Source organism: Homo sapiens, chromosome 12, assembly GCF_000001405.40.
Source record: "Homo sapiens chromosome 12, GRCh38.p14 Primary Assembly".
NCBI lineage: Eukaryota > Metazoa > Chordata > Mammalia > Primates > Hominidae > Homo > Homo sapiens.
Window position 1 is genome coordinate 54,885,554 of NC_000012.12, and position 61,934 is coordinate 54,947,487.

At 39.4% G+C, this 61,934-nt stretch overlaps 1 pseudogene, besides 2 other annotated features; it reads right to left on the reverse strand.

Moving 5' to 3' along the window:
- Positions 1-30,675: 30,675 nt before the first annotated feature.
- LOC105369778 (small integral membrane protein 10-like protein 1) lies at positions 30,676-60,695 on the reverse strand (annotated as a pseudogene).
- Positions 31,743-31,951: a silencer, noted in NCBI's record as "fragment chr12:55311080-55311288 (GRCh37/hg19 assembly coordinates)". NCBI's record gives its function as "represses an EF-1alpha promoter that drives an FKBP-Casp9 reporter gene in an ReSE screen in HepG2 liver carcinoma cells {active_cell/tissue: HepG2}" and the evidence as "EXISTENCE:reporter gene assay evidence [ECO:0000049][PMID:32094911]".
- Positions 49,438-50,637: an enhancer, noted in NCBI's record as "MED14-independent group 3 enhancer chr12:55328775-55329974 (GRCh37/hg19 assembly coordinates)". NCBI's record gives its function as "activates an origin of replication core promoter dependent on BRD2, BRD4, P300/CBP and CDK7 cofactors, and independent of MED14, by STARR-seq in HCT116 cells {active_cell/tissue: HCT116}" and the evidence as "EXISTENCE:reporter gene assay evidence [ECO:0000049][PMID:35650434]".
- Positions 60,696-61,934: the final 1,239 nt, after the last annotated feature.

The following is a 61,934-nucleotide window of genomic DNA, read 5'->3' on the forward strand; positions in this document are numbered from 1 at the left end:
AGAGCCTGTTATTAGTCTATTCAGAGATTCAATTTCTTCCTGGTTTAGTCTTGGGAGGGTGCATGTGTTGAGGAATTTATCCATTTCTTCTAGACTTTCTAGTTTATTTGCATAGAGGTGTTTGTAGTATTCTCTGATGGTAGTTTGTATTTCTGTGGGATCGGTGGTGATATCCCCTTTATCATTTTTTATTGCGTCTATTTGATTCTTCTCTCTTTTCTTCTTTATTAGTCTTGCTAGCAGTCTATCAATTTTGTTGATCTTTTCAAAAAACCAGCTCCTGGATTCATTGATTTTTTGAAGGGTTTTTTGTGTCTCTATCTCCTTCCGTTCTGCTCTGATTTTAGTTATTTCTTGCCTTCTGCTAACTTTTGAATGTGTTTGCTCTTGCTTTTCTAGTTCTTTTAATTGTGATGTTAGGGTGTCAATTTTGGATCTTTCCTGCTTTCTCTTGTGGGCATTTAGTGCTATAAATTTCCCTGTACACACTGCTTTGAATGTGTCCCAGAGATTCCGGTATGTTGTGTCTTTGTTTTCGTTGGTTTCAAAGAACATCTTTATTTCTGCCTTCATTTCGTTATGTACCCAGTAGTCATTCAGGAGCAGGTTGTTCAGTTTCCATGTAGTTGAGTGGTTTTGAGTGAGTTTCTTAACTCTGAGTTCTAGTTTGATTGTACTGTGGTCTGAGAGACAGTTTGTGATAATTTCTGTTCTTTTACGTTTGCTGAGGAGTGCTTTACTTCCAACTATGTGGTCAATTTTGGAATAGGTATGATGTGGTGCTGAAAAAAATGTATATTCTGTTGATTTGGGGTGGAGAGTTCTGTAGATGTCTATTAGGTCCACTTGGTGCAGAGCTGAGTTCAATTCCTGGGTATCCTTGTTAACTTTCTGTCTTGTTGATCTGTCCAATGTTGACAGTGGGGTGTTAAAGTCTCCCATTATCATTGTGTGGGAGCCTAAGTCTCTTTGTAAGTCACTCAGGACTTGCTTTATGAATCTGGGTGCTCCTGTATTGGGTGCATATATATTTAGGATAGTTAGCTCTTCTTGTTGAATTGATCCCTTTACCATTATGTAATGGCCTTCTTTGTGTCTTTTGATCTTTGTTGGTTGAAAGTCTGTTTTATCAGAGACTAGGATTGCAACCCCTGCCTTTTTTTGTTTTCCATTTGCTTGGTAGATCTTCCTCCATCCTTTTATTTTGAGCCTATGTGTGTCTCTGCACGTGAGATGCGTTTCCTGAATACAGCACATTGATGAGTCTTGACTCTTTATCCAATTTGCCAGTCTGTGTCTTTTAATTGGAGCATTTAGTCCATTTACATTTAAAGTTAATATTGTTGTGTGTGAATTTGATCCTGTCATTATGATGTTAGCTGGTTATTTTGCTCGTTAGTTGATGCAGTTTCTTCCTAGCCTCGATGGTCTTTACAATTTGGCATGATTTTGCAGTGGCTGGTACTGGTTGTTCCTTTCTATCTTTAGTGCTTCCTTCAGGAGCTCTTTTAGGGCAGGCCTAGTGTGGTGACAAAATCTCTCAGCATTTGCTTTTCTGTAAGGATTTTATTTCTCCTTCACTTATGAAGCTTAGTTTGGCTGGATATGAAATTCTGGGTTGAAAATTCTTTTCTTTAAGAATGTTGAATATTGGCCCCCACTCTCTTCTGGCTTGTAGAGTTTCTGCCGAGAGATCCACTGTTAGTCTGATAGGCTTCCCTTTGTGGGTAATCCGACCTTTCTCTCTGGATGCCCTTAACATTTTTTCCTTCATTTCAACTTTGGTGAATCTGACAACTACGTGTCTTGGAGTTGCTCTTCTCGAGGAGTATCTTTGTGGCATTCTCTTTATTTCCTGAATCTGAATGTTGGCCTGCCTTGCTAGATTGGGGAAGTTTTCCTGGATAATGTCCTGCAGAGTGTTTTCCAACTTGGTTCCATTCTCCCCATCACTTTCAGGTACACCAATCAGACGTAGATTTGGTCTTTTCACATAGTCCCATATTTCTTGGAGGCTTTGTTTGTTTCTTTTTATTCTTTTTTCTCTAAACTTCCCTTCTTGCTTCATTTCATTCATTTCATCTTCCATCACTGATACCCTTTCTTCCAGTTGATCACATCTGCTCCTGAGGCTTCTGCATTCTTCACGTAGTTCTCGAGCCTTGGCTTTCAGCTCCATCAGCTCCTTTAAGCACTTCTCTGTATTGGTTATTCTAGTTATACATTCGTCTAAATTTTTTTCAAAGTTTTCAACTGCTTTGCCTTTGGTTTGAATGTCCTCCTGTAGCTCGGAGTAGTTTGATCGTCTGAAGCCTTCTTCTCTCAACTCGTCAAAGTCATTCTCTGTCCAGCTTTGTTCCGTTGCTGGTGAAGAACTGCGTTCCTTTGGAGGAGGAGAGGCACTCTGATTTTTAGAGTTTCCAGTTTTTCTGCTCTGTTTTTTCCCCATCTTTGTGGTTTTATCTACTTTTGGTCTTTGATGATGGTGATGTACAGATGGGTTTTTGGTGTGGATGTCCTTTCTGTTTGTTAGTTTTCCTTCTAACAGACAGAACCCTCAGCTGCTGGTCTGTTGGAGTTTGCTAGAGGTCCACTCCAGACCCTGTTTGCTTGGGTATCAGCAGCTGTGTCTGCAGAACCGCGGATTTTCGTGATCCGCGGATGCTGCTGTCTGATCATTCCTCTGGAAGTTTTGTCTCAGAGGAGTACCCGGCCATGTAAGGTGTCAGTCTGCCCCTACTGGGGGGTGCCTCCCAGCTAGACTGCTCGGGGGTCAGGGGTCAGGGACCCACTTGAAGAGGCAGTCTGCTCATTCTCAGATCTCCAGCTGCATGCTGGGGGAACCACTGCTCTCCTCAAAGCTGTCAGACAGGGACCTTTAAGTCTGCAGAGGTTACTGCTGTCTTTTTATCTGTGCCCTGCCCCCAGAAGTGGAGCCTACAGAGGCAGGCAGGCCTCCTTGAGCTGTGATGGGCTCCACCCAGTTGGAGCTTCCCAGCTGCTTTGTTTACCTAAGTGAGCCTGGGCAATGGCGGGTGCCCCTCCCCCAGCCTCGCTGCCGCTTTGCAGTTTGATCTCAGACTGCTGCGCTAGCAATCAGTGAGACTCCGTGGGCGTAGAACCCTCCAAGCCAGGTGTGGGATACAATCTCCTGGTGCACCGTTTTTTAAGCCCGTCGGAAAAGCGCAGTTTTAGGGTGGGAGTGACCTGATTTTCCAGGTGTCATCTGTCACCCCTTTTTTTGACTAGGAAACGGAACTTCCTGACCCCTTGCGCTTCCCGAGTGAGGCAATGCCTCGCCCTGCTTTGGCTTGCACACGGTGCACTGCATCCACTTTCCTGCGCCCACTGTCTGGCACTCCCTAGTGAGATGAACCCAGTACCTCAGATGGAAATGCAGAAATCACCCATGTTCTGTGCCGCTCACGCTGGGAGCTGTAGACCAGAGCTGTTCCTCTTGGGCCATCTTGGCTCCACCTCCCCTCAATAATTATTGAAACAAATGAAATAAACAGCCTGAATAGAATGGAAGCTAGAAACAAAACGAAGGAGGAAAAGAAGAAAAGAACGAAAGACAGAAAGAAAGACAGACTGGGAGAAAATATGGAGTGAAAAGAGAAATAGAAAAATATTATCTCTTCCAAACACATTTAATACTAAGGGCAAGAAGAATGAAATATGAGGGATTGTAGGAAGAATTTATCAGAAAATTAATGAGGGTAATGAGTAAAAAGTAGGTAACACAATATAAAGATCTTGAGTCAATCAATTGCTGTTTTTAAAAACTATCTAGTTTAAAATGGAGACTGTGGGACTTGCTTTGTAATGCGAATTATTAAATGAGAAGACGTAGTGTGAAGTAGTGAATCAGACACATACTTCTAGGTTTTTTAAGGCACAGAAAGAAGGCACACACACACAAACACACACATAATCTGAAATGTAACTGCTGCTGCTATTTTTCTGAAGTCTTTGAAGGATAAATGTAGAGGTGAAGTGTGCACTGTCTAGGAACTGTGAGTTAAAGAGGACAGTTCTGAACCTTAGAGACTGTCAGTTCATATGAAGTGTTCCTAATGTGCTCTTTTAAAGATGAAGCAGGCAGCTACAAGATAAGATGGAAGTTGTCAACTGCATGACAAAGGTTGCAAAGTAAGTGGATAAAATTGGGGATTAGGGCAGGTGTGAGAGCAGGTGTCTGTGGACTTGAACAAGTGGGTGAAGGAACTGAGTTCTGAGTCTGGAGGGTAGAGGCAGTGAGTAGTAGCCAAATATCCTGCGAAAGAGAGTTGGAGTTTTTGGAAAAGTTGGAGATTGGAGTGGAGATAACTACCTAACCTACACACACGCACACACACACACACACACATATACACACACACATTCAACTTAGCCGTGGTTCCTTCTCTAAGAAGATTCCTTTTAAGTCACTGTTTAAAAGGAAACTTCAGCTTCGTTAAGAAAGACATACTCATGTCCCACATACATACCAATCACATTATCATAGGCAGATATGAAGCTGATGATTTGAAAACAAACTTATCTCACCTGTACAATTTTACATCCCTATGGGGTAGCTATGATTTTTCTGTCTGAAAAACTCCTTCAATTAACATGGTAGCATCTTAACATCTTAATCCCATGTATATATTATATATTTTGATAAAATAAGGTAATACATCTCTTTTCTTCTCTAAATGATTCTCCGTAACAGTAACATTATGTACGACACTGGGCCTCATCCAGGGTCATTAATATGTTCTTGTTAATACATACAGTATTTCCCCTTTATCCACAGTTTTGCTTTCCAAGGTTTCAGTTACCTGTAGTCAGCCCCAGTCCAAAAGTATTATATGGGAAATTCCAGAAATAAACAATTTATAGGTTTTTAATTGTGCAGCATTCTGACTAGCATGATTGCATTTCGCACCATCCATCTCCATCCTGCCGTAGATATGAATCATGCCTTTGTCTAGCATAGCCATGCTGTACACACCACCTGCTGCTAGTCACTTCACAGCCATCTGGAGAATTTGATTGTCACTGTATTGCAGTGCTTGTATTCAAGTAAACCTTACTTTGCTAGTAATGGCCCCAAATCATAAGATTAGCGATGCTGGAAATTTGGATATGTGAAAAAGAGCCATAAAGTGCTTCCTTTAAGTGAAAAGGTAGAAGTTATTGATTTGATAAGAAAAGCAAATAAATTTTATGTTGAGGTTTCTAAGATCTACAGTGCCATAATATATTTTGGGAGGGAGAGAGAGATATCATACATCATTCACATAACATTGGAGTATATTGTTATTATTGTTCTATTTTATTATTGTTCTTGTTAGTCTCTTCTTGTGCCTAATTCATAAATTAAACTTTATCATAGGTATGTTTAGGAAATATTATAATATACATAGGGTTCAGTACTATCTGTGGTTTCAGGAATCCACTGGAGGTTTTGGAATGGATCCCCCGCACATAAGGGGGAGTACCGTAATCCAAATCTCACGAGCTCTAGTTAAATCCTTCTTTGTCTTGTGCTTCCTTTTTTGAATAGGAATAACAACTCAGTTTCCCTGGGATTTGCTAGACCAGGGCAGGTGCAAACACAGCAGAAACTTTCTTCATACAGGGTACTACTAATTCTGCAAGTTCTCCACTTTTCTGACTCGGTCTATGCCGAGGCTTTATATCCTTTTGAGGCAGTAAAACAATTGCAGTTGTGTGAAACCCTGATCTTAGTTATTGGCCAAATCTACAAATGACCATGTTTCCCCATAATGGAGTATGCAATTGCTCTACCATTTTCCATCTTTCTAAAATACTTAGGGATCCACTTGTGTTTTGAACATATGCAATTTGCTTTTTTTTTCCCCCTGGGAAGAAATGTCCCAGAGGCTCTACTTAGATCCAGAGCTAAGAGCAATAAGTAAAGTATTCCCCATTCCCATCAGACACATTGTCTCTCTGTTTCCTTCCCACTAAAACCCCTTATATGCCTCCTAATCTGTTACATCAATAACACTACACAGAAAGGAGGAGAGGCCCAGAGATGTTTTTCTCTACTCAGGAGGGAGCTGGACAATTCAGGGGAATTAGAATAAAAATAAATAAATGTTGGTGCAACTCATATGTAGTGACTGTCAGAGCATTGGCTTCCATGTCAAGAGTGGGCTCCTGTCCTGTAGCTGAGATGGAAGACAGAGACATTGGAAGAGACCTGTACAATTCTGATTCTCCTTCAGTAACAGAAAAGCAGATTTTTTTTTTCATATTCACAGGAACCCAAAGGCTGAGAGCAATCTCATGAATACGGAATTGCTACAGATACATGGCTCCTCCTTCCCAGGCAAGTTCTTAATGCTAATTCTTGATTACTCTGGCCATTTATTAACTTATTTCATCTGCAAGTATTTATTACTTGCTTGCTATGTAACACCACTTTTGCTAAGTTCTGGTTAAAATAATGTATTCTCCTCCCATATTCTGACTACCTTTCTTTAGGTAAGAAATACTTTGAATAAAAAATTACTTGTGATGAATGTAGCAGTGTAAAATGGAAGGTCAAACAGAAGGTTATAAAAATGAATACAATCTCTCTTGAGTTGGGAGTCATTGAGCCATTCTTATTTCAGTGATGTTTGCACAAGGCCACAAACGCTTCTGGCAGTTCAGTGAAATGAACCAAGGGGCGGATCCCTGGGAGAACAGCAAATATAAAGGCTGAGAGAAAGCAGGCCCTTTTGAGTTAAATGTAAACAATATATTGGATCTGGCATGCTGAGGGTAAATATGTTGGATCAGCACAATGTGAGTTAATCTGAGGTCAGATCTTAAATAGCCTGGTAGGCAACATAAGAAATATTCTCTATATTGAAAGTCATTGGGGCTGGGAGTGGTGGCTCATGCCTGTAATCCCAGCAGCACTTTGAGAGGCTGAGGTAAGAGGACTGCTTGAGGCCAGGAGTTCAAGGCTGCAGTGAACTATGATTGTGCAGAGACCCCGTGTCTTAAAAAAAAAAAAAAAAGAAAGAAAATCCATGAGACTGTCATAGAGCACCTTAAGCAGAACTGGATTTCTGATTCAATTTCCTTACTAGTTAATGGTCTGTTCAGATTTTCTATTTCTTCATGATTCATTCTTATTAGGTTATATGTTTCTAGGAATTTATCCATTTCTGTCAAGTTATATAATTTATTGGCCTGTAATTATGCATAGTAATCCTTTTTGTTTCTGGGGCATCAGTTGTAATGCCTCTATTTCTTTTTTGACTTTTTTATTTTTTACTCTGGATTTTTAAATTTCTTAGTTTAGCTAAGGGTTTGTCAATTTTGTTTACGTTTTTGGAAGACCAACTGTTAGTTTTATTTTTTCTAAATTTTAAATTCTCTATTTTATGTTTGTCTGCTTTAATCTTTATTTCCCTCCTAATATCTTTGGCCTTAGCTTGTTCTTTTTCTAGTTCCTTTAGGTTTAGAATTAGATTGTTTATTTGAAATCTCTCTTCTTTTTCTCACTTTTTTTTTTTTAGTCTGTCACCCAGGATGGAGTGCATGGCATAATTGCAGCTCACTGCAGCCTCGAACTCCTGAGCTCAAGTGATCCTCCCACCTCAGCTTCCCGAGTAGATGGGACCACAGGTGTGCGCTACCATGCCTGGCTAATTTTCTTTATTTTTGCAGAGATGAGGTCTCACTATGCTGCTCTGGCTTGAATATTTTCAAAATACCTTTCTTAGACATTTTTTCCAAGTTAGGACACAAATATGTTCTTCCAACTTAATCATTATATCTTCTAAGTTTTTTTTTTTCCATTCTATTACAGACATCCCCCTGCGTTTATCTCCATGTGTTTGGCTTAATGTGGAGTTCGAGCAATTTTTTCCCTTTTGAAATGTCTCACATTCTACATATGAATAATTGATTCCTCTGTATCTTTCTAACACAAATGGAATAGTCAGTATGCCTTTGGTAATTTATAATAGGTACGTCAGGGTTTCAGGAAGTTTGAAAGGTCACAGATTATTAGGATACTATAGGGAAATTACTTGACATCTTAAGAGTAGATAAAATATAAATTTATAAAAGTAGCTTTATCAGGCTACTTTTACTGTGACTGTAAATTCACCTCAGGAATGTTTATATTTCATAAGCTCTACCATTTTGTTAAAGGACATCTCTGTCCTGAGACTCTTGGAAACATTACAAAAGTTGATCAATTGGGTTGTGACAGTCTGTTCAAACTTCTTTAAACTGCATGTTAATAGTTCATTGATTATCCATTTATTCTCTCTCCTGAACAACATTCAAAGGCCCCCAGAATAACTTTGGGTTGTCTGGGCCTGGTATCTAAATATGGATCAACCAACTGGCAAATTCACATATCCAAGGGATCCTAATGAGCCTAGAAAAAAATCCTAAATCCTCATTTAAAAATAGATTAATTTAACAAATGAAAATAAACAAAAACAAATATACCCCACCCCCAATATGTGGGTATATGCACACACATACACACACACACACATGCCTACACACACTTTGGTATGCTGTAATAGATAAGTGAGTTCTTTCTTCTGCACCCTCACAGAAAATAATTAGGGAAATGTGGATAGGCTTTACCATTTGTCTTTCACTATGCATCTATTTCTCTAGGCCATTGTCTCTTAAATAAGTGAAGGAACATGCATACATATGAACATGCATAAATGGTTTTACACCTTCAAGTCTGTTTTTGAGTATTCTAAAATGTTTCTTTAGTTACTTACAGTGTTTTTCTATATCAGCCAAGATAATTACATTTATCTAATTGAATTTACAAATTATTTTGATTGTATTATTGATGTTGAACCATCCTTGATCTCATAGATCATGTTGTGCTTTTATGCACATTATTTTAATACAGAGTTCACATTGATTTACTATTTTATTTTCATGCAGCTAGATTATAAATTGGTTTGTGTGTGTCATTTTATTTTTTATGCCATTCTTGGTTTTTCATAGCAGCAAACAAAAAACAAGATGTGATTTTCAAGAGTTCATATTATAGGACATTTTTCATCATGGCAATTTGCTAAACTTAGACTAAAGACCTTAACAAACACCTCACCAAAGAAGATATACAGATGCAAATAAGCATATGAAAAGATACTCTACATTATATGTCATCAGAGAAACATAAATTAAAACAACAATGAGATACCACTGCACACCTATTAGAATGGACAAAATTCAGAACTCTGACAGCACCTAATGCTGGTGAGGATGTGGAGCAACAGGAATACTCACTCATTGCTGGTGGGAATGCAAAATGGTATAGCCACTTTGAAAGACACTTTGGCCATTTCTTACAAAACTGATCATACTCTTACCATATGTTCCTGCAATCATGCTCTTTGATATTTACCCAAATGAACTGAAAGCTTATATCTACATAAAAATCTGCAAAGAGATGTTTATAGCAGCTTTATTCATAATTGTCAAAACTTGAAGCAACCGAGATGTCCTTCAATAGGTGAATGGAAAAGAAAACTGTGGTATATTCAGGCAATTGAATATTATTCATTGCTAAAAAGAATTGGGCTATCAAGCTATGAAAAGACATGGAAGAACTTAAATTCATATTATTAAGTTAAAGAAGCCTATCTGGAAAGGCTACATATTGTATAATTTCAACTATATGACATCTGGAAGAAGCAAAAGTACAGAGATAGTAAAAAGATCAGTGGTTGTCAGGGCTGAAGAGAGGAGGAATGAATAGGCAGAGCACAGAGAATTTTAGGGCAGTAATAGTATCTTTATGATACTGTAATGGTGTATACATGGCATTATACATTTTTCTAAACCCATGGAATGTACATCAAGAGAGAACCCGAACATAAACTAAATAAAGACTTCAGGTGATAATGTACCAATATAGGTTCATCAGCTGTAACAAATGTACCACTCTAGTGGGAAATATTGATAATGGGGGAGGCTGTGCATGTGTGGGGACAGAGGCATATGGAAAATCTCTGTGCCTTTTACTCAATTTTGCTATGAAACTAAAACTGCTCTAAAAAATAAAGTCTTAAAAAAATTAGCTATACTTTGACAACTGAAGTATTTGTTAAATTTCTTAATCCTGTATTTTCCCAGGAGTAATTTCCTTTAAAATATGTTTTGAATTACTTTTGAAAGCTTTTATCTCTTTTTCAGTCGATTAGGAGATGTCAGTGGATTCTTTATTTTAAAATTTTGAAATCAATAATCCTTGGATTTACATATTTTTAATGTAAAAATGGAATGAAGTATAATATCATAGGAAAATGTTCACAGATTATATACATACAGCTTGATGCATAAACACAAATTGAATACAACTTTTAAACCAGCAATCAAATTGACTTTACAGAAATGGGATCATTCAGTAAGAGTTATTTTGTGTTTATTTTCTTTCATTCAAGATAATGTTTCTGTCATTCGTCTTTGTTGTTGGTGTACAGTTGTAATGTTTACAATTTCCCAACTAAATAGTATTATATTGAATAAATATACCACTATATCATTCTCCTGCTGTTGAGTATTTTCGTTGTTTTCAGTTTTTTAGCTCTTACAAATAGCTGTTGCTGTGAACACTCTTGAAAATGTTTTCTGGTTAACATAAATATGCATTTTATTGAGTGTACACCTAGATAAACATTTGTATATATTTTATTGTTTATATGTTGAAGCTCAGAAAATGATACCCACAAAAGAAGGCCTCAGAAACAGCCTCAGAAAGTTTCTCTCTGACCTTCTTCTTCCCTCCTGTCTGTCATTCCTCATTCTTCCCCAAGGCTAACCATGGAAACTAGAATCCCTCTTCCTCAAGATGGGTCATAGAAACCAGAACACCTTTGCCCTAAAGCCAGCCATAGCACCTAAACATATTATCTAACTTTCCCCCACCTTTCTATATAAGAACTAGCCATAAAGAAATTCTCTGATCTACCTTGGTCGATTGTAGGTCATAAGACCCTCATTCCAGAAAAGGTCCTGCCCCATACCTCGGGGAAGGAGTGCTGCACGGAGAGACCAAGAAGAATCTAAACAACAGGCCTTGCTGGGTTTCCTTACTCAGTCTTTTCCTGTTAGATCATACCCTTTTTGCTGTCCTTTCTTCATTGAACCTAGCACAAAATTCGATAGTTTTCTCTGTACCTTTGGGTCTTCATTCTGAAGGCTCCTGTCTCATGTGGAGCTATGATCAAATACATTTTTTTTTCTCTTGTTAACCTGTCTTTTGTTGTAGGGGTATCAGCTGTAACACTTATGATGGGAAGAAAAGACATTATCCCCTTTTTGCCACTATATATAAACCTAGAGGTCACGCTGCTAGGTCATCACATATACATAAGTCCAGTTTTAGACGGTATCAATAAATACTTAGATGACAGCAAATCTTTTTACTGATTTACACTACCAATAGAAGTATATGTAAGTTCTTTTTCCACATTCTTGCCAACACACGGTGTTTGTGCCTCTATCATTTTAGCCACAGAGTATGTAATGATATTCACATTGTAGTTTTAATCTGCATGTTCTTTGTAATGGTTGAAGTTGAATGCCCTTTCATATGTTTACTGTCGCTTTGCATATCCTATCTTGTGATGTGCTTGCTCATATATTTTGCCAACTTTTCTACTGGGTTGTCTCCATTGTTGGTGGAGCTGTAGAAGTTACTTATATAGTCTGAATGTTAGCTCTTTGTCAGACATATAGTATGGAGCATAATTATCTTCTTCCATTTTTGTCAGTTGCATTTCCACTAACATTGGTATTTTTTCATGAGCAGAAGTTCTTGATTTTAATTTAGTTCCATTTAGTCTTTTTTTCTTTGTTGTTAGCACTTTTTTGCATCTTAAGAAATCTTTGGTGTTTAATTAGATATGTAATCAATCTGAAATTAAGTTTTTCATATTGTATAAAGTAAGAGTCATGATGCATTTTTTTGTTGGATCCATTTTTTTTGTTTAATACTACTCTCATTGTTCTAGTATCACTTACTGAAAACAACTTTATTCTCTGTATTGCAATTGATGCTTTTGTTATAAACCAGGTGATTGCATGTGCCTTGGTGGGCTTCTGTACTCTCATCAGCCCTTTGGTCTACTTATCTGTGCTTGCAACAATTACTGCACCTCAGAATTACTATACCTTTATAATTGCTCATTTTTGATAAGTTCTTCAGCCTTACCTTTTATCTTCAAGAGTGCCATTACTATTTTTGGCCCTTCTCATTTTCATATAAATTTTAGAAGATTCTCATCAACTTCTACCAAAAAACCTTCCTAGTTTTAAAAATGAGACTGTATTCAATCTATAGATCAATTTCTAAGATTGCAATTTTCAAAATATTAAGTTTTCCAATCCATAAACATAGCATATCCTTGAATTTCTATTTTTATAGATGGTTTTAAAATTTCTTTTTTATAATGCTTGCATTTTTCAGGAAACATATCTTAAAATATTTCATTAGATTTATTCCCAGGTATTCATGCACCTATTTATTAATGAAGAAAGGACTCAACTATCCTGTTTAAATCTATAACATGGGTGCAAAAAACTGATTACTAATGTTTTTTCTCGTTTCTTAAAATCAACCTCTCTCTTGCTCTGGGTTTTCCTAAAAGCAAAGTATAAAACCTTGTGCATTTTATGCCACAAGGACTTGGGCATAAAAGATTATTTGGGAGCAAGAGAGAGTGAGGAAATGAGGGAATAGGGATAATGTAGCAAGGCAAAAAAGACAATAATATGTGAGTTATTCAGCTGAATGTTAATGTAGGCAATGTCACTCAGTCCCACTGGAACCCTTTGAAGAAATGTCTAGAATGTATATCGGAACTGCCTCTGAAAATCCCCCCCTGCATATATATATATATCAGAGTATTAAAAACACACCAAGAACTTAGACTTGATCTGACCAAAATTTTGCCACAACTCTACACTTAACACAACAAACATCATAAAGAAAATATAAGAACTAACTCACTCATAAGTGGGAGGTGAACAATGAGAACACATGGACCCAAGGAGGGGAACATCACACACCGGGGCCTGTCGGGGGGGTGGAGTGAAAGGGGAGGGAGAGAATAAGACAAATACCTAATGCATGCGGGGCTTAAAACCTAGATTACGGGTTGATAGGTACAGCAAACTACCATGGGACACATATATCTATGTAACAAACCTGCACATTCAGCACATGTATCCCAGAACTTAAAGTGAAATTAAAAAAAAGTTAAAAAGAACTAAATATATAAAGGGTATACCATAATTAAATGGAGAGATAGAGTCAATATTATTAAAATTAAAACAATCTCAAATAAATCTCAGCACAGACTGATGTGGAAATTGAAAGATAGATACTGAAGTTTATCTGAAAGTACATAGGACCTAGTATTGCCAAGGCAATGCTGAAGACTAAGAACATGGCTGTAGAATTTATACTACCAGATTTCAAGACTTATTACAAAGCTACATTAAATGAAATATTGTATTGGCTGGGCACAGTGGCTCTCCCCTGTAACCCCAGCACTTTGGGAAGCCAAGGCGGGCAGATCACTTGAGACCAGGAGTTCAAGAGCAGCCTGGCCAACATGGTGAAACCCCCTTTCTGCTAAAAATACAAAAATTAGCCTGGCGTGGTTGTGTATGTCTGTAGTCAGCTACTCAGGAGGCTGAGGAACTAACATTGCCTGAACCAGGAGGTGGAGGTTGCAGTGAGCCAAGATCATGCCACTGCACTCCAGCCTTGGTGATGGAGCAAGGGAATCAGTGACTATCTCAAAAAAAAAAAAAAAAAAAAAAAGAGTATTGTCAACACAAATAGAATAGAATAGATAGTTTGGAAACAGATTCAAATATATATAGTCATCTGATTTATACAAAGCATTCAGTACGAGTCAATGGGCAAAGGTGGTCTTTTCAACTCCTACATGTCAATTGCATATCTAGTAAAAAAAATACTATACACAAAATTATTTTGAGCTAAATCATAAAGTTAAAGTGGATTCCTTTTTATCAATTAGAAAAAGAAAGACCAATTAAAAATGAACAAAATACTTGAATACATACTTCCCCTAAAAGGATATCAAAATGGCTATTTTGACCCATTCCAATCATTACTTGTTCCTAGAGTAAATAATATCCTAAATTGCATGTGTTTAAACTTTATGTAAATAGAATCATACAGTATGACTCTATTTGAAATGCTCCCAACACATAGAAATGATAAATACTCAAGATGATTGTATTAGTGCATTCTCACACTGCTATAAAGAAATACCTGAGCCTGGGTAATTTATAAAGAAAAGATGTTTAATTGGCTCACGGTTCCACAGGCTGTACAGGAATCATGACAGTTTCTGGGGAGCCCTCAGGAAACTTTCAATCATGGTGGAAGGCAAAGGGTAAGTGACACATCTTAGATGGTTGGAGCAGGAGAAAGGTGGCGGTGGGGGTGGGGTGGGGGGGCAGCAACGAGGTGCCTCTCACTTTAAAATAAACAGATCTCATAAGAACTCACTTATTATCATGAGAACAGCACCCAGGGGGAAATCCACCCCATGATCACCTCCCACCAGGTCCCATCTCCAATATTGGGGATTACAATTTGACATGAGATTTGAGTGGGGACGCAGATCCAAACCATATCAGGATGGATACCCTAAGTACCTTGACTTGATTATTACATATTCTATACATGTAACAAAATATCACATGTATCCTACAAATATGTGAAATATTATGTATCAATGATCTAAAGAAGAATTAGTATTAAATGAACACATTTTGCTGAACATAGAGTAGGGGTCATGGAAGACAAAGTTGAAAAAAGCAAACATGGGAACCAAGATGGCCAAATAGGAACAGTTCCGGTCTACAGCTCCCAGCGTGAGTGACGCAGAGGACAGATGATTTCTGCATTTCCAACTGAGGTACCAGGTTCATCTCACTGGGGAGTGCCGGACAGTGGGGGAAGGACAGTGGGTGCAGCACACCATGCATGAGCCAAAGCAGGGCGAGGCATCGCCTCACCTGGGAAGTGCAAGGGATCAGGGAATTCCCTTTCCTAGTCAAAGAAAGGGGTGACAGATGGCACCTGGAAAATTGGGTCACTCCCACCCTAACACTGTGCATTTCCAATGGGCTTAACAAATGGCACACCAAGAGATTATATCCTGCACCTGGCTCAGAGGGTCCTACACCCACGGAGCCTCGCTCATTGCTAGCACAGCAGTCTGAGATCAAACTGCAAGGTGGCAGCGAGGCTGAGGGAGGGGGGCCTGCCATTGCTGAGGCTTGAGTAGGTAAACAAAGTGGCCGGGAAGCTTGAACTGGGTGGAGCCCACCACAGCTCAAGGAGGCCTGCCTGCCTCTGTAGGCTCCACCTCTGGAGGCAGGGTGCAGACAAACAAAAGGCAGCAGTAACCTCTGCAGACTTAAATGTCCCTGTCTGACAGCTTTGAAGAGAGTAGTGGTTCTCCCAGCATGCAGCTTGAGATTTGAGAATGGGCAGACTGCCTCCTCAAGTGGGTCCCTGACCCCCGAGTAGCCTAACTGGGAGGCACCCCCCAGTAGGGGCAGACTGACACCTCACATGGCCGGGTACTCCTCTGAGACAAAACTTCCAGAGGAACGATCAGGCAGCAGCATTTGCGGTTCACAAATATCCACTGTTCTGCAGCCACCACTGCTGATACCCAGGCAAACAGGGTCTGTAGTGGACCTCCAGAAAACTCCAACAGACCTGCAGCTGAGGGTCCTGACTGTTAGAAGGAAAACTAACAAACAGAAAGGACATCCACACAAAAGCCCCATCTGTATGTCACCATGATCAAAGACCAAAGGTAGATAAAACCACAAAGATGGGGAAAAAACAGAGCAGAAAAACCTGAAACTCTAAAAATCAGAGTGCCTCTCCTCCTCCAAAGGAACACAGCTCCTTACCAGCAATGGAGAATGACTTTGACAAGTTGAGAGAAGAAGGTTTTAGAAGATCAAACAACTCAGAGCTAAAGGAGGAAGTTCAAACCCATGGCAAAGAAGTTAAAAACCTTGAAAAAAAATTAGACGAATGGCTAACTAGAATAACCAATGCAGAGAAGTCCTTAAAGGACCTGATGGAGCTGAAAACCATGGCACAAGAACTGTGTGATGAATGCACAAGCCTCAGTAGCCGATCCAATCAACTGGAAGAAAGGGTATCAGCGATGGAAGATGAAATGAATGAAATGAAGAGAGAAGAGAAGTTCAGAGAAAAAAGAATAAACAGAAATGAACAAAGCCTCTAAGAAATATAGGACTATGTGAAAAGACCAAATCTACGTCTGATTGGTGTACCTGAAAGTGATGGGGAGAATGGAACCAAGTTGGAAAACACTCTGCAGGATATTATCCAGGAAAACTTCCCCAATCTAGCAAGGCAGGCCAACATTCAGATTCAGGAAATGCAGAGAACGCCACAAAGATACTCCTCGAGAAGAGCAACTCCAAGACACATAATTGTCAGATTCACCAAAGTTGAAATGAAGGAAAAAATGTTAAGGGCAGCCAGAGAGAAGGGTTGGGTTACCCACAAAGGGAAGCCCATCAGACTAACAGCAGATCTCTCGGCAGAAACTCTACAAGCCAGAAGAGACTGGGGGCCAATATTCAACATTCTTAAAGAGAAGAATTTTCAACCCAGAATTTCATATCCAGCCAAACTAAGCTTCATAAGTGAAGGAGAAATAAAATCCTTTACAGACAAGCAAATGCTGAGAGATTTTGTCACCACCAGGCCTGCCCTAAAAGAGCTCCTGAAGGAAGCATTAAACATGCAAAGGAACAACTGGTACCAGCCACTGCAAAATCATGCCAAATTGTAAAGACCATCGAGGCTAGGAAGAAACTGCATCAACTAACGAGCAAAATAACCAGCTAACATCATAATGACAGGATCAAATTCACACATAACAATATTAACCTTAAATGTAAATGGGCTATATGCTTCAATTAAAAGACACAGACTGGCAAATTGGATAAAGAGTCAAGACCCATCAGTGTGCTCTATTCAGGAAACCCATCTCACGTGCAGAGACACACATAGGCTCAAAATAAAGGGATGGAGGAAGATCTACCGAGCAAATGGAAAACAAAAAAAGGCAGGGGTTGCAATCCTAGTCTCTGATAAAACAGACTTTCAACCAACAAAGATCAAAAGACACAAAGAAGGCCATTACATAATGGTAAAGGGAGCAATTCAACAGGAAGCGCTAACTATCCTAAATATATATGCACCCAATACAGGAGCACCCAGATTCATAAAGGAAGTCCTTAGTGACCTACAAAGAGACTTAGACTCCCATACAATAATAATGGGAGACTTTAACACCCCACTGTCAACATTAGACAGATCAACGAGACAGAAAGTTAACAAGGATGTCCAGAAATTGAACTCAGCTCTGCACCAAGCAGACCTAATAGACATCTACAGAATTCTCCACCTCAAATCAACAGAATATACATTCTTTTCAGCACCACACAACTATTTCAAAATTGACCACATAGTTGGAAGTAAAGCACTCCTCAGCAAATGTAAAAGAACAGAAATTATAACAAACTGTCTCTCAGACCACAGTGCAATCAAACTAGAACTCAGGATTAAGAAACTCATTCAAAACAGCTCAACTACATGGAAACCGAACAACCTGCTCCTGAATGACTACTGGGTACATAATGAAATGAAGGCAGAAATAAAGATGTTCTTTGAAACCAATGAGAACAAAGACACAACATACCAGAATCTCTGGGACACATTCAAAGCAGTGTGTAGAGGGAAATTTATAGCACTAAATGCCCACAAGAGAAAGCAGGAAAGATCTAAAATTGACACCCTAACATCACAATTAAAAGAACTAGAAAAGCAAGAGCAAACACATTCAAAAGCTAGCGGAAGGCAAGAAATAACTAAAATCAGAGCAGAACGGAAGGAGATAGAGACACAAAAAAACCTTCAAAAAATCAATGAATCCAGGAGCTGGTTTTTTGAAAAGATCAACAAAACTGATAGACTGCTAGCAAGATTAATAAAGAAGAAAAGAGAGAAGAATCAAATAGATGCAATAAAAAATGATAAAAGGGGATATCATCACCGATCCCACAGAAATACAAACTACCATCAGAGAATACTGTAAACACCTCTATGCAAATAAACTAGAAAATCTAGAAGAAATGGATAAATTCCTTGACACATACACCCTCCCAAGACTAAGCCAGGAAGAAGTTGAATCTCTGAATAGACCAATAACAGGCTCTGAAATTGAGGCAATAATTAATAGCTTACCAACCAAAAAGAGTCCAGGACCAGATGGATTCACAGCCGAATTGTATCAGACGTACAAGGAGCAGCTGGTACCATTCCTTCTGAAACTATTCCAATCAATAGAAAAAGAGGGAATCCTCCCTAACTCATTTTATGAGGCCAGCATCATCCTGATACCAAAGCCTGGCAGAGACACAACCAAAACAGAGAATTTTAGACCAATATCCTTGATGAACATTGATGCAAAAATACTGGCAAACCAAATCCAGCAGCACATCAAAAAGCTTATCCAACATGATCAAGCGGGCTTCATCCCTGGGATGCAAGGCTGGTTCAACATATGAAAATCAATAAACTTAATGCAGCATATAAACAGAGCCAAAGACAAAAACCACATGATTATCTCAAAAGACGCAGAAAAGGCCTTTGACAAAATTCAACAACCTTCATGCTAAAAACTCTCAATAAATTGGGTATTGATGGGATGTATCTCAAAATAATAAGAGCTATCTATGACAAACCTACAGCCAATATCATACTGAATGGACAAAACCTGGAAGCATTCCCTTTGAAAACTGGCACAAGACAGGGATGCCCTCTCTCACCACTCCTATTCAACATAGTGTTGGAGGTTCTGGCCAGGGCAATCAGGCAGGAGAAGGAAATAAAGGGTATTCAATTAGGAAAAGAGGAAGTCAAATTGTCCCTGTTTGCAGATGACATGATTGTATATCTAGAAAACCCCATCGTCTCAGCCCAAAATTTCTTTAAGCTGATAAGTAATTTCAGCAAACTCTCAGCATACAAAATCAATGTGCAAAAATCACAAGCATTCGTATACATCAATAACAGTCAAACAGCCAAATCATGAGTGAACTCCCATTCACAATTGCTTCAAAGAGAATAAAATACCTAGGAATCCATCTTACAAGGGATGTGAAGAACCTCTTCAAGGAGAACTACAAACCACTGCTCAATGAAATAAAGGAGGATACAAACAAATGGAAGAACATTCCATGCTCATGGGTAGGAAGAATCAATATCATGAAAATAGGCATTCTGCCCAAGGTAATTTATTGATTCAATGCCATCCCCATCAAGCTACCAATGACTTTCTTCACAGAATTGGAAAAAACTACTTTAAAGTTCATATGGAACCAAAAAAGAGCCCGCATTGCCAAGTCAATCCTAAGCCAAAAGAACAAACCTGGAGGCATCAAACTACCTGACTTCCAACTATACTACAAGGCTACAGTAACCAAAACAGCATGGTACTGGTACCAAAACAGTGATATAGACCAATGGAACAGAACAGAGCCCTCAGAAATAATGCCACATATCTGCAACTATCTGATCTTTGAGAAACCTGACAAAAACAAGCAATGGGGAAAGGATTCCCTATTTAATAAATGGTGCTGGGAAAACTGGCTAGCCATATGGAGAAAGCTGAAACTGGATCCCTTCCTTACACCTTATACAAAAATTTATTGAAGATGGATTAAAGACTTACATGTTAGACCTAAAACCATAAAAACCCTAGAAGAAAACCTAGGCAATACCATTCAGGACATAGGCATGGGCCAGGACTTCATGTCTAAAACAGCAAAGGCAATGGCAACAAAAGCCAAATTGACAAATGGGATCTAATTAAACTAAAAAGCTTCTGCACAGCAAAAGAAACTACCATCAGAGTGAACAGGCAACTTACAGAATGGGAGAAAATTTTTGCAACCTACTCATCTGACAAAGGGCTAATATCCAGAATCTACAATGAACTCAAACAAATTTACAAGAAAAAATAAAACAACCCCATCAACAAGTGGGTGAAGGATAAGAACAGACACTTCTCAAAAGAAAACATTTATGCAGCCAAAAGACACATGAAAAAATGCTCATCATCACTGGCCATCAGAGAAATGCAAATCAAAACCACAATGAGATACCATCTCACACCAGTTAGAATGGTGACCATTAAAAAGTCAGGAAACAACAGGTGCTGGAGAGGATGTGGAGAAATAGGAACACTTTTGCACTGTTGGTGGGACTGTAAACTAGTTCAACCATTGTGGAAGTCAGTGTGGCGATTCCTCAGGGATCTAGAACTAGAAATACCATTTGACCCAGCCATCCCATTACTGGGTATATACTCAAAGGATTACAAATCATGCTGCTATAAAGACACATGTACACGTATGTTTACTGAGACACTATTCACAATAGCAAAGACTTTGGACCAACCCAAATGTCCAACAATGATAGACTGGATTAAGAAAATGTGGCACATATACATCATGGAATACTATGCAGCCATAAAAAATGATGAGTTCATGTCCTTTGTAGGGACATGGATGAAGCTGGAAACCATGATTCTCAGCAAACTATCGCCAGGACAAAAAACCAAACACCGCATGTTCTCACTCATAGGTGGGAACTGAACAATGAGAACACATGGATAGAGGAAGGGGAACATCACACTCTGGGGACTGTTGTGGGGTGGGGGGAGGGGGGAGGGATAGCATTAGGAGATATACCTAATGCTAAATGACGAGTTAATCGGTGCAGCACACCAACATGGCGCATGTATACATATGTAACAAACCTGCACGTTGTGCACATGTACCCTAAAACTTAAAGCATAATAATAATAAAATAAAAGAAAAGAAAAAGAAAAAAGCAAACATAATTACATTATAATAAATGAAGAAATAAAAAGTCATCCTAGAATAAATGTTACATATGTATGAAAAATTAACACAGATATTATTATCTGTGAAGAAGACAAACAGAATAATAAAGTGGAAAAATATTTAAAGATATAAACTTAAATAAATTTTTATTAATGAAAATAAACAGGCCAAAAATTACATAGTGCCTAAAAACAGTTGAAACAGAGCAGTCAAAACAAAGAAATAGACTTTGCCAGGCCGAGGCGGGTAGATCACGAGGTCAGGAGATTGAAACCATCCTGGCTAAAGTGGTGAAACCCCGTTTCTACTAAAAATACAAAAAAAAAAAAAAAAAAAAAAAATTAGCCGGGTGTGGTTGCGGGTGCCTGTAGTCCCAGCTACTTGGGAGGCTGAGGCAGGAGAATGGCGTGAACCCAGGAGGCGGAGCTTGCAGGGAGCCGAGATTGCGCCACTGCACTACAGCCTGGGCCCCTGGGCAAGACTCCGTCTCAAAACAAACAAACAAACAAACAAAAAACAAAAACAAATAAATATCCAACTAGGTATTGCTGGATTTTAAAATACAGTGAACAGAGACTTTTACCAGTCAGACAAAAAGATAAAGTCCACAAGGCATAAATCAGGCTTGCTTCATAATTCTTCATCCCATCACTTAATGTTACAAGACATTAGGGGAATGCCTATAAATTTTAAAAGCCAAAAATCTGTGACAATATTTTTAGATTCAGATAAAATGTAATTTTAATATCAAAGCAGGAATTAAAGAGATAACTCCTAGTAAGTCTTCATGAACACAACCAGAGAAAAGAGTTCGCTCAAGCAAGTAAAGAGTAGAGAAACTATGGCAGTAAGCAGTGAATCAGTTTAAATGCAGGCTTATGACTAAAATAAACACGATGTGTTTGATAACATGGTATGTTATCAAATACCATATAAAACAATATAAATTCTTATTTTGTAGAAATAATCTAAACAGGCCAGGTGCAGTGGCTCACTCCTGCAATCCCAGCACTTTGGGAGGCCAAGGAGGGTGGATATCCTGGGGTCAGGAGTTCAAGATCAGCCTGGTCAACATGGTGAAACCCTGTCTCTAATAAAAATATAAAAATTAGCCAGGTGTGGCAGTGCACTCCTGTAATACCAGCTACTCAAGAGGCAGGACAAACACTTGAACATGGGAGGCGGAGGTTGCAGTGAGCCAAAATCGCACCACTGCACTCCAGCATGGGTGATGGAGGGAGACTCTGTCTCAAAAAAAAAAAAAAAAAAAAGAAAGAAAGAATCAAAACAATGAAAGTTTGGAGGTGAAGAGAAATAATGTAAGAATGCTTATTTCTACAAATTTCACATCCAGTGATAAGAATATATTATTTTATATTGGTCACATCACTTAATAGAGATAAGTCATAAGCTAAGTGATATGTCCAATTAAACTAGATGCTAGAAAAGAATAAAACCCATGGAGGAAGGGGAAATACACTAATTTTCATAGTAGACAAACACAGATAGAACCAAATAAAAATAATCATTAGCATTAAAATGAAAACAAACATTTATTGATCTTTTTAGTGTACGTCTGATACTATTTCAAGTGACTGTAGTTGTTACTAACTCAAATTCTGACATTATACTTAGAAATTGTATACCTTATCTCCGTTTTGATGAGAAACAAATTGGGGCTCATAAAGGGTGAGTAATATGCTCATAACTTCACAGTGTTAAATGACAGAACTGATATTTAATACTATAATAAAATAATTGGATAAATTGTTGCTTCTAATAATATTCTTTATTGCAATAAACATAAAGGTTTTATACATAAAGCAATGAAACAGTCAATACTGTGTATTTGTGGAATTTAGAGCATGGAGTAACAGGGAGCATAGTCTCTTTTACAGATCATAGTTTTAAAATTCCAGTGTATACTTTTAAAGATTGGCACTTAAAAATATCAATAATGTGGGAGGCCGAGGTGGGCAGATCACGAGGTCAGGAGATGAAGACCATCCTGGCTAACACAGTGAAACCCTGTCTCTACTAAAAATACAAAAAATTAGCTGGGCGTGGTGGCGGGCACCTGTGGTCCCAGCTATTCGGGAAGCTGAGGCAGGAGAATGGCGTGAACCCAGGAGGCGGAGCTTGCAGGGAGCCGAGATTGCACCACTGCACTCCAGCCTGGGTGACAGAGCAAGACTCTGTCTCAAAATAAATAAATAAATAAATAATGCAGCATCAATAAGCAACTTTTTGATTGCATACCTGAAAATGTTTTGACCAGAATCAGAGGGGAGAGCAAATTAAAGTATGTGATAGATATACTATACTTTTATTATATTTATGTTTTTAAGTAAATACTAATAGTTTTTCCTTATTCTCTGATGACTGCTCCCTATTTCAAATTCTCCATTCACTTCTATTCCCAAAGTAGGATTAGTCTAATTTACTCTTTTGCATTTAGCTACACTAAGAACAATCCTAAAGGAACTCAGTTTCATTTCTGAAACATTTATTCATCATTACCTATTCCTTGCTAAGTCCTGTGCTTGCCATATACAACATAAATGTTGAATACATAAAATCCCTCACCTTGAGAGGTTAAAAATCTGAAACAAAATATATAATAAATTATGACTGTGAAAAACACCCATTTGAGAAAAAGGGATGTTACTATGAGAAAATAAAGGAAAAATATTGCCTAAATTTTGAGAAAAAAGCTCAAATATAAATATGAGTCAGAAGGTTCTATTATTTCTAATGGATACTTCAAAAATTTGACTGCAAACAAAATGTTAGGGAAGCAATGATATACTGGAGATCCCAAGATGCCAGAGTCCAGGCACTCTGTTTCCCAGTTGTTCACAGTCAAGCCATGTAAATAAAGAGAATTCCTAAATATTCTGTCAGTTTATCAATGCGAATAATGATTAAAGTTTTACACCAGTGGTGTAAAACAAAAGCAACACTTCCAACATTAAACAAGGCGTAGAGAATCCATAATGTTTATATTGAGGTGGAAACCAAAGAAATGAATAAATTCCTGGACACATAAAACCTACCAAGATTGAATTATAAAGAAATAGAAAATTTTGGCCAGGCACAGTGGTTCATGCCTGTAATCCTAGCACTTTGGGAGGCTGAGGTGGGTGGATCCCTTGAGGTCAAGAGTTCTAGGCCAGCCTGGGCTACATGGTGAAACCTGTCTCTACTAAAAATACAAAAATTAGCTGGGCATGATGGCGGGCACCTGTGGTCCCAGCTACTCGGGAGGCTGAGGCAAGAGAATTGCTTAAACCTGGGAGGTGGAGGTTGCAGTGAGCCAAGATTGTGTCACTGCACTCCAGCCTGAGCAACAGAGCAAGGCTCTGTCAAAAAAAAAAAAAAAAAAAAAAAAAAAAAAAAAAAAAGAAAAGAAAAACAAACAAACAAAAAACTCTCAATAAAGCAATAATAGTGAGATCAAAGCCATAACAAAAAGTCTCCTCTCAAAGAAAAGCCCAGGACCTGATGAATTCACTGCTCAATTCTATCAAATATTTAAAGAACTAACACTAATCTTAAACTCATCAAAAAAACTGAAGGAGAAAGACTACTTCCAAAGTCATTCTACAAGGCCAGCAATAACTTGATACCAAATCCAGAAAAGAACACAATGAAAAAGCAAACTATAAGCCAATATCACTGATAAGCATAAATGCAAAAATCTTCAACAAAATACTAGCAAACCAAAACAACACATTAAAAAGATCAAGTGATCACCGTGATCAAGTGAAATGCATTCCAGGGATGGAAGGATGATTCAACATTTGCAAATCAGTGAATGTGATATATCACAACAGAATCAAGAACAAAAATTATATAATTATTACAATAAGTGCCCAAGAAGCATTTGATAAAATTCAACATCCATTTATGCTAAAAACTCTCATTAAAATGGGTATAGGAGAAACATACCTGAAAATAAAAAAGCTCACATATGATAAACCCACTGCTAACATTGTACTGAATGGGGAAATATTAAAGGCCTTTCATATAAAGGCTGTAACAGGACAAGGATCCCCACTGTTGCTGCTATTATGCAAGGTAATACTGGAAGTCCTGGCCAGAACAATTAGGCAAGGAAAAGAAATAAAGGGAATCCAAACTGAAAAGGAAGAAGCCAAATTAGCCTTGTTCATAGACAACATGATCTTATACCTAAAAAAACCTAGACTCTACCAAAAAACTCTTAGACCTGATGATCTAACCCAGTAAAGCTGTAGAATACAAAATCAACATACAAAAATCAGTAGTATTTATATACATGAATAGCCAACAATATGAAAAAGAAATCAAGAAAGCAATCCCATTTACAATAGCTGCAACAATATAAAATATCAAGAATCAGTCTAACCAAAGATGTAAAAGAAAAGGTATAAAATGCTGATGAAAGAATGAGAAACACACATAAATGTAAAGATACTCCATATTCATGGACTGGGAGAATCAATATTGGAAAAATGACAATACTCCCAAAGCAATTTACAGATTCAGTGCAATCTATATCAAAATACCAATGACGTTCTTTACAGTAATAGAAAAAAAAACTTCTAGAATTTATATGGAACCAGAAAAGGCCCTGAATAGCCAAAGCAATTCTGAGCAAAAAGAACAAAGCTAGCAGTATCACACTACCAGACTTCAACATTTACTCCAAAGCCATAGTAACTGAAACAGCACAATGCTGAGATAAAATAGACACAGAGATATAAATTGTGTAGCTTTATATCTACACAATTACAACTAACTCTTCTTTCACAAAGATACCAAGGACATGCAATGGAAAAAGAACAATATTTTCAATAAATAGTACTGGGAAAACGGATAATTATATGTAGAAGAATTAAATCAGACCCCCCTCGCTCACTGTACACAAAAATCAAATCAAGCTGGATTAAAGACTTAAAATTAATACCTGAAACTATAAAATTACTAGAGGAAAACACTGGAGAAATGTTCCAGGACATAGGCATGGGCAAAGAATTTTTTTGTCTAAGATCTCAAAAGTATGAGAAGCCAAAGTAAAAAATAGACAATTGGGATTATATCAAGCTAAAAATCTTCTGTTCAGCAAAGGAAATAACCAACAAATTTAAGAGACAACCCACAAAATGGAAGAAAATATTAGCAAACTATTCATCTGACAAGACATTAATAAATGGAATATATAAGGAACTCAACAGCAAAAAATAAATAATTTGACCAGAAATTGGCAAAAGATCTAAACAGATATTTCTCAGAAGAAGACATACAAATGGCCAACAATCATATGAGAAAAATACTCAACATCGGTAATCATCAGAGAAATGCAAATCAAACCACATCATGATATCATCTCACCTGTTTAAATGGCTTGTATAAAAAAGACAGGTGATAATAGATGCTGGTGAAGACGTGGAGAAAGGGGAATCCTAGTACACTTTTGGTGGAAACGTAAATTAGTGCAGAAACTACGGAGAACATTATGGAGGTTCCTCAAAAAAGCTAAAAGTAGAACTGCCATATGATCCAGGAATTCCACTATTGAGTATGTATCCAAAAGAATGGAAGTCAACGTATTAAAGAGATATCTGCACTCCCATGTTTGTTGCAGCACTGTTCACAATAGCCAAAATATGGAATCAACCTAAGTTCCTATGAATGGATAAAGAAAGTGTGGTATATATATGCAATGGAATATTATTTATCCATAAAAGAGAATAAAATCCTGTCATTTGCAGCAACATGGATGGAACTGGAGGCCATTATATTAAGTGAAATAAGCCATGCACAGAGAGGCAAATATCACGTGTTCTCACTCATATGTGGGAGCTAAAAAAGTGGATCTCATAATGATGCAGTGTAGATTGGTAGTTACCAGAAGCCAGGAAAGAGAGGGGGTAGTCGGGGCGGATGAAGAAAGAAGAGGATATAAATGTATTTATATCCACTGAACTGTGCACTTAAAATGGTAAATATGGCAAATAAAAGATTTATGTGGTAGGTGACCCCTTTTGTTGTTATTGCACATGACTATTGTTGATGACATTGTTATTATTGTTATTCTTGCCAAAAACCATGTGACCCACAGATTTCTAGCACAGAGATGCCTCTGGATAAATAGTTGTTTACAGAAATAAAATAAATCATGAATTAGAGTAAAAAGGCAGAAACATAATAAATGGAAGGAAGAAGAAAGGAATAGAGGTGAAAGAGAGAAGCAAAAGATGGAATTATTCTAAGAGATCATATGGAGAAAAACGGAGAACAAAATTCCCTGCAAATTTTAATTCTAAGAACAAGAAGAGAAAAGCCTGCACATTTCAGTGAAATATTTATCAGAGAAATGTTAGAATAAAGATGAAAAGTTTGGAGTTGGAATAACTGAAGAACTTGATAAACCCATTTCTACTTTTTGTCTCTTTCCTTATTTTTAAACAAGGCTAGAACTGGTATAATCTTCAACTTGCTTTCACCTCCAATACTCTAAGAAGATAAAATAAAATATAAATAATCATACTTTAGCTCATTCTTAGTCCATGGAGGTCTTTGGTATATATACTGCAAGTGCACACCCACAGAGGAACAAAGATGTCAGAAGGCAAGGAGGAGCAAGTCACATCTTACATGGATGGTGGCAGGCAAAAAGAGAGAGAGCTTGTGTGGGGGAACTCCTCTTTATAAAACCATCAGATCTCATGAGACTTATTCATTATCACAAGAACAGCATGAGAAAGACCTGCCCCTGTGTTTCAATTACCTCCCACTAGGTACTTCCTAGAAATTCAAGATGAGATTTGTGTGGGGACATGGCCAAACCATATCATACGGGAAGGCTGAGAGACAAAAAACAAACAAAACAAAGCAAAAACCAACAAAAATGGAGAAAGTCAACTAAGAAAAGAAAGGTGTATATGTGGTCTTAAATGAACTCAAGGTCGAGAGTTTCTGAAGTTATAATCAGGAGTCAGTAGGGAGTGAGTGAACAGCAAGATATCCTGCAGTAGGAAGTTCCTACAAAATGTGTAAAGGAGGGTGAGAATACTAAGCCCACCTGTGAGCTAGTCACACAAAAAATAGGAAAATCTAGTCACAGTCTTTGAAAAACAACCTGGGCTCCCCTAAAAACACAACTGACAGGCTTTCATGTGTAGGCCACTCATTACCATTTTTACACTACATCCCAAGTGCTTAACATAAGATTAGGAATTAATTTCTTTTTTTTTTTTTTTTTTTTTTTTTGAGACGGAGTCTCGCTCTGTCGCCCAGGCTGGAGTGCAGTGGCGCAATCTCTGCTCACTGCAAGCTCCGCCTCTCAGGTTCACGCCATTCTCCTGCCTCAGCCTCCCGAGTAGCTGGGACTACAGGCAGCCGCCACCATGCTCGGCTAATTTTTTTTGTATTTTTAGTAGAGACGGGGTTTCACCGTGTTAGCCAGGACGGTCTCGATCTCCTGACCTCGTGATCCACCCGCTTCGGCCTCCCAAAGTGCTGGGATTACAGGCATGAGCCACTGCGCCCAGCCAGGAATTAATTTCTTACTGCCCTTTAGCATTTGCAGCATTTCTTGGGTGTAAGTCTAATTTGTTTCCTATAATTAAAAAAGTTTTAAAATAATTGTATGACCCTCTTACTCCCAAATAGGTAGTAAAATTACTGGCTGCTCTTTTTAGATGATTATCTGTGTGTAATAGATTTCTCATTTACACAATTGGACCAGCCATGATAACTAGAATCCTGCCAACATCTTTACAGTGTCTCTCCTGCAGTGGCTGATTTCCTGTGTTCTCTCTTGAATTCTCTTCTTAACCTGGGAGGTAGAGCTCATGTTTCTCTGGACACATGCAATTTCATAATTGCTTCCTCTCATACTAGGCTCTCTACTAATCACCTACTCTAAATCTAGCTCTCTGCCAGACCTATTTATTTCTTTAAGACACTAAAACTCTGCCGAATTAACAGAATTATAACAGAATTCATCAGTATTCCTGATGAACATAGATGTAAATATTCTTCAAAAAATACTAGTGAACCAAATTCAACAGCATATTCAACAAAAGACCATTCACCATGGTCAAGTGGGATTTGTCCCAGGGATGCAGGGATGGTTTAATATATGCAAATCAATAAACATGATACATCACTGTAACTATATTTTGTCTTTTAGCAGAATAAAAGACAAAATCAATATAATTATTTAAACAGGTGTGAAAAAAGAATTTGATAAAATTCAATATCTTTTTATTACAAAAACTTTCAACAAATTAGTTTGGAAAGAATGTACCTCAACAAACTAAAGGTTATATGTGACAAACCAACAGTTAACATTATACTCAATGGGGGTAAAGCTGAAAGCCTTTACTCTAAAACCTGGAACAGGAAAGCGATGTCCACTTTTACCACTTCAATTAAACACAATCATATAAGTCCTAGCCAGAGGAATTAGGCAAAAGAAAGAAATAAAAGGCATCAAAACTGGAAAGGTGGAAGTTAAATTTTCCCTGTTTGCAGATGACATGATCTTATATAGAGAAAGAAATCTAAAGAATCCACCAAAAAACTGTTAGAACTAACAAATGAATTCAGTAAAGTTGCAGGATACAAAATCAACATACAAAAACTAGTAGCATTTTTTTTGAACTTTTAAAAATGATGTTTATTTATATTAGTTTTTAATCAAAGAAAAACATATACATAGTTAAAAAGAAATCAAATAATGCTGCTGGATTGGTAGTGAAAACCAGCAAACCTTTGCCTTTTCTCTACCCACCCCGATTTCATTTTTCCAGAGACAATCACTTTTAACCCTTAGCAGTTTCTTATTGTAGTTTTTGTTTTGTTTTGTTTTGTTTTGTTCTGAAAAGACATGTGTATACTGCTTTTTCTGGACTTTTCTACAACAGACCTTGATTGGCTTGCCGCCATTACACAATCTCTCTTCTCTCCCATCCTCCCAATGTTATAGAATTATTTCTTATAAAATCAATATTCAGTAATTACATAATTATGACTAACTTTATATGGCTAGTATTGTTCACAGTTCAGATATACAGTGTAGTTTTTGAATTTTTATTTTTCCTGGGGTTCATAATTACCTCAGTTTTGTTTTCTTAACAAAAGAAAAATTTGCAGATCACTAATTTATCCCCATGCTCTCTGGAAAATGAAAGCTCTCTAGTCTATATTCAAATACACCAGGTACTCTATCAATTTTTATTTTTTCAAATATTCTACCTGAGTTCTCCATCTTTAGGCATTTCCTGTTGACTTCTTACTGTTCTCCCCTACCATTCTCCCTCTTTAATACAGTTATATTACTATTTTAGAAACTTTATGGTTACCTTGTAAGTAATAAATGTCTTTTCTCCCTCAACAACAGACCATATCTTTCAACTTCCCCCCGCCAACTTTTTTTTTTTTTTTTTTTTTTTTTTGAGACGGAGTTTCACTCTTGTTGCCCAGGCTGGAGTGCAATGGCGTGATCTCGGCCCACTGCAAACTCCATCTCCCAGGTTCAAGCTATTCTCCTGCCTCAGCCTCCCGAGTAGCTGGGATTTCAGGCGCCCGCCATCACACCCGGCTGATTTTTGTATTTTTGGTAGAGACGGAGTTTCACCAAGTTGGCCAGGCTGGTCTTGAACTCCTGACCTCAGGTGATCCCCCCGCCTCGGCCTACCAAAGTGCTGGGATTACAGGTGTGAGCCACTGTGCCTGGCTCAACTGTCCACTTTATAAGGACACTATCACCATTCCATTTACCTTTCTCTCTCTCCTTCAACGTTCCCACTTGTATTTCCGCTGATATTTTTAAAATATGGCAGATAACATTTGCATTCCACTTGGTAACCTTAATTAAGTAGGCCCCTAATCAATAAAAATCATAAACAGGATTTTTATTTTACGGTTATTTAAACGCTATTCACTGAACAGCCAAGCTTTGTGCTAGGAAGGGATTTCTTTTTCTTTGGCTCCAAGCTCTTGATTGACATCCTGCCACAGGAGCATTGAAATACAGCCCATTTTCTTACACTCTCACCATTCATTCAAAATCTTGCAGCATTTTATATTTGGTACTTGGAGGAGGATGCTTTTCCTGTACAGTTTTATTTTTTTTCACCTAGTTTCTAATTATTATTGTTTTCTCTTGTGGGATGAAGAAGTATATGCCTTCTATATCATATCCTTAATACCTTCAGCTTCTTCCTCCTTGAAGCCTTGCTTACGATCCAATCCAATATTCCTGAAGTTTACTGATATTTTTTTCCTGAAAATTTTAGCCTTTAGAAAAAAAAAAGCGTTCTTTGCCCTTTTTCACATCCTGAAATTTGTCAGGTGTTTATTTTAAGGTTGCATAGTTTCTTAGATCTTTTCAAGGTTCTTAACTGAAGTTCTCTGTTCCCGGAGTCGCATATTTCCTCTTTCTAGGAATTGCAGGCTCTCCGTGCTCCCAGAGGAGTTCCACTGGCAGTGAAGAGCCCAGCCACGAAGGGCGCCTGAGCACTCTCAAGACTGTGGGACTCGAGGTAGGCAGCTCTGCTGCGCCGCGGGAGCCCCTGGGAGTCTGCCATCATGCTGTCCCGGGAGGCCGAGGCCGGCAGCTCAGTGGCGGCTCTAAAAGTGTACCTGCAAGCAGATGTTGAGGATCACAGAGCCTGCAACGACATACAAGTATTGGAAGTTCATGAGTGCCAGGCCAGCTCAAAGAAGGCAAGGAGGGTGTGGGAGAGTCCCTTGCAGAAGACCCCGTTCGAGGTGGGGGCCGCAGAGGGGCTTGAGGCCCTGATGGCCAAGGAAGACGGAGCCAGGGGCAGGGCCATGGGCCTCGTGTGGCCCCCCGCTCAGGTCCTGGAGCCAAGGTCCGCAGACCTCCCCAGCGATGGCCAGGACTGGTGGCGAAGGAAGGCAAAGCAGCCGCTGCAGCTCCGTCCAGTGCAGCAGGAGCAGGTCCTCCAAACTAGTAATATTTCTATAGGTTAATAGTGAACTACCTAAAAAAAGAAATCAAGAAAGCAATCCCATTTATAATAGTGCCAAAAAACCTAGGTATAAATAATATAATCAAGGAGGTAAAAGATCTCTACAAAGAAAACTGTGAAACACTGATGAAGGAAATTGAAGAAGGCGCAAATAAATGGAAAGATATCCCATGTTCATGGGTTGGAAAAAATCATGTTAAATGTCTGTATTACCCATAGTGATTTACAGATTCAATGAAATCCCTGTCAAAATAGCAATGACATTCTTCATAGAAATAGAAAACAATGTTTAAATTTGTATGGAAGCACAAAATACCCTAAAGAGCCAAAGCAATCTTGAGCCAAAAGAACAAAGCTGGAAACATCACAGTACTGAATTTCAAAATATCCTATAAGCTATAGTAGCCAAACAGCACAGTACTAGCATAAAACAGACACATAGACCAATGGAACAGAATAGAGAATTCAGAAATAAATTTACATATTTACAGCAAACTGATTTTGACAAGAGTGCCAAGAACATACATTGGGGAAAAGACTGTCTTTTCAATAAATGGTATTGGGAAAATTGGATATCCATATGCAGAAGAACAAAATTAGACCTTTATCTCTCACGAGATACAAAAGTCAACTCAAAATGGATTAAATATTTAAATATAAGATTGAAAACTATGAAACTACTAGAAAAAAATATAGGGGAATACTTCATGATATTGGTAGGAGCAAGGAGCTTTTGGAAAAGGCCTCAAAAGCATGGGCAACAAAAGCAAAAATGAACACATGGGATTTCATCAAACTAAAAAGCTTCTGTAAAGCAAAGGAAACAATCAACAGAATGAAGAGTCAATCTACAGAATGGGAGAAAGTATTTACAAACTATACATCTGAAAAGGGTTTAATATCCAAAATATATAAGGAACTCAAATAACTCAATAGGAAGAAAACAAAGAACCCGATTTAAAAATGGGTGAAAGACCTGAATGGACATTTTTCAAACGAACTTTTGCAAATAGTCCACAGGTATATTAAAAAATGCTCAACATCACTAAACACTAGGGAAATGCAAACCAAAATCACAGTGAGATATCACCTCACTCCAGTTAGAATGGTTATCAAAAAGACAAAAAAAAAAAAAAAAAACAAGTGTTAGCAAGGAGTGGAGAAAAGGGAAACCTTACATACTACTGTTGGGAGTGTAAATTAGTACCATCATTATGGAAAACAGTAGAAGAGTCTTCAAAAAATTAAAAATAGAAATACCATATGATCTAGTAATCCCACTACTGGGTATACAGTCAAAGGAAAAGAAATAATATCTCCTGCACTCACCTATTTATTGCAGTACTATTCACAATAGCTAAGATATGAAATCAACCTGTGTCCACCAATGGGTGAATGAAGAAAATGTGATATATATGATATATATCATACATAAATATATACACACATATATTCACACATAGAATGGAATACTATTCATCCATAAAAAACATAAAATCTTGTCATTTGCAACAACATGGATGAATCTGGAGGACATTATTAGGTGAATTAAGCCAGACACAGAAACAAAAATATTGCATAATCTCACACATATGTGAATCTAAAACTGTTGATCTCATGGAAGTATAGAGTATAAGGGTGGTTATCAGAGGCTGAAGTGGTTGGGAAGAGGGGGCATGATGAGATAGTCATCAAATAATACACAATTACAGTTAGGACGAATACATTTCAAGAGATCAATTGTAGAGCAAGGTGACAATAGTTAATGATGATACGTGGTATTCTTGAAAAATGTAGAGAGTAGATGTTATTTGCTGTCACCACAAAAATGATAGCTATGTAAGATAATGCATCTATTAATTAGCTAGATTTAACCATTGCACAATGTATATGTACATCAAAACATCATGTTGTCCATGACATACTACATGTTGTTTATCAACTTAAATACAAATAAATAAAAAAAATCAGTTCTACAAAGAAAAAAAGTTTGATAGAATTCATTAGTAGAAAAAAAAACTAGTTGCCCCAAACCACAAATAATTTGCCCTCTCCTCTAATATAATTTTTTGGATATATTCAAGTTTCACATCTGCCCCATAAACCCTTCTTTTTGGAGAGCAAAGCCCTGGAGGCTCAGCATATGTTTTAAATTGGTGCTTAATATTCAGAGCCACAGTCAAAATGAAAGAAGCTGGCTCTGCTCAGATCACTTGTCCATCTGTCTTTCTGTTCTCTTTGCATTAACATTTCCACAATCTTTCCTAAACCTGCCATATCATTAACATGAAACATTCAAGTGGAAAGAAGCCAACCAGTATCTTCCTACAATCAAAGGGAGGCTGGGAAACTTAGGTGAATCAAATAGAGATAAATCTTCAATGCTACTCTCTTTCAGTGACAATGTGAAGGGCTCTGGCTGAAGTGACAGCAGTCGGTTGCTGTCCTGTGGCTAAAAGGAAAGATAAAGGTGTTGAGATGAGACACCTGCTATCTTAAATCTGTTGAGAACTGAAATGCCGAGCTTTATCTATTAGGTTAGGGCAAAAGTTGGCATTAGCTTTAATGGCAAAACCGCAATAACTTTTGCACTAACCTAATATATCCCTATGATCCCCAAACTGGAAGCATCCTAGTAAAAAGAGAGGTCCAAAAAAGTTCCAATACTAAGTCCTGGTTATTCTATTTATTTATGGTCTTTCTTTGAGTATTTAGTACATTCTTTCTATGTGACAGGACTGCGTTGGTGAATAAGATGATAGGTTCTTTCTCTTCCAAATGCTGAGGAGTATTCATTCGGAATCATAGACATTGAATAAATAACTACATATATGAATGTAACAAAATAAAATGAAGGGCCATAAGAAGGATTAAAAATGAGCATAAACTCTTTCCTAGCACCTCCACTGTGGAGAAATGGATTCAAACAGAAGAAATTATGGGAGTGAGTAGCCTGGCTTGATTTCTTATCTTACCTCACCTATCTGCATAATATGATAAACAAGTTCAATTCTCTTTTCTCCTGTGCAAAGAAGTGAAATTTTTCTCCTTTATGAGACAAAGAATAAAAGCAAGAATGAAGTGAAACTGGTTATCACTATTATTTTGACACTGGAAAACATGATAACTAATTAATGGTTTATACTTTCTCAGTGGCAAATGAAGCATGACTTCTTCCATACTCCCAAACCAGATAGCAGTCCCCAATATCCATGGATCAATCTCCTGAACACCAGAAATGATTTTTGTCATTCTTCTCTTAATGTATCCTTTTCTTCTCATTTATAACCAAGACCCTCAAAGAAGCGAATGGTTATGACGTCTTCTGGCATTTCCCAATGAAGACGTCTTCAGCTAAGAATTAGGGAGGAAATCATTAAGTTCATTGAAGGCAATACACAATTTATTTTTTAGTACAAATGCAGCTCTTCCTCTGGGCTTGGGAATGATATGTGGTACTCCAGTTTGTTGGTTTATTTGTGTCAAAACATGATACAGACATTTTCAGCTTTATCTACTGATACTTTCCTTAATCTGATACCCAAGCTAAAAATAACAACTTTGTTCTTTATAGCCAAATAACCAAGGAATCATTAATCTTGCAGTGCTACAAAATGTCCTTCCAGATTTCTAAATAAAATGCATCATTTAAGTAACCTATATTTGTCTGTATTTTAATACTCTACCATTGAACAGTATTGAAATAGAATGAATGTGTGGTCATTTATAAGTATTCTTATCATATATCCCTGTCAGTCTCTTTAAACTCCCCAGTGTCTCCATGACAATTCATAGGCCTCAGGAATATACTGACACTATGTAAAGAATATTACTACAATGATACCTCCTGTGAAAGTGTGATTACAAAGCATAAGTTCAGAAACTTACTAATTGTAGTTGTGTCTTCAGAAGAAATGATGGTCATGACCTCTGGAAAATAAATAAGATAAATTAAGAAATTACTGATACTCCTACTAAATAGTTGGCCAGCTAATTTCCTACCAACTCAGTTAGATTCAAATGATATAAACTAATGATAGATAAAAGGAACAGGAGTAATATAAGAGTATTCCTAAAAAGCATAATTAATAATAATAATTTCTAACTGTTTTTAAGATAAAACTTTAATTCTACTTAAAAATAATTTTTTACTGATGTGGCAGTCTTCTTTCCCTGGATATATAGTGGTTAAGAAAGAATAAAATTTCTCAATATCAAAACTTGTGTTTTCACCTCTATCATCAGTATTGAATGAAGTATCTTTAGATCCAGGGTGAAGCTGCTCTTAACTAGCTTCTAAAGAGTTCCTCAATCTTTTTTTTTTTTTTTTTTTTTTTTGAGACGGAGTCTCGCTCTGTCGCCCAGGCCGGACTGCGGACTGCAGTGGCGCAATCTCGGCTCACTGCAAGCTCCGCTTCCCGGGTTCACGCCATTCTCCTGCCTCAGCCTCCCCAGTAGCTGGGACTACAGGCGCCCGCCACCGCGCCCGGCTAATTTTTTGTATTTTTAGTAGAGACGGGGTTTCACCTTGTTAGCCAGGATGGTCTCGATCTCCTGACCTCATGATCCACCCGCCTCGGCCTCCCAAAGTGCTGGGATTACAGGCGTGAGCCACCGCGCCCGGCCGAGTTCCTCAATCTTTATTCCCATAGACTTACCACTGGAAACTATGAGGCTGGACACACCCGCCATCACAAGAAGAACCAGGAAAGTAAATGAAACAAATCTGTGAAATACAGAAGGCTCAAGTAGGTAATACGCTAAGTGCTTGGATATTAGTTGATGGTCCTTTTATATCAGGCATGATCTAATAGGACCTGCTTTTCATATTAAGGTTTAGTGATTTGAAACAAGGACAATAAGACTAAAACAAACAACATAGCCTGAGGCCCAATGACAAGGACATTGACTTCAAAGCACCTTAGGCATTTAAATGGAATGTGAGGCCAAGATGTCTAAACCAAAGAATTATCTAAAGAAGACTCTCATTTCTTAGGTAACCTTCAGATATTTTTCTGAGATTTTCTATCAAAAATTATTTGAACTTAAACTTTTAGCTTCTTATAGCCTGTTCCATATAAGTTAGAATGTTCCCCTTTTCCAAGATGAAGTTATCTTATCCTCCAGATTCCCTTCTCTTCAATATCTTCTAAATTATCCCCTTTCATTTCTCTTTCTTAAAGTCTATATTTCTTGTTATTCCTGACTTTTAACACATTATGTAATTCATTGTAAATCCTTCTTTTATTAATCATTAAAATAAACAAAACAAAAGAGAAATGGGATCTAGAAGTTAAATCTTCAAAAAGAAATTTTCCAATCTTTTACCCATCACTGTTCTTATTCCTTTTCAACCTTTCTTTATTCCAGAACACACTACATTTACTATCTTCTCTTCTTCCATTTTCCATACATTTCTTATCTTGTGTTAATGTAGTTTTCAACCCTGTAACACTATCTTACTTATCTGCTTTATGTAATACTATTGACTATTTCTTGAAAGTCCTTGATCAATTATTTTGTTCCAACTTCTTTGACTACACCTTTGCAGTTTTCTATTTTAGATTATTTTTAATAACCCATTCTTATGATTTTGTTCTGTTCTTCCTCTTCTCTCATTAATTTACTTTTTTCCTGTGTCAACTAATTCATACCAATATATCATTCATGTATTCATTTTTAATTTTTTAACATTTATATTTAACCAAGACTACCCTTCTTAGTTCCATAGACAGATAAGTAGCAAGGTAGGTGATAGAAAGTTAAAAAGATAGATAGAAATTGTTAGAAAAACTTCAGCCAAAATGTAAAGGAGTTTAATGGAGCAATGAATGACTCACAAATCAGGCAGCCCCCAGAATCACAGCAGATTCAGAGAGGCTCCAGGGATGCCTCGTGGTCAGAACAAATTTATAGACAAAAAAAGTAAAGTGACATACAGAAATCGGAAGTGAAGCACAGAAACAGCTGGATTAGTTACAGCTTGGCATTTGCCTTATTTGAACACAGTTTGAACACTCAGCAGTGTGTATGACTGGTTGAGATATGGCTGCTGAGATTGGCCAAGACTCAGTGATTGTTACAGGTGTATACTCCTGAGTTAGGTTTTCAATCTTGTCTACCTATTAAATTAGGTTGCAGTTTATCCGTAAGGACTCAAATATAGAAGTATGGAGTCTTTCTCCAGCCATATTTAGTTTGTTTTAACAATATTCACCTACTAAGCTGTCTTCTGTTGTCATGAAGACTAGTTTAAGATTTACACACACACACAGACGTGCACACACACACACACACACACACACACACCTCTTTTGCTTATGAGCAATCAGGCCCCTTAACCAGAGAAATGTAGCTATATAAGATAGCAATAGTTGCATCTTGTATATCCTTTTCTCAGGGCACACTTTTATACCTGAAGTAAAGTAAATCATCCAAGATTGGCTGGTAATTATATTTTCTATTTAATAATTTTTCAATTTTTGATTATTACAGTTGTCCCTCAGTATCCATCAGGGATTGGTTCCAGTACCCCCTCAGATACCAAAATCCATGGATGCTCAAGTCCTACAGTAGCCCTGTGGCACCCGTGAATAGAAAAAGTCAGCCCTATGTATTTATGGGTTTCACATCCCATAAATACTGTGTTTTCCATCCATGTTGGGTCGAATCTATAAATATGGTATCTGTAGATCAGGATGGCTGACTATTTGCACATAACCTATTCACAACCTCCCATATACTTTAACTCATCTCTAGATTGTTTATGTACCTAATATAATGTAAATTCTATGTAAATTGTTGTTATACCTCATTGTCTTAAAAAGTCTGTATATGTTCAGTACAAATCATCCATTTTTTATTGGTCAAATATTCTCAATCCATGTTAGTTGAATATGCAGATGCAGAACCCATGAATATGGGGGGCTGACTGTATTATAAATAATTCTGTGCCATAACAATAAGGCTCCAACTTCAATGAGGGGATTTCTGGTTAACATTAGTAGGAACATCTAAACGAATGGGCTTGGCATTATTGACATAAACAATGTAGGCAACTTTGTAGCAGAATTTGAAAAAGTGACACACACACACATGCACACACTTATTATACATATATTAGTGGTGTTTCTTCCAATGACTGATAGTGATGCTGTGGGAGTTGGGTGGGCATGAGATTGCAAAATCTCCAGTTCAGTGACTTAGAGATGTCTCAAATTCAGCTTTCCCCAAATCACACTTTTTATATTGTGAACCCAAAATATCTGAGACATGTCTCAGTCAATTTAGAAAGTTTATGTTGACAAGGTTATGGCATGCCCGTGACACAGCCTCAGGAGGTCTTGATGACATGTGCCCAAGAAGATTGGGATACAGCTGGCTTTTATACATTTAGGGAGGCATGAGACATCTATCAGTACGTACAAGATGTACATTGGTTCGGTCTGGAAAGGTGAGACAACTGGAAGGCGGGGGGGCCGTCCAGTTCAGAAGTAGATAAGAGACAAAAGGTTGCATTCATTTGAGTCCTTGATCAGCCTTCCACCGAATACACAATTTAGTCTGGCTCAGTGAATCTGCATTTTTACATAAACAATAAGGCAGAGGAAGCAATCAGACATGCATTTGTAACAGGCGAGCCTCAGAGGGATGACTTTGAGTTTTTTTCTGTCCTTTGTCCACAAGGAATTATCTTGCTGGCAAATTGTGAGGGAGTTAACGTAGCATTTTATCTTTGTAGCTATCTTATTTAGGAATAAAATGGGAGGCAAGTTTGCCTGACATAGTTACCAGCTTGATTTTCCCTTAGCTTAGTGATTTGGGGATCCAGAGATTTATTTCCCTTTCAAAATATATTGCTCCTTCTTTATTCTGTAATTTTAATTTAGGTACTGAGACGGTTTGGGTGTGTCCCCACACAAGTCTCATCTTGAACTGTAGCTCCCACAATTCCCATGTGTTGTGGGAGGGACCTGGTGGGAGGTAATTGAATCCTGGGGGCAGATCTTTCCCATCCTATTCTTGTGATAGTGAATAAGTCTCATGAGAAATGATGGTTTTATAAAGGGGATTTTCTCTGTACAAGTTCTCTTCTCTTGTCTGCCACCACATGAGACATGCCTTTCATCTTTCATGAGACATGTCATGATTGTGAAGCCTCCCTAGCCACGTGGAACTGCAAGTTTATTAAACCTCTTTATTTTGTAAATTGCCCAGTCTCATTTACGTCTTTATCAGCAGCATGAAAATGAACTAATACAATAAATTGGTACCAGTAGAATGGGGCACTGCTGAAAAGATACCCAAAAATGTGGAAGTGATGATGGAACTGGGTAACAGGCAGAGGTTGAAACAGGTTGGAAGACCCAGAAGAATACAGGAAAATGTAGGAGCTTGGAACTCCTTAGAGACTTGTTGAATGACTTTGACCAAAGTGCTAATAATGATATGAACAATGAAATCCATGCTGAGGTGGTCTCAGATGGAAATGAGGAACTTGTTGGGAATCGGAGCAAAGGTGACTCTTGTTATGTTTTAGCAAAGAGACTGGCAGCATTTTGCCCCCGCCCTAGATATTTGTGGAACTTTGAACTTGAGAGAGATGATTTAGGATATCTGGCAGAAGAAATTTCTAAGCAGCAAAGCATTCAGGATGTGACTTGGGTGCTGTTAAAGGCAATCAGTTTTAAAAGACAAGCACAGTATGAAAGTGTGGAAAATCTGTGGCCTGACAATGCAATAGAAAAGAAAATCTCATTTTCAAAGGAGAAATTCAAGCCAGCTGCAGAAATTTGCATAAGTAACAAGGAGCTGAATGTTAATCACCAAGACAATGGGGAAAATGTCTCCAGGGCATGTTAGAGACCTTTGCATCAGCCTCTCCCAGCATAGGCTGGAGGCCTAGGAGGTAAAAGTAGTTTTGTGAGCCAGGTCCAGGGTCCCTCTGCTGTGTGCAGTCTAGGCGCTTGGTGCCCTGGGTCCCAGCCACTCCACCCATGACTAAAAGAGGCCAAGGTACAGGTTGGGCCATGGCTTCAGAAGGTGCAAACCCCAAGCCTTGTCAGCTTCCATGAGCCTGTGGGTGCACAGAAGTTAAGAACTGAAGTCTGGGAACCCCCACCTAGATTTCAGAGGAAGTATGGGAATGCCTGGATGTCCAGGCAGAAGTTTGCTGTGGGGCAGGGTGCTCATGAAGAACCTCTGCTAAGGCAGTACAGAATGGAAATGTGGGGTTAGGCACCCCCACACAGAGTTCCCACTGGGGTGCTGCCTAGCAGAGCTACGAGAAGATGGACACCATCCTCCAGACCCCAGAATAGTAGATCCACTGACAGCTTGCACTGTGTGCCTGGAAAAGCTGCAGACCCTCAATGCCAGCCCATGAAAGCAGCTGGAAGGGAGATTGTGTGCTGCAAAGCCACAGGGGTGGAGTTTCCCAAGACCATGGGAACCCACCTATTGCATCAGCGTGACCTGGATGTAAGACATGGAGTCAAAGGAGTTCATTTTGGAGCTTTAAGATTTGACTACCCTGTTGGATTTTGGACTTGCATGGGGCCTTTAGCCCTCTCATTTTAGTCAATTTATCCCATTTGGAATGGGTGTATTTATCCAATGCCTGTACCCCCATTTTATCTTGGAAGTAGCTAACTTGCTTTTGATTTTACTGGCTCATAGATGGAAAGGACTTGCCTTGTCTCAGGTGAGACTTTGGACTGTGGACTTTTGAGCTAATGTTGAAATGAGTTAAGACTTTGGGGGACTGTTGGGAAGGCATAATTGGTTTTGAAATGTGAGGGCATGAGATTTGTGAGAGTCCAGGGGTGAAATGATATGGTTTGACTTTCTCCCCACACAAATCTCATCTTGAATTGTAGCTCCCATAATTCCCATGTGTTGTGGGAGGGACCTGGTGGGAGGTAATTGAATCATGGGGGTGGGTCTTTCCTGTGCTATTCTTGTGATAGTGAATAAGTCTCATGAGATCCGATGGTTTTATAAAGGGGAGATTCCCTGCACAAGCTCTCTTATTTTGTCTGCTGCCATGTGAGATGTGCCTTTCACCTTCCACTATGATTGTGAGGCCTCCCCAGCCACGTGCAACTGTGGGTCCATTAAACCTCTTTCTTTTGTAAATTGCCCAGTCTGGGTATGTCTTTATCAGCAACATGAAAATGGACTAATACAGGTACCATAACATCAAGTATGACTCTTGCATGCTATCTGTATCATCACAACATGTAAAATGCTTGAATGTCCTTGGGCATGTTAGCAAGGTCATACAGAAACATAGACTAGGAATTTTTATTCATGACGATAAAGAAGATGTTAGGTGTGTTAACGTTAGTCTATGACTTTTTAAAAAATAAATAAATGTTAGTCAACTTCATTTATATCCTTTGCCTAGTTTGTCCATGTAGATTGTTTCCCTTTTTTCTTATCAATTTATAGGCATAGTTTTACCTTATTATGTGTTTGATATAATGAAAGTTTTATTTGATATGTAAATAATATCATGTAATTTGAGTAAAGCTTCCTCATGGGAAATGAAGCTCCTTTCTAATGTTGAGGATCTGGACTCCATCAATATCCTTTCAAATGTGCAAAGTGGGAAGGGGCAGGGATGCAATTCATACGAATTTTACATCACTAACCTGTTCTTACTTGTTATTCTCAGTGTATTAGCATTGGCTTAAGAAGACATAAAATCTAACCAAATTTGCAGCTCCAATATAATTCAGAGACATAATTATGAACTACAGTTGTAGTTTCTATGAAGAAATTTTTGGACATAGCAAACAAGTTGGCCCATATGAGAGATAATGAATGGCTTTAACTATTTCAGAATTTGGGTACCATAGCATGCCATTTTGGGGCTTAGAAGATAATGCTCCAAAATATGGTGTTTTGGCATGCTGAGTGCTTGAATTAAAGGAAATAAAAACCCTTAGAAGCAAGGTATCTCTCTGACTTTCCCCTGCCTTTCTGATCTTCTTTCTTTTCCAAGTACTGAGAAATTTCCTCTTCTGACTAGCGGAGTTTCTTTACAAAAGAAATACAATTGTTTTAAGATTTTCTCCCTGGTAATCTCATCAAATAACCAGGAAATATTAACTACCAGAGAAAAGACTGGGAGTCATCACATCCAGACAGGTTTTCATTTATTCTTCTGAGGGTAACTCAAAGGGTTTACATGGGAAAGTTTATCTACAAAATGAAATAACTTTTGTTTACCGTGAAATTCTACTCTTCCCCTTCCTGCCACCTCCCCTAGAGCACATTCTCCCTGAAAATCAATTACTCCTATACCCACTCCCCATCTCACCTTCTTCTATGAAGAAGGGTATATAAGCATCTGGACCTCATTGGGTTATTGGATAATCATTCCCTTGAAATTCCCTGGTGTGCATGCACATTAAATAGATTGGGAAGCAAATTTTTATGTCTTAAAACATTTAGCAGAGATAGTATTTGATCTGTTAAATTAATTTGAAGATGTTTCTATTTTATTTTACCAAAGATTTTAAAAACGATCTTTACCAAAGATTACTAAAGTCATGTGAACTGAAAGGTATTTGAGTTAAAGTTCTAATTTTTCTGATAAAATATTTGATTTAAGTACTTTTTTCTTTAAGCCAATTAGAGTTCTTTTATATATTTCAGTAGTAAAATTTTATATACACCTGACATATATAAATACATAGACATATAGTAGCAGACCAAAGTGTATCTTATAGATTTATAAGATCATTATTTTGTCAGTTTTCAAAATTTCTCTGCCCCATTGTAGACTTGCAATTTTTTTGAGAGCCTGTCTCATTGCCCTAGGCAATTGTCAGCTAGACAGCTCTAAATTTGCATTCTAAAGCAACAATTCTTAGGTGAAATCAGATCGAGAATTTACATCTCAAGGTACAGAGCTAAGAAGTTGGGCCTAAAAGATCATTTTACGCTCAAACCAAGGAAATAAAAAAAGAAATGGTGTAAGTACATTTTAGTTAAGAAGCCAGGAAAAGCACTTTGAATGGAGGCATGACTTATGACAATAAAGAGAAGTTTTAGATTTAAGAATCTCTCTTCTTGCAACTCTGAGGGTTCCATGAGGAAAACAGAGCTTCCTCCTAAAATGGAGTTTGTAGTGACTTTTCTGTTTCTCCCAAAGGAATCACAGGCTGTTGAAAATTATTTTGGGTCCTCTCATGCTGGCATCCAAGATGGCAAGAGGAGAGGGAGGCCAAAAGCCCAACTGGTAAAAACTTTACCCTTATGTGGGCATGTCAGGCTTTTTGGTTCCCTTCCCCTGAGCCCAATCCTAAGCCAACCAGTTTAGGGTTTGGGAAATCAACTCTTTCCAGTTTGGAGGATGCATCTGAGGGGAGTATCCCATAGTATGGAGACAGAATTATCAGTGAAGAGTGACAATGGAGGAGCAAGGAAAAAAGGTGCTTTTTAAGGGAGTCCCAGGATTTCAGGATACATTCAAGAGGGGTACAGACTGAAGATGACTGGCTACTCATCTAAGAAGGAAGTGTACTATATGAATCATTATCAATCTATTGCACAGGAAGATATAAGTAGTGAAAATAAGAGTGAGAACTCCCACTAATAAAAAGTGAGAGTCTCAAAGGGGGGAAATGAGAGAAGAGAGACAGGCCCTCTCATATTGTTTTATACTAAGAAAAAGAATGAGAAGCGAAATTAAAGGCAGGTAGCCCAGCTCCTAGGAACCAGACCTGAAACCAAGGAACCAGACCCAAAACCAGGCCTGGGCCTGCCTGACCTAAGTCTGGTAATTAAAGATCGATCCCTGACCTAACCGGTTATGTTATCTATAGATTCCAGACATTGTATGGAAAGGCATTGTAAAAATCCCTGTCCTGTTCTCTTTCATTCTGATTACTGGTGCGTGCAGCTCCCAGTCACGTACTCCTTGCTTGCTCAATCAATCATGATCCTCTCACACACACCCCCTTAGAGTTGTGAGCCCTTAAAAGGGACAGGAATTGCTCACTTGGGGAGCTCAGCTCTTGAGACAGGAGTCTTGCTGATGCTCCTGGCCAAATAAACCACTTCCTTCTTTAACCTGGTGTCTGAGGAGTTTTGTCTGCTGCTCATCCTGCTACACTTACAAGTTTTGGGATAGGCAGTGGAGTTAGGAGCAATGTTTTGCAGACAGGGGGTGGATCTCACAAACTACATTCTCAAGGGTGGGGAGAATTACAAAGAACCTTCTTAAGGGTGGGAGAGATTACAAAGTACATTGATCAATTAGGGTGGGGCAGAAACAAATCACAATTGTGGAATGTCATCAGTTAAGGCTATTTTCACTTCTTTTGTGGATCTTCAGTTGCTTCAGGCCATTAATAAGAAAAATAAAACAAAATAGTGGTAAAGTATTGGGGCAGCAAAAAGTTTTGGGGGTTGTTTGGAGAGAAATAGGCAATGTTTCTCAGGGCTGCTTCGAGCGGGATTAGGGGCAGCATGGGAACTTACAGTGGGAGAGATTCAACTGAAGAAAGATTTTGGGGTAAGGGATTATATTGTGGGGTTGTTAGAAGGAGCATTTGTCATATAGAATTACTGGTGATGGGCTGGATGCAGTTTTGTATGAACTGAGAAACTAAACGAAAGACACAAGGTCTGAGTAAAAGAAGGAAAAAAATAGGTATTAAAGGACTAATAATTGGGAGTACCCAGAACATCCAATTAGAGAGTGTCCAAGGGGGTTCAACATTATTGTTTGCTTGGTTGGTGAGTTTTTGGGCTCTATGCTTGAGTTTTTTTATGTTGTCATATACCAGGCCTGATTGATTTAAGTAAAAACAACACTCTTCATTTAAAAATATACAAAGTCCTCCTTTTTCAGCAGTGAGTAAATCAAGGCCTTGGCAGTTCTGTAGGACAACTGCAGCTAAAGAGTCAACCTGGGCTTGGAGAACAGATAAAGTTTGTGATATATCTGTAATGTTAGCAGAGAAGTCATTAGAGAGGCTGCAGAATGTCGTGGCAGTGGTTGAGATGCCTGCTATTCCAGTTCCAAGTGCAATAGTGGAGGCAGAAAGTCCTAGACCCACAAGTAAAAGGATTAGTGGGATGACTCTTTTTTGTCATGTTGATGTCATGAGGGGGACAGACAGTTGTTTGTTCCCACCTGCAAACTGGATTTTGGGGGTAAGGAAGACTGGAATACATGTGCCCGTCCAGTTGGCAGGTAGGCACATGTAGGTGGAAGAGCCACATAAAAAGAAGAGACCTTTTGCCAGGCAGAACTGGAAATTTAAAGTGAAAAGGTGAGAGGGTGTACTGAAAGAGGAATCCTGCACCCAAAATCCTAGAGATCCAGCGAGGGTAGCAGCTGTTAGAGGTTGTAATGGGGATTGATGGTGCAACTGTGTAGAGGGCGGGGTTCAGTTTTCATGGTGTATGAAAAAGCACATAGTGTTTACAAGTAACCTTTCACTGCTATTCATGGGGCTGGGTATAAGCAAGCAAGAGGAGGGGCTAGGAGGAGATTCAGATGAGCAGGGGGAGGGTAGCCAATGATGGAGTGAGATGCAGGGTAGGTGTCTTCCTAAACAATAGTGATTGCCAATGTTTTTTAGTTTGTCAGTAATGATAGAGGTCTTATCAGTAATGCAAAGTTGGAATGCTACCATCTGTTTGATAATGTGTGTGGCTGGGTTCTGGAGATAAAGAGTAAAGGAACATGTGGACAGTGGAAGGTTGCCTAAAAGGATTCCAGTAGGCTGTTGTCGGGAGATGCATAAAGGAGCGGCAACAGGGATAGGATAGTTGTTTGTGTGGTTAGGGGTCCAAATTTGGGGGGGGGGGGTGCAATTGACATAAGGAGAAAGGTGCCGTAAGTAGATGCGGAGAAGTGTGGCAGCTTGTTGGTGTGAAATGTCTAGGGAGTTCTCACCATATCTGTCTAGAAAGTAAAGAAGTTCCTCAGGCGGGTAAAGATGAGGGCTATTTTCACTTCTTTTGTGGATCTTTAGTTGCTTCAGGCCATCTGGGTGTATACGTGCAGGTCACAGGGGACATGATGGCTTAGCTTGGGCTCAGAGGCCTGACATTCCCGTCTTCTTGTATTAATAAGAAAAATAAAATGAAATAGTGAAGCGTTGGAGCAGCACAAAATCTCAGAGGCCTGACAAGTAAAGATTTTATTGGGTGAAAAGGGGGGGAAAATGGAAAAACAGAGACTCTTGGTGAAGTGAGAGAGTGTGCTTTCTGCCTTGCAGATTGAATCCCAGGTTCCACCCAGGAAGAGGAGAGGCCAGGCTCCTCCCCACTGCAAATGGCACGAACTTCTGTGGCTCCACCCCAGAGTGCACTCCTCCCAGTGTGCAGACCAGCTGGAGTTTTGCCAGGGAGCCCTTCCCACCTGGCTGTCTCATTATTACCAGATTTTAGCTGAGGCAAATAGCTGATATTTCTGGCTTTTGAGCATCTTTACAAAGGGTAATCTCCCCAGTGAAGCCAATAAGCATTAATAAGGTTATGACTTAACTATGGAAGCGTTCATACAATTTATATGATTACTGAGTACTCTAATTGTAAGGAGAAGTTAAGAATAGCTGGTTGTCAATCTTTATGTTAGTGGAAAGAGGGTTCTCAGATCTCATGAAAGAAAAATTAGGGGTGAGTCCACAGAGTCCACAGAGTAGAGTGAAAGCAAGTTTATCAAGAAAGTAAAAAAATAAAAGGGTGGTTACTCCATAGACAGAGCAGCCCTAATGGCTGTTGTTTGGCTATTTTTATTGTTATTTCTTGATTATATGCTAAGCAAGGGGTGGATTATCTATATGTTTTCCAGTAAAGGGGAAGGCAATTCCTGGAACTGATGGTTCTGCCCCGTTTTAGGCCATACAGGGCAACTTCCTGGCATTGCTGTGGCATTTGTAAACTGTCATGATGCTGTTAGGAGTATCTTTTAGCATGCTAATACATTATAATTAGTGTATAATGAGCAATGAGAATGACTAGAGGTCACTTTCATTGCTATCTTGGATTTGTTGGGTTTTGGCTGGCTTCTTTACCACATCCTGTTTTATCAGTGAGGTCTTTGTGACCTTTATCTTGTGCCAGCCTTCTTTCTCATCCTGTGACTAAGAATGTAGCCCAGCAGGTCTAAGCCTAATTTTACCCATCCCCTATTCAAGATGGAGTCACCTGGTTTGAATACCTCTGGCACTAACTTAGTCATTAAAGAGAATTTTTAAGACAAAATCTCAACTTAGCTGTTATCCAGGAATGAGGCTCAGGCTAAAGACTGCTCTCTACCATTGTAAAAGCAGGAAAAGTCACCTTCCTTTCCAGAAGCAAGCAGAACTCCAGAATGGAATTGTAATAGCAAAATAAACCTTAGATCTCACTCCAATTTTGGGAGATCAAGGCTTCACTGGAGAGGATGAAGCTCCCAGACCTCAGCAAGTTGTCCTATTGGTTTGAGCAATAAAAATAGCCCAAGTTAGTATCAGGCACCGTTAGGAGTTTTGCCACAGGTCAAGGGCCACCTCCACTCAGAATTTCATCATGGTTGCCAATTTGTAAACCTAAAACAGTGTCTCTATTAATTTAAAGGTTCATTTTGTCAAGGTTGAGGTTGTCCCTAGGAAGAAGAGACACAAGCCACGGTAGGATCTGTGGCCCACAATTTTTCCAAAGAGGATTTTGAGGGCTTCAATATTTAAAGTGGAAAAAGTGGGTGGGTGGGGAAAGGAGGAAGGAAAAAAAAGGGAGAATATGGTCACATTCTTGTGAGGCTTGGGTTAGCTATCACTGAATCTACCTGTTACATGTGAAAAGGAAAAGATAGAGGAATAGCCAATTATATATTTGTCTTGCACTTCATAAATCTGTACTTTGCTTAAGTTAAAGTAAACAAAGAGGAGAAGTCAAATATGCATTCATCTCAGGGTGGACAGGGGGACAATTTTTAGTTTCCTTTTGTTCCATACCTGTAAAGATAAGCTGTTAATTTACATTGTCACGGTGAGGGAGGCCCCTTGAGTAGATATATGTCCTCCTGTCTCATAACTATCTGTTTAGGAACAAAAGTAAAGTCAGCATTTTACATGACTCAGTTTCAAAGCTTTATTTTTCCCTTTGGTATAGTGAGTTGGAGTCCTGAGATTTTATTTCCCTTTCACAGGGGTACAGACACATTGAGGATGAAGAGGTTTCAACCATTTTTCTTCTAAGAAGAAAGTATAATAGACTCTTGGGTAGGACCTCAAAAATTGATCATCAGGAATTAATCATCCCTTTCCACTCCCAATAATTCTACCTTTCTACAAGCATAGTTGATTTTTAATCACATTTTTTTTTGAGACAGAATTTTGCTCTTGTTGCCCAGGCTGGAGTGCAATGGCACAATCTCAGCTCACTGCAACCTCCACCTCCCGGGTTCAAGCAATTCTCCTGCCTCAGCCTCCTGAGTAGCTGGGATTACAGGCACCCGCCACCACACCTGGCTAATTTTTTGTATTTTTAGTAGAGACGTGGTTTCACCATGTTGGCCAGGCTGGTCTCAAACTCCTGACCTCAGGTCATCCATCCGTCTCAGCCTCCCGAAATGCTGGGATTACAGGAATGAGCCACCACGCCCGGCCCACATTTCTTAATTGCCATGAATTCTTAAAGGTTTTTCTGAACTCACAGCCCTTTCAATTTTATGGAAAATTTTTGTTTGCAAGGATTTCCAAAGCAGAAGTTTTTAGCACTTGCTCAGTAATCGTCATGTGCTTCCTTATTATTACTGACAGTTAGTTCCCTCTTGGGTCCTTTCTTAACTTTGTTATACTGAAATCTTAGCTCTTTCTCTCCTCCAATTCTTTGGCAGGAAGAACATCCGTTCTCTGTTCTTTGCAGGTAACAACGTGGCTTAGACATGTAAGCAATGACTCAGTTCCTACTCAGTCTGCTCTTTCTTCAGCTGAGTCATCCTGACACCCACTGGACAAACTGAAATAGTCTTAGTCTTTTTTGTGTTGCTATAATAGAATACGTGAGGCTGAGTAATTTATAAAGAACAGAGGTCTTTTACCTCACAATTCTGATGGCTAGAAAGTTTGAGATTGGGCAGCTGTATCTGGTGAGGGCCTCAGGCTGCTTGCAGTCATGGTGGAAAGTAGAAAGGCAGGTCATGCAAACATATCACATGGTGAGACAGGAAGCAAGAGAGAGAAACCAAGGAAGTCAGGCTCTTTTTAACAAACCACTCTCCTACGAACTAATCTATTCCTATGAGAACAAGAGAGAACAAGAACTTGCCCCCACAAGAGAACATTAATCTATTCAGGAGGGATCTTCCCTTATAACCCCAAAACCTCCAACTAGGCCCCACCTCCCAACACTACCACACTGGGGATACAATTCCAACATGAGTTTCAGAGGGAAGAAACTCAAATCTATGGCACAGCCCAATGCATTTTTAAGGCATTTTTAGTAACAAATAAACTTAGAAAAAAAAAAATCTCAACCGTCTCTTTGCAACTGGGCAGGTTCACTTCCTTCTGAAGAACTAGACTCCTCAAGGACAGGAAATGGGCCCAGGCTTCCCTCATACTGTTCCATCGGGTAGCTTCTAAGGCTCTACTTTCAAATTGCTTACCTTGTTTCTTTGGGCATACCTATGAATAGAAGGGCCCAGTGCCTGCATTCTAGTAGTGATATACATTGAGAAACACATTGTATTCAAATGGATAACTTGAGATCTATTTCTGTTGTAGGAACTAACATAGAATTCATTTCAGTGTATAAGAAAGCCTTTAGATCTAACTTGAATCATTCTGGTTGTTTTTAAGCTCATTGAATGTAAAAGTATTTCTTATAATTCATTTGGGGGAGGATAATGCAAGGTAGAAAGAAACCACATGGAAAAATACCTCATGACTAAATCAAAGATTCAAACAATTAATATTGGTAAATCTGAGGTAATCTAGTTTAATATCCTTAGTCTTCATTCGTTCATGTATTTAGTCACAGAGCAACTCAGGCATAAAGCACTATTCTAGCCCTTGAGGATAATAGTGGACAAAAAGGACAAAAATACCTTCCCTCATGAGCTTACATTCTACTAAGGAGAAAGAGACAATGAACACATTAAATAAGTAAACATAAAATGTGAAATAGGATAAGTTCTATGGAGAAAAATTATGGCAGGAAAGGGGTAAATAGAAGATGTGGGCTGGTGCAGGTGGAATTGGAAGTGGATGAGAACACTGAGGCTGAAAGATGGAGAGAGACTTGTCCAGGGTCAGGCAGCAGGTTGGAGCCATGATGAGACAAGAATCAAGGTTTCTTTACCTTCAGTCCTGTGTACATTTCTCTACTCCTCCTGCATGTGCGAAGATCAGAAGGCACCCTTACGCAGATCACTGCATCCTGACTCACCCTGTTGAAAGTCAACAGGTTAAAATGCAGAACAATGTATTTTTTTCTTAAAATGTTGATACAATAACTGGTAAGTTTAGGGAGTGGTGGAATATGAAAAGGGAGTAACTGTGCCTTAAACTGCGACTTGTAAAAAAAATATAATTCCCTGGTATACATTTGACTTGGTTTAGAAAGCACTCTCTTATTCTTTTGTCTGATCTTCACAACAATAACTTGAGAGGAAAGCAAGCTTTATATTATTATCCCCATTTTAACAAATGAGGAAACTCTCAGGGTGCTCTTGAGCTGTCTCTGAATCTAACTAGAGCCAAATACCTGAGAATCTGGCTAACTTGAAGAGCTAACTTGAAATAAACACCCAATCCCTAGATTTTAGCAACTCTGGAGACCTTGTTAAAAATTTAGACAAATTAGATTTAAAAGAATTTATTTGAGCAAGGAATGATTCATGAATCAGTCAGCACTAATGTGATGGTTAATATTAGGTGTCAACTTGGTTGGATTGAAGGATGCCTAGATAGGGGGTAAAGTATTGTTTCTGGGTGTGTCTGTGAGGCTGTTTCCAGAGGAGACTGACATTTGAGTTCATAGACTGGGAGAGGAAAGCCCACCCTCAATGTGTGTGGGCACCTTTCAGTTGGTTGCTAACTCAGCTAGAACAAAGAAGGTGGAAAAAAAGTGGGATAAGCTGGCTTGCTGAGTCTTCTGGCTTTCATCCTCCTCCCATGCCAGATGTTTCCTCCCTTTCCTCCTGCCTTTGGACATCAGCCTCCAGGTTCTTTGGCCTCTGAACACTTGGACTTACACCAGTGGTTTGCCGGGGGCTCTCGGGCCTTTGGCGATAGACTGAAGGCTGCACTGTCGGCTTCCCTGCTTTTGAGCCTTTTGGACTATTGGCTCCTTTCTTCCTCAGTTTACAGGTGGCCTATTGTGGGACTTTGCCTTGAGATCATGTGAGCCAGTTCTCCCTACTCAACTCCTTTCATATATTCATATATCCTATTAGTAATGTCCCTCTAGAAAACCTTGACCAATACAACACAGAACCAGACAAAGTTCAGAAAGCTCAGCCAAGCAGTGTGAGCCGTGAGCTTTTACAGGCTACACACAGAAGCTGAGTAGAGATATCATCTGATAACTAGGAATCTGCCTTATTTGGACATGGTGTGATGAAACATTTGCCTTTTTTGGGCATGATGTGATGAGTTGGCTGCCTGTGATTGATCGAAGTTTAATTATTTATAATTGGCTTTTGTTACAAAAAAAGTTCCAGACATACTCATTTTGTTGTGTTTTATTTTATTGTACTTTGCAGATATTGAACTTATTACAAATTGAAGGTTTGTGGCAACCTTGCATGGAGCAAGTCTATTAGCACCATTTTCCCAATAACATGTGCTCCTTCACGTCTCTGTGTCACATTGTTGATATTCTTGTAATAGTTCAAACTTTTTCGTGCTATGGTGATCTGTGATCAGTGATCCTTAATGTTACTATTGTACTTGTTTTGGGACACCACAAACTGCCCAAATATGATGGCAAAGTTAATTGATAAAGGTTGTGTGTGTCTTCTGACTTTTCCATTGATTGGCTGTCACCTCACCTCATCTTTCTCCCTTTCCTCCGGCCTTCCTATTTCCTGAAACACAACAATATTGAAATTAGGCCAATTAACAACCCTGCAATGGCTTCTAAGTGTTTAAGCCAAAGGAAGAGTCGCATATCCCTCACTTCAAATCAAAAGCTAAAAATGATTACGCTTAGTGAAGAAGCCATATCAAAAGCTGAGATCATCCAACAGCCAGGCCTCTTGCACCAAACAGCCAAGTGGTGAATGCAGAGGGAAAATTCTTAAAAGAAATTAAAGTTGCTACTCTAGTGAACACACAAGTGATAAGAAACTGAAACAGCCTTGTTGCTGATATGAAGAAAGTTTTAGTGATCTGGATAGATCACAGAAGACACAACATTCCCTTAAGCCAAAGCCTAATCCAGACAAAGATTCTAACTCTCTTCTATGAACTTCATAAAACTCTTAGTTCTATGAAGGCTGAGAGAGGTGAGGAAACTGCAGGAAAAAAGTTTGAAACTAGCAGAAGTTGGTTCATGAGGTTTAAGGAAATACATTATCTCTATTGCATAGAAGTGCAAGGTGAAGCAGCAAAGTGCTGATGTAAAAGCTCCCGCAAATTATCCAGAAAATCTAGCTAGGGTAATTGATGGAGGTGGCTACAGTAAACAATGAATTTTCAGTGTAAGTAAAACAACCTTCTATTGGAAGAAGATCCCATCTAGGACTCTCATAACTAGAGAGGAGACATCAATACCTGGCTTCAAAGCTTCAAAGGACAGCCTGATTCTTGTTAGGGTCTAACGCAGTTGGAGGTTTAAGTTGAAGACAACCTTCATTGACCATTCCAAAAATCCTAGCGTCCTTGAGAATTATACTAAAACTATTCTGCTTATGCTGTATAGATGGAAAAAAGCCTGGATGGATGACAGCACATCTTTTTATAGCATGGTTTACTGAATATGTTAAGCCCACTGTTGAAATCTACTGCTCAGAAAAAAAATATTATTTTTCAAAATATTACTGTTCATTGACAATGCACCTGGCCACTCAAGAGCTCTGATGGAGATGTACAAGACAATTAATCTTTTTCATATCTACTAACAAAACATTTGTTCTGCAGCTCATTAAGGAGTAACTTCAACTTTTAAGTTGTATGTTTAAGAAATACATTTTGTAAGGCTTTACAAAATGGATGGATCTGGGCAAAGTAAATAAAAAACCTTCGGGAAAGAATTTGCCATTCTAGATGCCATTAAGAACATTTGTGATTCACGGGTGAAGTCAAAATATCAACATTAACAGGAATTTGGAAGGTGTTGATTCCAACACTCAAGGATGACTTTGAAGGGTTCAAGACTTCAGTAGAGGAAATAACTGTAGATGTGGTGGAAATAGCGAGAGAACTAGAATTAGAAGTGAAGCCTGAAGATGTCATGGAATTGCTGCTTTGATAAAACTAACAAATGAGGCAGGGAGTGGTGGCTCATGCCTATAATACCAGCACTTTAGGAGGCTGAGGCAGGTGTGTCACCTGAGGTCAGGAGTTTGAGACCAGGTTGGCCAACATGGTGAAACCCTGTCTCTGCTAGAAATACAAAAATTAGCCAGCCGTGGTGGAGCGTGCCTGTAATCCCAGCTACTGGGGAGGCTTAGGCAGGAGAATCGCTTGAACCCAGGAGGTGGAGGCTGCAGTGAGCCCAGATCGCACCATTGCACTCCAGCCTGGGTAACAAGAGTAAAACCCCATCTCAAAAAAAAAAAAAAAAAAAAAAAAGCAGTTATTTCATATGGATTAGCAAAGAAATTGGTTTCCTGAGATGCAATGTACTCCTGGTGAAGACGTTGTAAACATTGTTGAAATAACAACAAAAGATTTAGACTATTACATAATCTCAATTGATAAAGTGGCAGTGGGGATTGAGAGGATTAACTCAAATTTTGAAAGAAGTTCTGTTGTGGGTAAAATGCTATCAAACAGCATTGAAAGCTACAGAGAAATCTTTCACGAAAGAGTCAATCATCGCACAAACTTTATTGTTTTATTTTAAGAAATTGCTACAGCCACACCAATTGTTAGCAACCACCACCCTGATCAGTCATCAGCTATCAACATGGAAGCAAGACCCTCTACCAGCAACAAGGTTACAGCCTGCTGAAGCTTCAGATGATCATTGGCATTTTTTAAATAATTAATAGAATATTTGAATATTAAGATGTGTACTTTTTTTTGACATAATGTGATCACACACTTAATAGATGGCAGTATAGTGTAAACATAACGTTTATATGCACTGGGAAACTAAAAATTCATATGACTCACTTTACTGCGATATTTGCTTTATTGCAGTGGTCTAGAACTGAATATGCAATATCTGAGAATCCGGATGAGGTAGTCCTGTGCTCTTAAATTAGGTTGCAGTTTGTTAGAAAGCAACTCAAAGTACATTCACAGCCTCAGGCTAACAGCCTCCTACTTTTAAAATTTAACAGTCTGTATCTTCTCCAAGCCAGATGAATGCTTCCTCTCCCTCACTTCCCATCCAAGCCGTCCCCACTGCCGTATTCCACCCAGTAGCCTCAGAGGCCTCTCTGTAGCTCAGGAAAGTGATCTCCTAAAGGCTTCTCCACCCATGTCACTTTCCTTGGAATTAGCTCCCTGTAATGACCTTGGCTTTCCCTGGCCTCCCCTTAGAATTCACTTAGGAAGTCCAATTTGCATACATACGCTTGTCACTTTTTGTTTTTTTGGGCAGCACTTATGAGCTCTAGCCTGTTTCCTGAGGGAGCCTATCTCCCACATTGGCCTCTCTTCCTTCTACACGGCTTTCAGATAATGCAGGATAGAAATGGGAGGTGGGAGAAAGTCATGGCTGAGAAAAGTCAGCACTGAAAGGGGACAGTGAGGAATTGGGAGAAAGGCTTGGACAACATGGAGAATGCATGTAACAGTAAAAAAAAAGCACTTCTGCTCATGGCCATAGGTCCAGAGCTCTAGCCCTGGATGCCCGCCTGCGATCTTGATCACATTCCTTTGCTCTCTCTGGCCCTTTTTTGTTTCTTTACTAACAGACAACTGGGCTAGTCCTTTTGAATTGTGGTAGTCTGTAATTTCCAGCCTCAGTTTACCCATTGAGAATGGAAATATTAGCCCCTGCTTTGCTAAGTTCACAGTGTAACAATTTGCCTTACAGCTTGTAAACAAGCCTACAACCTTATCGAGACTGCAGTGCTGCGCTCTGCTTAAGAAACCACTGAATTGCCATGTGTCTAATCCATTATTCCTAAACAATGCAGCAGCTCTGCCATCCACCCAGCTTCTGTCACTCACATGGGAGAGAGGAGGGAACTGCAGAGTGGCCTAGAAACAATGAACAGTTGTTAAGCAGCAACCAGCCAGTTCCCTTGGAGTGTGGACTCCTTCCTCCCATCGCCCCATTGCCCCTTCACTTAAGGACAGTTTGTGGCTGGGGAGGCTGGCAGAGAAGCCTGGTCCTCCCTGGTAGCCAACTGGAGAAGGTGGAGCCAGGCAGATTCTGGAGAGACCTAAGGCAGCAGGGGAGAAAGGGAAGCCTTTGTTCTCAGGGCTAATAATAAAACTTGCTGCAAACTATTCGCACTCACCAACTCAATTGTTTCAGAATCTTTGAGGTGGGTGGAGAGGGTAGGGCAGCAGGGGAGCATATACTGTTTCTTTCTCCCTCCCTGGTGTTTCCCATGCAGATCCATTTGTCACTCCTCATGGTCTGTGTGGCCTGAGACTAGAGACTGAGGAAGCCCCTAGGGAAAAGAGGAGATTATCTTGATCATACCCCCGCTACCTCCAAAATGAGATCTCTGATAGACACACACTCTAGATGCCTTTCAGTTGTCCACTTTCAGTTGTGGAGGAGTAGTGTCTGGCAAAACTGAATGTGGGGATTGCCTCATTCTGCAGCCCCAACCCATTTCCTCATGGAGATGGGATCAAGGATGCTGTTAGTCTCTTAGGTTCTTAACATGGTTTGTGTCACATGGGTCTGAGTGAAGAGACCACCAAACAGGCTTTGTGTGAGCAATAAAGCTTTTTAATCACCTGGGTGCAGGCAGGCTGAGTCCAAAAAGAGAGTCAGCAAAGGGAGATAGGGGTGGGGCCGTTTTATAGGATTTGGGTAGGTAGTGGAAAATTACATTCAAAGGGGGTTGTTCTCTGGTGGGCAGGGGCGGGGGTCGCAAGGTGCTCAGTGGGGGAGCTTCTGAGCCAGGAGAAGGAATTTCACAAGGTAATGTCATCAGTTAAGGCAGAAACCGGCCATTTTCACTTCTTTTGTGATTCTTCACTTGCTTCAGGCCATCTGGATGTATACATGCAGGTCACAGGTGACATGATGGCTTAGCTTGGGCTCAGAGGCCTGACATTCCTATCTTCTTATATTAATAAGAAAAATAACATAAAATAGTGTTGAAGTGTTGGAGCAGCAAAAATTTTGGGGAGGTGGTATGGAGAGATAATGGGCGATGTTTCTCAGGGCTGCTGTGAGCAGGATTAGGGGTGGCATGGGAACCTAGAGTGGGAGAGATTAAGCTGAAGGAAGATTTTGTGTTAAGGGGTGATATTGTGGGGTTGTTAGAAGGAGCATTTGTGTATAGAATGATTGGTGATGGCCTGGATATGGTTTTGGATGAATTGAGAAACTAAACAGAAGACACAAGGCCCAAATAAGAGAAGAATAACAGGTATTAAAGGACTAAGAATGGGAAGACCCAGGACATCCAATTAGAGAGTGCCCAAGGGGGTTCAGCATAATTACTTGCTTGGTTGGCAAGTTTTTAGGCTCTATCCTTGAGTTTTTATGTTGTCGTATACTAGGCCAGATTGATTTAGATAAAAACAACACTTCATTAAAAAATATACAGAGTCCCCCCTTTTTAGCAGTAAGTCGGGGCCTTGGCGATTTTGGAGGAAAGAGAAATGCAAAGTCAGCAATTGTTTGTTGAAGAAGGATTAGAAATGGCTAGGAGAGAGTGAGTGAGATTGATAGTGTGGTAGAGATAGCTGGGGAGAGGTAGAGGGTGGCATAAGAACAGAAACGAGAATAAGAGTGAGTTTAAGGTAAAGAATAGGACTTCATCAGGGTGAAAGTATTGGAGGGTGCCCTGCCAGCAAAGATTATTTACTTTAAGAGGGAGTTAAGAGTGGTGGTTTGGGGATAGCACCAGGAGATATCAGCTGTGATGGCTTGGAGAAACAGTGTAAACCGGCAGTGTAAACAAGAGCAGGGCATTTATGAGTAGTTGGGAATGGTGAATAGAAGAATGACTAGACAGAAGATAGTAGGGATGACAAGTTTTTGGGGCACAATCCAAGTTGGGCTGGTGTCTGGAATGAGACTGGGGCCTAATAAAAATGAGCATCCATACAGGAGCTCAAATGGGCTGTACCCTGTAGCATTCCAAGAACAGGCCCGAATTCTGAGAAGGGTAAGTTGTAAAAGTACTGCCCAGTCCTTAAGTTGGAGGCTGAGCTTGGTGAGGTGTGTCTTTAAAAGACCATTAGTCTGTTTTGCTTTTCCTGAAGATTGAGGATGGTAAGGGGTATGAAGTTTCCACTGAATACCAAGAGCCTGAGAAACTGCTTGGGTGATTTGACTAGCAAAGGCCTGTCTGTTATTGGACTGTATAGAGGTGGGAAGGCCAAATCATGGAATTATGTCTGACAGAAGGGAAGAAATGAACACGGTGGCCTTCTCAGACCCTGTGGGAAAGGCCTCTACCCATCCAGTGAAAGTGTCTACCCAGACCAAAAGGTATTTTAGTTTCCTGACTTGGGGCATGTGAGTAAAATTAATTTGCCAGTCCTGGGCAGGGGCAAATCCCTGAGCTTGATGTGTAGGGAAGGGAGGGGGCCTGAACAATCCCTGAGGAGTAGCAGAATAGCAGATGGAACACTAAGAAGTGATTTCCTTGAGGATAGATTTCCATGATGGAAAGGAAATGAGAGGTTCTAAGAGATGGGCTAGCGGTTTGCAACCTACATGGAAGAGGCTATGAAATGACAAAAGAATAGAATGGGCCTGTGAGGCTGAAAGGGGATATTTTCCTTGGTCTAAGGACCATTTTCCTTGTGTGGGAAGAGATTGATAGGTGGAAGTTTCAGTGGGGGAGTAGGTGGGAGTGACCGATGAGAAGGAGAAAAACTGGCAGTTAGGGAGAGAAATTGGAATGCTAGCTGCTTCTTTAGCTATCTTATCAGCATAAGTGTTGCCCTGAGTGATGGGATCTGATGCCTTTTGATGGCCCTTGCAGTGAATGACTCCAGCTTCCTTTGGAAGTATAGCGGCCTTGAGAAGACTATTTGTTAAAGAGGCATTAATGATGGAGGACCCTTGTGTAGTGAAGAAACCTCTTTTTGCCCATATAACAGCATGGTGGTTCAGGATATGGACGGCATATTTAGAGTCAGTATAAATATTGATGTGTACTCCTTTTGCAAGAGTGAGGGCTCAAGTTAAGGCAATGAGTTCGGCTTGCTGAGAGGTAGTGGAGGGGGGAAGAAAGTATATGCATCAGATGTGAGGAAGAAAATAGATTTTGGAAGTTATGACAACTGCAGAGAGTGAGTTGAGCATAGTTTGTGATTTTGAGGACCTCTAAAAGTATTAAAGCAGTGGTACCTGCCACATGCAGACATGAGGGCTAGGCTAAAACAGTAACGTCAAGTTGTTTGGACAGAAAGGCTAAAGGGCGTGGTCCCAGCTCTTGTGTAAGAACTCCAACTGCACAGCCCTGCACTTCAGCTGTGTGTAGTGGAAAGGGAGTGATAAGTTAGGGAGAGCTAGTGTGGGAGCTGTTTTTTAAGGAATGGATAGGGGAGTGGAGAAAGGATTTAGGATCTATGGGGTCAGCTAGGTTTACCTAGAACAGAATAATGGGTTGTGGAGGGAGGTATTGAGGATAGGAGAGTATATGAGGTTTCACACCACAGGGTGGATACGCAAAACAATTTGGTTGATAAGGCACAGATCCTGACGTAACCTGTAAGACTTGTCCAGTTTCTGGACAGGTAAAATGGGGGAATTGTAAAGAGGGTTTATAGGCTTTAAAAGGGCATGCTGTAACAGGCAAGTGATAACAAACTTTAATCCTTTTAAAGTTTGCTGTGGGATGGGGTATTGGCATTGAGTGGGATAAGGGTTATTAGGTTTTAATGGGATAGTAATGGGTATGTGACCAGTTGCCAGGGAGGGAGTAGAGGTGTCCCATACCTGTGGATTAAGGTAGGGAGATACAAGGGGAGGATTTGAAGGAGGCTTTGAACTGGGGAAAAGGGTGGCAATGAGGTGTGGCTGTAGCCTAGTCAGGGAAGCAGATAATCTAGTTAAAATGTCTTGGCCTAATAAGGGAGCTGGGCAGGTGGAGATAACTAAAAAGGAGTGCATAAAAGAATATTGTCCAAGTTGGCACCAGAGTTGGGGAGTTTTGAGAGGTTTAGAAGCCTGGCTGTCAATACGCACAACAGTTATGGAGGCAAAGGAAACAGGCCCTTTAAAAGCAGGTAATGTGCAGTGGGTTGTCTCCATATTGATTAAGAAGAGGAAGGACTTACCCTCCACTGTAAGAGTTACCGAAAGCATCTGTGATGGTCCAGAAGGCTTCTGAGGCAAGTGGGCAGTGTCAGTCTTCAGCCACTGAGCCAAGAAGATCTGGGAAGGAGTCAGTCAGAGAGCCTTGGGCCAGAGTTCCAGGGGCTCTGGGAGTGGCTGCCAGGTGAGTTGGACAGTCCGATTTCCAGTGGGGTCCTGCACATATGGGACACAGCTTAGGAGGAATCCCAGGCTGTGGGCATTCCTTGGCCTAGTGGCCAGATTTCCAGCACTTGAAACAAGATACTGGGGGAGGAGGTCCTGAAGAAATGCCTGACTGCTGTGGCTTAGGCGTTTTGAAGTTCTTGTGTGCTGGAGATGTGGCTGGAGTTTCTCTCACAGCAGCGGCAAGTAATTGCAACTCTTCTGTATTATTGTACACCTTGAAGACAAGGTTAATTAAGACCTGTGTGGGGTTTAAGGGCCAAAATCTAATTTTTGGAGCTTTATTTAATGTTGGGAATGAATTGCGTAATAAAATGCATATTGAGAATAAGACAGCCTTCTGACCTTTCAGGGTCTAGGGCTGTGAAGCGTCTCAGAGTTGCTGCCAAATAAGTCATGAACTGGGGTGGGTTTTTACATTTGATGAAAAAGAGCCTAAACACTAACTGATTTGGGAGAGGTCGGATAAAGAAAAAGGAGCATTAACCTTGACTATGCCTTTAGCTCCAGCCACCGATTTAAGAGGAAATTGCTGGGCAGGTGGCGGGGGCTAGTCGGGGAAAGAAACTGTAAGTCGGACTGGGTGTGAGAAGGGGAGGTGATAGAAGGATTATAGGGTGGGGGAGCAGAGCCTGAGGAAGAATTGGAGCCTGATTCAGCCTGGTGGGGAGCGACCTGAGGAGGAGCAGTCTGGGGATGAGGGGAGAGGTCAGATGGGTCTGTAGAAAAGGAATATTGAAAAGACTCAGTGATGCTTGGGGTTAGGACTGAGGGGAAGGGTGGAAGGGAAAGAAGGAGGATTTGGGATGAGTCACATTGGGAAAAGAGACTAGAGAGGGACCCATGTGTAAAAGAATGCATGGACCTCAGGCACCTCAGACCGTTTGCCCATTGTACGACAAGAATTATCTAGATCTTGTAGGATGGAAAAATTGAAAGTGCCTTTTTCTGGCTATTTGGAACCATTGTTGAGTTTGTATTGGGGTTAAGCAGCATTGCAGAAGAAAATAAGGCATTTAGGTTTCAGGTCAGGTGTGAGTTGAAGAGGTTTTAAGTTCTTGAGAACACAGGCTAAGGGAGAAGAAGGAGGAATGGAGGGTGGAAGGTTGCCTATAGTGAAGGAGGCAAGCCCAGAGAAAAGAGAGGGTAGAGACACGGAGAGAAGGGGTG